Source organism: Hordeum vulgare, chromosome 7H, assembly GCF_904849725.1.
Source record: "Hordeum vulgare subsp. vulgare chromosome 7H, MorexV3_pseudomolecules_assembly, whole genome shotgun sequence".
In the NCBI taxonomy this organism is placed as follows: domain Eukaryota; kingdom Viridiplantae; phylum Streptophyta; class Magnoliopsida; order Poales; family Poaceae; genus Hordeum; species Hordeum vulgare.
The window spans coordinates 270,033,220-270,105,308 of record NC_058524.1 but is presented as its reverse complement, the minus strand read 5'-3'; the positions used below and the strand labels follow the sequence as shown (position 1 = coordinate 270,105,308).

General features: G+C 44.5%; 1 protein-coding gene across 3 annotated transcripts; it reads left to right on the top strand.

The window, feature by feature from the left end:
• Window positions 1-25,057: 25,057 nt before the first annotated feature.
• LOC123411893 (mediator of RNA polymerase II transcription subunit 15a) lies at window positions 25,058-45,473 on the top strand. 3 transcript variants are annotated; one of them, XM_045104851.1, is made up of 10 exons: window positions 25,058-25,318; window positions 26,034-26,145; window positions 27,125-27,227; window positions 36,189-37,433; window positions 38,643-38,713; window positions 39,996-41,435; window positions 42,296-42,637; window positions 44,506-44,700; window positions 44,772-44,860; window positions 44,966-45,473. In XM_045104851.1, the coding sequence occupies exons 1-10, from the start codon at window positions 25,176-25,178 to the stop codon at window positions 45,165-45,167; spliced, it is 3,942 nt and encodes a 1,313-aa protein (XP_044960786.1). In that variant the 5' UTR covers window positions 25,058-25,175; the 3' UTR covers window positions 45,168-45,473. The 3 variants fall into 3 exon arrangements, with proteins under 3 accessions (XP_044960786.1, XP_044960787.1, XP_044960788.1); XM_045104852.1 differs by lacking the exon at window positions 25,058-25,318 and adding an exon at window positions 25,671-25,720; XM_045104853.1 differs by lacking the exons at window positions 25,058-25,318; window positions 26,034-26,145; window positions 27,125-27,227 and adding an exon at window positions 35,540-35,630.
• The last annotated feature ends 26,616 nt before the right edge of the window (window positions 45,474-72,089 follow it).

Below are 72,089 nucleotides of genomic sequence, written 5' to 3'. Positions count from 1 at the left end.
TTTCCTAGAAAGAAAATAAGATTGCCTTATGAATCTATGATGAGGGCTACCTATGGTTTGAGCACCAAAGATGACTATACGTGATTCCATCACCTTTTGCCTAGCTAAGGGAGTTAAACAAAAGCGCTTGTTGGGAGGCAACCCAACGAATCTACCCTTTTTCTTTCTGTTTTGAGTTTTCCACACTTTCATAATTCTGTTATGATTGTGTTTTTTGTGTTTCTTTTTGCGTTTGTGCCAAGCAAAACCGTTATGATTAGTCTTGGGGGTGATCGTTTGGTCATGCTGGAAGAGACAGAAACTTTCTGCTCACGAAAAGAATTTTCATTTTTTTTCTGTAAGAACTTTTGAGTTGATTCTTTTTGCTTCTGATTTCTACGCAAATTCTTCAGACTTCCGTAAGTTTTAAGAATTTTTGAAGTACCAGAGGTATACTAAACATACAGATTGCTACAGACTGGTCTGCTGTTAACAGATTCTGTTTTTATTGTGTTGGTTGCTTATTTTGATGAAACTATGGATAGTATCGGGGGGTATTAGCCATGGAAGCTTGAAAATACAGTAACCCAACATCAGCATAAGTAGAATTTAAGTTTTCTACAGTACCTAAGGAAGTGGTGGTTTGCTTTCTCATACTAATGTTATCACGAGTTTCTGTTTAAGTTTCGTGTTGTGAAGTTTTCATGTTTTGGGTGAAGTTCTTATGGACAAAGAGATAAAGAGTGGCAAGAGATAAAGCTTGGGGATGCCCAAGGCACCCCAAGAGATTCAAGGATGTCGTAAAATCCTAATCTTGGGGATGCCCCGGGAAGGCATCCCCTCTCTCGTCTTCAATCCATCGGTAACGTTACTTGGGGCTATATTTTTATTCACCACATGTTATGTGTTTTGGCTTGGAGCGTCTTGTATCGTAGGAGTCTTTTATTTTTGTTGTGTCACAATCATCCTTGCTGCACACCTAGAGAGATATACATGCACACACCGTGATTTTGTCGAGCTTCACTTATATCTTTTGGTAGACAATTCAGCTCACATGTGTTTCACTTATATCTTTTGAGCTAGATACTTTTGCTCTATGTGCTTCACTTATATATTTTAGAGCACAGCGGTGCATGGCTTGGTAGTTGATCTATGCTTTAAAAGTAGTCTCAAAAGGGGTAGTTATCCAAAGGGATACGAAAACTTCCACCTTCATGTGCATTGAATAGTTAGATAAGTTTGATTCATCTCAATTAGTTTTGAGTTGTGGTTATGGTAATATTGAAGTCATGCTAGTAAGGTGTTGTGGATCTAGAAATACTTGTGTTGAAGTTAGTGATTCCCGTAGCATGCACGTATGGTGAACCTCTATGTGATGAAATCTGAGCATGATTAGTCTATTGATTGTCATCCTTTGCGTGGCGGTCGGGATCGCGCGATGGTTTATACCTACCAACCCTTCCCCTAGGAGTATGCGTTGAATGCTTTGTTTCGATTACTAATAAATTTTTTGCAACAAGTATATGAGTTCTTCATGACTAATGTTGAGTCCATGGTTTAGATGCACTTTCATCTTCCACCATCACTATCTTCTTAGTGTCGTGCAACTTTCGCCGGTGCAGAAAACCCACCATTAGCCTCCCTCAAAACAGCCACCATACCTACCTACTATGGCCTTTTCAAAGTCATTCCGAGATATATTGCCATGCAACTACCACCATGACATGTGCCACCACGTCTACATTGCCATTGCATGATCGTAAGATAGCTAGCATGATGTTTCCATTGATGTCTATGCCATGCTAGATCATTGTCACGGTACATTACCGAAGGCATTCCATATAGAGTCATTGTTGCTCTAAGTTTTGAGTTGAAAGTGTGATGATCATCATTAATGGAGCATTGTACCATGTGAGGAAATAAAAGAGGCCAAAGAATCCCACCAAAAACAAAAAAAAGAGGCCAAAGAGCCCACCAAAAAAATATTAAAAAATGAGAGAAAAAGAGAGGAGGGACAATGCTACCACTTTTTCCACACTTGTGCATGTTAAGCACCATGATCTTCATGATTGAGAGTCTCTCGTTTTGTCACCACCGTATAGCTAGTGGGAAACTTTCATTATATAACTTGGCTTGTATATTCCAATGATAGGCTTCCTCAAAATTGCCTTAGGTCTTCGTGAGCAAGCAAGTTGGATGCACACCCACTAGTTTTCTTTAAGAGCTTTCACATACTCGTAGCTCTAGTGCATCATTTGTATGGCAATCCCTACTCATTCACATTGATATCTATTGATGATCATCTCCATAGCTCATTGATATGCCTAGTTAATGTGACTATCTTCTCTTTTTTGTCTTGCAACCTCCACCACATTACACACCATCTATAGTGCTATAACCATGGCTCACGCTCATGTATTGCGTGAGAGTTGAAAAGGTTTGAGAAAGTAAAGGTGTGAAACAATTACTTGGCCAATACCGGGGTTGTGCATGATTTAAATACGTTGTGCAATGATGATAGAGCATAGCCAGACTTTATGCTTTTGTAGGGATAACTTTCTTTTGGCCTTGTTATTTTGAAAGTTCATGATTACCTTGCTAGTTTGCTTGGATTATTATTGTTTAAACGTCAATAGCAAACTATTGTTTTGAATCTAATGGATCTGAACATTCACGTCACATAAGAGGAGTTACAAAGGACATCTATGCTAGGTAGCATGAAAGCATCAAAAATTCATTCTTTATCACTTCCCTACTTGAGGACGAGCAGGAGTTAAGCTTGGGGATGCTTGATACGTCTCAAACGTATCTATAATTTTTGATGGTTTCACGTTGTTATCTTGTCATCTTTGGATGTTTTATGTACCTTTTATATCTTTTTTGGGACTAACTTATTAATTCAGTGCCAAGTGCCAGTTCCTGTTTTTTCTGTGTTTTTGGCTCTTTTCAGATCTGATTTTGGAACGGAGTCCAAACGGAATAAAATCCCCGAAATGTTTTTTTCCCAAATGGAAGAAGATCAGGGGGCCTGTGGGCCAAGCCAGGTGGGCTCCAGGGAGCCCACAAGCTCCCACTCCGCCACCAGGGGGAGGCGGCGGTGGCAGGGCTTGTGGCCTCCCTGGCCGCCCCCTGACCTAGATCTTTGGCCTATAAATTCCCAAAAATATAGCAAAAAATCATGGAAGCCTTGAAAATACTTTTCCGCTGCCGCAAGCTTCCGTTTCCGCGAGATATCATCTGGAGACCCTTCCCGGCGCCCTCCCAGAGGGGACTTTGGAGTTGGAGGGCTTCTTCATCATCCTCATCGCCCCTCCAATGACTCGTGAGTTGTTCACTTCAGACCTACGGGTCCGTAGTTAGTAGCTAGATGGATTCTTCTCTCTCTTGGATCTTCAATACAAAGTTCTCCATGATCTTCATGGAGATCTATCCGATGTAATCTTCTTTGGCGGTGTGTTTGTCGAGATCCGATGAATTGTGGATTTGTGATCAGATTATCTATGATATATATTTGATTCTTTGCTGATTTATTATATGCATGATTTGATATCCTTGTAAGTCTCTCCGAGTCTTGGGTTTTGTTTGGCCAACTAGATCTATGATTCTTGCAATGGGAGAAGTGCTTGGTTTTGGGTTCTACCATGTGGTGACCTTTCCCAGTGACAGTAGGGGCAGCAAGGCACACATTAAGTAGTTGCCATCAAGGGTAACAAGATGGGCTCTGTCGTTGACATGAGATTGTCCATCTACATCATGGCATCTTGCTTAAGGCGTAACTCTGTTCTTTTGGACTTAATACACTAGATGCATGTTGGATAGCGGTCGACGTGTGGAGTAATAGTAGTAGATGCAGAAAGTATCGGTCTACTTGTTTTGGAAGTGATGCCTATAGATATAATCATTGCCTTAGATATCGTCACGACTTTGCGCGGTTCTATCAATTGCTCGATAGTAATTTGTTCACCCACCGTCTACTTGCTTTCATGAGAGAAGCCACTAGTAAACACTACGGCCCCCGGGTCTATTCACATCCATCGTTTACACCTTCGCCTTTACTTTGCTTTGTTACTTTGTTGCTTTCAGTTCCCACTTGGCGAACAATCTATAAGGGATTGACAACCCCTTCATAGCGTTGGGAGCAAGGTTTTGTGTTTGTGCAGGATCTTGTGATACTCCTCCACTGGATTGATACCTTGGTTCTCAAACTGAGGGAAATACTTACCACCGCTGTGCTACATCACCCTTTCCGCTTCAAGGGAACACCAACGCAAGGCTCCTTAGCCGTAGCAGAAGGATTCCTGGTGCCGTCGACACAACTATTACTGTCGCCATTACCGGGGAAGCACAGCTGACATCAGTGCTTCACTTATATCTTTTGAGCTAGATAACATTGCTCTAAGTGCTTCACTTAGATCTTTTAGAGCACAACGGTGTCATATTTTGGATAAATAAGAACTCTCTATCTTCACTTATATCTTTTTGAGAGTGCTCTCTCTGAGTAACTTGGTAGTTGACTTGTACTATGAAAGTAGTCCCAACGGTGATAGGCACCCAAAGAAGATACAATAAAACTTCCATCTTCATGTGCATTGATTAGAAAGAGAAGTTTGATTCCTCTCAAATAGTTTTGAGACATGGATTTGGTAATATTAAGAGTTATGTTAGTAGGGTGTTGTGAATCTAGAAATACTTGTGTTGAAGTTAGTGATTCCTGTAACATGCACGTATGTTGAACCGCTATGTTAGGAAGTCGGAGCATAATTGATTTATTAATTGTCATCCTTTGTGTTGCGGTCGGGATCGCGTGATGGTTAACACCTACCAACCCTTCCCCTAGGAGTATGCGTTTAGCACTTTGTTTCGATTACTAATAAAAGCTTTCGCAATAAGTATGTGAGTTCTTCATGACTAATGTGAGTCCATGGTATAGATGCACTTTCACCTTCCACCATTGCTAGCCTATCTAGTGTCGCGCAACTTTAGCCGGTACACAAAACCACCATATACCTTCCTCAAAACATCCACCATACCTACCTATTATGGCATTTTCGTAGCGATTCCGAGATATATTGCCATGCAACTCCCACCGTTCCGTCTCATGACATGTGCCGTCACTTTCATATTGCCATTGCATGATCGTAAGATAGCTAGCGAGATGTTTCAACGTCATACGCCAAGCTAGATCATTGCACATCCCGGTACACTGCCGGAGGCATTTCCTATAGAGTCCTCATTATTCTAAGCATTGATCTGTGAGTAAATTAAAGTGTGATGATCATCATTATTAGAGCATTGTCCCATGCGAAGAAATAAAAAAAAAGAGGCCAAAAGTTTCCCACAAAAAAGATAGAGAGAGAGATATGGAAGGAGGCCAAAGAGCCCAAACAAAAAGATAAAAAAAATAAAAAAAAGAGAAGGGACAATGCTACTATCTTTTTCCACACTTGTGCTTCATAATAGCACCATGTTATTCATGATTGAGAGTCTCTTGTTCTGTCACCACCATATGCTAGTGGGAATCTTCATTATATAACTTGGCTTGTATATTCAAATGATGGGTTTCCTGAAAATTGCCCTAGGTCTTCGTGAGCAAGCAAGTTGGATGCACACCCACTAGTTCTCCTTTTGAGCTTTCACATACTTATAGCTCTAAGTGCATCCATTGCATGGTAATCCCTACTCTTTCACATTGATATCTATTGATGGGCATATCCATAGCCCTTTGATATGCCGAGTCGATGTGACCATCTCCTCCTTTTTGTCTCACAACCTCCACCACACTCTATTCCACCTATAGTGTTATATCCATGGCTCACGCTCATGTATTGCGTGAGAGTTGAAAAAGGTTTGAGAAAGTAAGAGTGCGAAAACAATTACTAGGCCAATACCGGGGTTGTGCATGATTTAAATTCGTTGTGTGGGGATGATGGAGCATAGCCAGACTGTATGATTTTGTAGGGATAACTTTCTTTGGCCTTGTTATTTTCAAAGTTCATGATTACCTTGCTAGTTTGCTTGAAATATTATTGTTTTCATGTCAATAGCAAACTATTGTTTTGAATCTTACGGATCTGAACATTCATGTCACACGAAAGAAGTTACAAAGGACAAATATGCTAGGTAGCATTCCACATCAAAAATTCAGTCTTTATCACTTCCCTACTCGAGGACGAGTAGGAGTTAAGCTTGGGGATGCTTGATACGTCTCCAACGTATCTATAATTTTTAATGGTTCCATGCTATTATCTTGTCAAACTTTGGATGTTTTGTATGTCTTTTATATCTTTTTTCGGACTAACTTATTAACTCAGTGCCAAGTGCGAGTTCCTGTTTTTTCCGTGTTTTTGACCCTTTTGAGAGGAGAATACTAAACGGAGTCCAAACAGAATAAAACCTCCAAAAAGATTTATCCCAGAACAGAAGATACGAAGGGAGCTTGAGAACCAAGCCAAAGGGCACCAGGGGAGGCCACAAGACCCCTAGGCGCGGCCAGGGGGGGCGCGCCTAGCAGGCTTGTGGGCCCCATGTGTCTCCTCTGCCCTACATCTTCCGCCTATAAATCCCCGAAAAATCGAAAACCACGGGAGAGATCCACGAAAATACTTTTCCGCCGCTGCAAGCTTCTGTCTCCGCAAGATCCCATCTGGGGCACGTTCTGGTGCCCTGCCGGAGGGGGGATTCGGATACGGAGGGCTTCTTCATCAACACCATTGCCTCTCCGATGATGCGTGAGTAGTTCACCATAGACCTTCGGGTCCATAGCTAGTAGCTAGATGGCTTCTTCTCTCTCTTGGATCTTCAATACCAAGTTCTCCATGATCTTCATGGAGATCTATCCGATGTAATCTTCTTTTGCACTGTGTTTGTCGAGATCCGATGAATTGTGGATTTATGATAAGATTATCTATGAATCTTATTTGAGTTTCTTTTGATCTCTTATATGCATGATTTCATATCCTTGTAATTCTCTTCGAGTTGTGGGTTTTGTTTGGCCAACTTGATCTATGATTCTTGCAATGGGAGAAGCGCTTGGTTTTGGGTTCATACCATGCGGTGACCTCACCCAGTGACAGAAGGAGTAGCGAGGCACGCATCGTGTTGTTGCCATCAAGGGTAAAAAGATGGGGTTTATATCTATTACATGAATTTATCCCTCTATATCATGTCATCTTGCTTAAGGCGTTACTCTGTTCGTCATGAACTCAATACACTAGATGCGTGCTGGATAGCGGTCGATGTGTGGAGTAATAGTAGTAGATGCAGAAAGTATCTGTCTACTTGTCTCGGACGTGATGCCTATATGTATGATCATTGCCTTAGATATCGTCATGACTTTGCGCGGTTCTATCAATTGCTCGACAGTAATTCGTTCACCCATCGTAATATTTGCTATCATGAGACAAGCCTCTAATGAACACTATGGCCCCCAGGTCTACTTCACATCATATTTTCAGCCCTACACTTTTACTTTGTTGCACTTTCCGCCTTCAGATCTCACCTTGCAATCAAGCGTGAAGGGATTGACAACCCCTTTGTAGCATTGGGTGCAAGTTTTCTGTTTTTGCGCAGGTACATTGGTGCCTCATCTTGATACTCCTACTGGATTGATACCTTGGTTCTCAAACTGAGGGAAATACTTACTGCCACTGTGCTGCATCACCCTTTCCTCTTCAAGGGAAAAAACCAACGCAAGATCAAGAGGTAGCAAGAAGAATTTCTGGCGTCGTTGCCGGGGAGGATCAAGCCAAGAATAGTCTCCCGTCAACGTGCCAATTTCTGGCGCCGTTGCCGGGGAGCATCAAGTGAAGCTTAGCCAAGTAAGTGTCGCAAATTCATCTCTTGCATTTACTTTTTTGCCTCTCGTTTTCCTCTCCCCCACTTCTGAAAACAAAAATTTACAAAAATATTTGCCTTTTTCGTTCGTCCTTTTCTTTTGCTTGCTTTCTGTTCGCTTGTGTGCTTGTCTGCTTGCTGAAGTCACCATGACTGAAAACACCAAACTTTGTGACTTCTCGAATACTAATACTAATGATTTTATTAGTACTCTGATTGCTCCCGCCACTAGTGCGGAATCATATGAAATCAATGCTGCTTTGCTGAATCTTGTTATGAAAGAGCAATTCTCCGGCCTTCCTAGTGAAGATGTCGCATCCCATATTAATAACTTCATTGAGTTATGTGATATGCAAAAGAAGAAAGATGTGGATAATGATGTGATTAAAATGAATCTATTTCTTTTCTCATTGCGAGATCGAGCAAAAACTTGGTTTTCATCTTTGCCCAAAAATAGTATTGATTCTTGGAACAAGTGCAAAGATGCTTATATATCCAAGTATTTTCCGCCAGCTAAGATTATCTCTCTCCGTAATGATATCATGAATTTTAAGCAACTTGATCATGAACATGTTGCACAATCTTGGGAGAGAATGAAATTGATGATTAGAAATTGTCCCGCTCATGGCTTGAGTCTTTGGATGATTATACAAATCTTCTACACTGGTTTGAATTTTGCTTCTAGAAATATCTTGGAATCCGCCTCCGGTGGAACCTTCATGGAAATCACCTTAGTATAAGCCACAAAACTCATAGACAATATCATGACAAACTATTCTCAGTGGCACAATGAAAGGTCACCTACTAGTAAAAAAGTACACGCTATAGAAGAAATTAACTCGTTGAGTGCTAAGATGCATGAGTTAATGAAATTGTTTGCTAGTAAAGGTGCTCCTTTAGATCCAAATGATATGCCCTTGTCTTCCTTGATTGAGAGTAGCAATGAAAGCTTGGATGTTAATTTTGTTGGTAGGAATAATTTTGGCAACAACAATGCTTTTAGAGGAAACTATATTCCTAGGCCTTTTCCTAGTAATCCCTATAATAACTTTGGCAACTCCTACAACAATGCTCATGGAAATTACAATAAACTACCCGCTGATCTAGAGAGTAATATTAAAGAGTTTATCAACTCGCAAAAGATTTTCAATGCGTCCATAGAAGAAAAACTACTCAAAATTGATGATTTGGCTAGGAGCGTTGATAGAATGTCTCTTGATATTGATGCTTTGAAAGTTAGATTTGCTCCTCCCAAGATCAATATGGATGAAACTTTGAAAGCTATGCGTGTTTCCATGAATGAGAGTAAAGAAAGAACCACCAAAATTCGTGCTAGACATGAATGGCTTAAAAAGGCGTGTTCTCGTGATGATAATCACAAAGATCTTAAAGTGCTTGGTGTGACTCCCATTGAATCCTTGTTTTCTAGTGTCAAACCTAATGATGATGGGGCTGGATATGAATCCACCTTGGTTGAAAAACGCCCCAATGATTCGGAGTCTATCTATCTTGATGCTAAAAGCATTGAAAGTGGAGTAGAGGATATCAAAACTTTGAGTAGTAATGAAACTACTACTTTCGATTTCAAGGAATTCAATTATGATACTTGCTCTTTGATTGAATCTATTTCCTTGATGCAATCCATGCTAAACTCTCCACACGCTTATAGCCAAAACAAGGCCTTTACCGATCATATCGCCGATGCTATGATGAAATCTCTTGAAGAGAAACTTGAATTGGAAGTTTCTTCCGCCTATAAATCCCCGAAAAATCTAAAACCACGGGAGAGATCCACGAAAATACTTTTCCGCCGCCGCAAGCTTCTGTCTCCGCAAGATCCCATCTGGGCACGTTCTGGTGCCCTGCCGGAGGGGGGATTCAGATACGGAGGGCTTCTTCATCAACACCATTGCCTCTCCGATGATGCGTGAGTAGTTCACCATAGACCTTCGGGTCCATAGCTAGTAGTTAGATGGCTTCTTCTCTCTCTTGGATCTTTAATACAAAGTTCTTCATGATCCTCATGGAGATCTATCCGATGTAATCTTCTTTTGCGGTGTGTTTGTCGAGATCCGATGAATTGTGGATTTATGATCAGATTATCTATGAATCTTATTTGAGTTTCTTTTGAGCTCTTATATGCATGATTTCATATCCTTGTAATTCTCTTCGAGTTGTGGGTTTTGTTTGGCCAACTTGATCTATGATTCTTGCAATGGGAGAAGCGCTTGGTTTTGGGTTCATACCGTGCGGTGACCTCACAGTGACAGAAGGGGTAGCGAGGCACGCATCGTGTGCCATCAAGGGTAAAAAGATGGGGTTTATATCTATTGCATGAATTTATCCCTCTACATCATGTCATCTTGCTTAAAGCGTTACTCTGTTCGTCATGAACTCAATACACTAGAGGCATGCTGGATAGCGGTTGATGTGTGGAGTAATAGTAGTAGATGCAGAAAGTATCGGTCTACTTGTCTCGGACGTGATGCCTATATGTACGATCATTGCCTTAGATAGCGTCATGACTTTGCGCGGTTCTATCAATTGCTCGACAGTAATTCGTTCACCCACCGTAATATTTGCTATCTTGAGAGAAGCCTCTAGTGAACACTATGGCCCCCGGGTCTACTTCACATCATATTTTCAGCCCTACACTTTTACTTTGTTGCACTTTTTGCCTTCAGATCTCACCTTGCAATCAATTGTGAAGGGATTGACAACCCCTTTGTAGCGTTGGGTGCAAGTTTGCTGTTTTTGCGCAGGTACATTGGTGCCTCATCTTGATACTCCTACTGGATTGATACCTTGGTTCTCAAACTGAGGAAAATACTTACTGCTACTGTGCTGCATCACCCTTTCCTCTTCAAGGGAAAAAACCAACGCAATCTCAAGAGGTAGCAAAAGGACGTGGATGTCGCCTCGAAGGGGGGGTGAATAGGCGCTTTAAAATAATTACGGTTTAGGCTTGAACAAATGCGGAACAAAACTAACATTTAATTTGTCAAGCACAAAAACGAAACACAACTAGGATCACCTATGTGCACCAACGACTTATGCTAAGAAAGATAAACAACTAAGTGATAGCAAGATATATAACAAGAAACAATATGGCTATCACAAAGAAAAGTGCATAAGTAAAGGGCTTGGGTAAGAGATAACCGAGGCACGTGGAGACGATGATGTATCCTGAAGTTCACACCCTTGCGGATACTAATCTCCATTTGGAGCGGTGTGGAGACACAATGCTCCCCAATATGCCACTAAGGCCACCATAATCTCCTCACGCCCTCGCACAATGCAAGATGTCATGATTCCACTAAGGGACCCTTGAGGGCGGTCATCGAACCCATACAAAAAAGGTTGGGGCAATCTCCACAACTTAATTGGAGGCTCCCAACAACACCATGAATCTTCACCACAATGGAATATGGCTTCGAGGTAACCACAAATGCTTGAGGCAATGTTCACAACCTAATTGGAGACCCCGACGCTTGCGTGGAGCTTTACACCACAATGATTGAGCTCCAAGGCACCACCAAGCTTCTAGGACGCCAAAGCATCCACGAAGAACAATCTCTAGGGTACAAAGTACCAAAGGGTAATAAGCTTCTAAACTTTTCACTTCCACGTATCACCGTGGAGAACTCAAACCAATGCAATTAATGCAATGGAAAGAACACACGAAGTGGTCAAGTCCCTCACACTCAAATCCCTCCACGATAACAAAAGCTGTGGAGGAATATGAGAGGAAGAACAAGGAGCTCACAAAGAACTCCAAGATCAAGATCCAAGGGGTTCCCCTCACATAGAGGAGAAAGTGATTGGTGGAAATGTGGATCTAGATCTCCTCTCAGTTTTCCCTCAAGAACTAGCAAGAATAATTGGAGGGATTGAGAGTTCGCAAGCTCTAAGAAGGTCAACAATGGGGGCAAACATGAGCTAGAAGGATGAAAGACCATTGGTAAGAAGACCCCCTTAAATAGTGGGAGGAAATCTGGCCATTATTTTGCCCAACGACTCAGCTAAGTGGTAGTATCGTGCACGTGGGCGGTACTACCGTCTTACAAAGAGAGGTAGTATCACTTGGGCGGTACTAATATCTTGCAGAGAGCGATACTACCGCTTAGCCTAGTCGAGGGAGGCAAAATACAAGAAGAATTTACCAAGTGTAAGTGGCAGCGATAGAGGAACACGATAGTACCGCTCGAGCAATACTAGCACTCCCTTGGGCGGTACTTCTGCCCAAAAGTAGAAAATGTCCCCATGATGCCAGATAGAAACGTTAAGCAGAAGAGAGGCCGGCAGGGGAGGGCTCTAGTACCGCTAGAGCGGTACTACCGCTCTGCCCCAGCGGTACTTCCGCTTGAGAGAGAAAACCAGCCCACAACTGTCACAACTTTCGCATACGAGCTCCGAATTGAGCAAACTCAGCTTGTTGGATTCAGGGCGACAAGAGCTATCCAACAACAACTAGAAATCTTAAGAACGTGAAGTTATGAAAGTGCCAACGATATAGAGATGTGAAACCTCTATGAATGAAGAACCGACAAATACTCTAACGTCGAAAACATCATAGAAGATGCATATGAACTCCGTTTTCGATGAACTCGAGCTTGTCATAAAGATGACCATAAGCTCTAAAACTCACAAAGAGAATCACCAACACAAGAACCAAGAAAGATGATGCAAGGATGCAAATGGTTTGATCTCTCAACGAATGATACGATCAAGCTACTCACTTGAGAGCCCCACTTGATAGTACGTCAATCTGTCCTAAAATAGAAAAACCTATCAAAGGCAAACCTATACCTTGAACATAGTCCACTTGAGCTAGATAATGACGATCTTGACTTCCTCAAGATGAACCACCTTTCTTGATTGTGTTGGCTTGATGAAGACTAGTTGATTGCTCCCCATACTCACTATGGGCGAGCCACTTTTCAGCACATCCTCACAAGTCCATTGTGTGACAGCCCGAGACCAACGCTCCAGAAGATTCCCCCTTTATTCCATTTTCATCGTGTGGCTTATTTGTTTGTCGCACTCATCATCGCATCATTTGCATCATCAGCATTGCATCGGCACTCCGTTGCCGCCGGTTTTAAAAACTTGCATCCGTTATTAGTTGTCGGTTCTCTCCATGTTCGTCGTTGACCGTCTTGAGACCAACCACACACGCACGCGCCCGCGGCATTGTTTAAATCTTGTTTTTCAAAGTGCGTTTAAAATATTCTCTTATTGGGTTGAAACTTGGCATGCGGTCTTATTTTCATATAGGTAGGCTGCCAACCAACTTTTGTTGCAATCGGAGTCCGTCTGGTACCCGAATGGTCGACCGTAGCGGCACCGTCTTCAGTTATTCATCGGATGTTTTTTTGGTGTTTTTAAATCTCGTTGCCGGGTGCCCGTTTTTCCTCTCATCTCCGGCTAGCCTACTTTACACAGCCACTTAGCCCGTCCCCACGTTCGAGATCGTTCGATTTCGATCGCGCGGTTGAAACCGGGGCGAGAAAAACTGCTAACCCTAGCCCATTTCCCTATATAAACAACTCCCCCTTCCTTATTTGGACACCCTAACCTAGCCTCGTTTTTCGCACCGACCTAACCCTAGCCACCGGTACCTGGTCTCCCTTCTCTCCCCTCAGATCCCTCCAGCCACCGGTGGGCCCGCTAGACCCAGATCTAGCCCGCCCCGGGCACGATCTGGGCCAAGGATGCCGGAGCTCGCCGCTTCCAGCCAGCAGCTAAGGGGGAGGAGCCCCAGTCCAGCCACGTCCCGGTCATCGAAGCCCCTGCCTCCTTGCCGGAGCAAGCTCACCGGAGCCCTGCCGGCCGCCGCCGGAGGCAGTTCCCTCTCCTCCCTCTCCTTCCTTCTCTTCCTCCTCTCTCTCTCTCTAATCTCTCCTCTCCCTCTCTGTTGCAGGAGGAGCCAGGCCGGCTGAGTCCCTCTGCAGCCCCGCCGCCGCCTACATGGCTCGCCGCCGGCCACCATAGCCCGAGGACCGCCGGATCTGGCTGGATCCAAGGCCCTCCCTCGATGCTGGTCTGATGTGCCTCACCGGAGCTGCACCGCTGCTACTCTCCTCGATCCCGGTCTGGATCGGGAGGAGGAGGATGTGACAACCCGATGCCGACGTTCCAGAAGATTCCCCTTCTATTCCGTTTTCGTCGGGTGTCTATTTTTCTTTTGTCGCATCATCATCGCATCATGCGCATCATCAGCATTGCATCGGCGTTCCGTTGCCGCTAGTTTTCAAAAGTTGCATCCGTTGTTAGTTGCCGGTTCGCGTCGTTGTCCGTTCTGAGCCCGACCGGACTCGCACGCGTTCGCGGCATCGTCAAATCTTGTTTTTAAAAGTGTGTTGAAAACTTTCTCTGATCGGGGTGAAACTTGGCATGTGGTCGTGATTAGTTCTAGGTAGGCCGCCTGTCGAATTTCGTCGCGATCGGAGTCCGTCTGATACTAGAACGGTCAACCGTAGCGGCACCGTCTTCGGTTATTCGTCGGACGTTTGCCGGTGTTTTAAAACTCGTTGTCGTGCCGCCCGTTTTCCCTCTCATCTCTACATTGCCTTTCTACACAGGTCAGTAGTGCCACCTAGCCACTTCCTCCGTTCGTGGTCGTCGGATCGCGATCGGACGGATGAGGTCCACCCCACCATAGACCAACCCTATATAAGCTCCACCCCCATGGAGAGACCTCTCTCACTCCACTAGGGTTCCCCCTAGTCATTTTTGCAGCCACCCCCCTAGAAAAAACCCCATCTGCTAGCTCCACCTCCTCTCTCCCCGAAATCCAATCTCAGGTCAGATCTGGACCATTGGATATCCATCCAAAGGCCCAGATTTGCCCAAAAATCCCACCTACCGGACAATGTCCGGGCGACCACAAGGGATTCTCCCTCTCCCCGAGCTCCTCCCGCAGGAGCACGCCCTACCTGCCCGAGCGCCTCCCACTGGTCGTCGCGCCGCCGCCGGCCGCCTTGGCCGTCGGGGCCCCCTCCTCGCCGCCCCGATCTGCAGCGCCACTCCTCCCTGCTGGAGCCCCAACTGCGCCGCCATCCATCATCCTTCCTGCGAGGCTGCAGCTCCCGAGACCACCGACCCCCCGTGCGCTACCTGCCCTGCCTCCGTCCGGGACTGGTCGTCGGATGCGCCGCCACCGCGCCGCCCTCGTCGCCCCGGCCCTGCCGCCGAGCTGCTAGTCGCCGCCTCCGCCCTCGCCCCTTGCCCGGTGCAGCTAGCCGCCGGCTCCCCGTTGCTTGGGGTCGAGCAGAGGAACGAGCGCCGCTCGGGCGCGTTGACCGCGGCCAGGTGGCCAGCGTCCCGGCCCAGCTCGCCACCAGAGGCCCGATGGCCTTCCTCGCCCCCGCGTGGGCCTGCCTCCTCCTCCCGGCCCAAGGTAATCCCCCGCATGCGTGCAATTTAATAATGTTGCGCCCCCTGTCCGACCCGTTAGATATTAGGATGGTTTTCGGAATTAATATAAATTCCAGAAAAATAGACGGTTATTAAAACGAACGTATCTTTTTATCCGTAAATCGGATCGCGACATGTAGCATATGGATTTCGCGTAGTTTTGCGCGTAGAATACGTTGGAGCAACTTGCATAATTGTTTGACTCGTTTTGCGTGCATAATGCCTAATTTAGTGTGCTGTCTCGATAGGTTTATTGTCGTAGTTATTTTTCGCGCAAGTCCGGATTGCTCGAGTGCCTTAGATAAAATGCCCATGTTTTAGGAACCATTTTCCCATGCATTTTAGAGCGGTCATTTGTATTTTTGCGTGTAGGGATTTGCCTCTAGTTTATTTTTCGTGTTTAGGACGTTATCTCGCATTTATGTGTGGAAATATTTTTGTGTTGCAACCCCACATATTTTATATGTTTTCGGGGTAGAAAAATCCATGGGATTTTTCTGTGCAATTAGTTTTAGCTTTTGAGTAAGTTAGTTCACGCGATATTTTGCCGTGATGCCCTTTTGTTTATTTTGTAGGATTTATTCTGTGCTTCGTTCGACGGAGTTGTCAACTAGAGAGTTGTTCTTGGGTGTTTAGTCTAGCCCGTGGTATTTTTAGTTGCAATAGATATGCATGTTCAGGTGTGGTTTGCTTGCTCTCAAGTTGCTAGAAATAGTGCTGATTTGGAGGAGCTGAAATATTTCTAAGTCTGGAATATGTGATTATTTTGTTGCTGTCTTGTCTTGCTTCTATCTTTTGTTCTGTAGCTCTTTTGAGGTTGGTGCAATGGAGTTAGTTGTAACCCTTGAGTTTCTCTAGCATGCTGTGAATTTTCAGGCCATTTGGAGTCCTGTAGCTTATGGTTTTGCTGCTGTCAATATTGCTTCAGATCGAAAACTGCATTTTCATGAGGCGTAATTTTCACTAAGTCTGAAATAGTGTGTGAGATGCCATTTTGTGTCTTCTTTCCCTAGTGATCCATGATGCCATGTTAGTTGTTGTTAGTTGTTTGTAGTAGTGCTTCTTTCCCTCTTTCGTGTCATGCCTTGATTGAGTTTATCGGAGTTGTGTAGCCCGTAGTTGTGGGGTGTAGAAAATGCTATGTGGCTGATTTTGGCAGATTGTAGTGATTTCTTGTTTTGCTCGTATCTTTTGATCCGTAGCTCCAATTTGATCGTGTCCTACATGAAATTTGCTTAGAATCTCGTGTAGTTTCGTTTTATCTTGCTGGTTGTATGTTTTGAAGTGCTCGTGACCGTCATTGCACCCATATTGCATTTATGCCATCATATCTTGCGGTGCTTGTATCTTTTGATCTGTAGCTCCGTTGGAGATGTTCTCTATGTGTAAATTGCTTGTCTCAACGCGTAGATTTACGTGAACCTATTTGTTTTGCTGTTTAACAACTAATTAAATGTGTTAGTTCAGATCTGGACAGAATTGTAAATTGACATGTGAGGTCGTTTCGGAGGTGCTATAAGACATTTCCGGCCTCATTTAAAATGCCTAGATAGGTAGTTTAATTACGCTTCACCTCTTGCCATGTTTACCCACATTTAATATTGCTGTGTAACTAATCGGGATAGAACTAAAGAAATAAACGTGGAGTTTCGTTAATATGCAACTCGTTGCATATTGAACTACACTTAATGTGTAGCGCTTGAGTGTGTGAATCGTCATGTCGTGTCTTGCATGTTTTCAACTGATCATGCATCATTTATGTTGTGCATCGTGTGGTGAATTCCGTGTGTTGATTTGTGTTTCCGGTTTGCTTCGTCTCGATACAGTTCCGCAGCGTGCCGGATTGTGAGGACCCGTTCGACTACGTCGGTTCGTCTGCTTCACGGAGGCATTCTTCTTCCAAGCGGGATCTCAGGCAAGATGACCATTTCACCAGATACCATTACTATCATTGCCATGCTAGTTTTGTCGTTTATGTCGCTATGTCTCGTTGCCTACCACATGTTAACTATCAGCCTCTCAACAATGCCATGAAACCTTCAACCTGTTCACCCTAGCAAACCACTGATTGGCTATGTTACCGCTTGCTTAACCCTGTGTTAGCGTTGCTAGTTGCAGCTGCAGATGCTTCCATGTGAAAGCATGGGTTCCTTGTTATATCACCATATTAAATGCTATTTAATTTAATGCACCTATATACTTGGTAAAAGGTGGAAGGCTCGGCCTTTCTAGCCTGGTGTTTTGTTCGACCTTTGCCCCCTTAGTTTCCGGCTACCGGTGTTATGTTCCATAAATGAGCGCTCCTAACATGATCGGGGTTGTTATGGGGTCCCCCTTGATAATTCGTTTTAGATTAAAGCTGGTCTGGCAAGGCCCAACATTGGTACTACATTTGCCTAATCACCTAATAAAATTGCATAGGGACTTTCCGGACCCCGAGGATAATTTAATCAACCCCCCGGACCAGTGCTCCGCATGAGTTTTGGTCCACCCACCTAGCAGTCGGCGGTGCCACCTCGGGGCAACTCGAGGTTTGGCTACCGTCCACTATGCATAGACGGTGTGTCCTGAGAATGAGATACGTGGCTCCTGTCGGGTTCGTCGACACACCGGGTGGCCTTGCTGGGTTAGTTTTACCTTTGACGAGATATCTTGTGCATCGGGATTCCGGCGTTGTTTTGGGTAATCTCAGAGTTGAGGTTTTCCTCTAGGGAATCCGACGAGATCGCGAGCTTCGTGATTGAGGATTTCTATGCGGCTTGTGGTAATTTGTGATGGACTAGTTGGAGCACCCCTGCAGGGTTAAATCTTTCGGAAAGCCGTTCCCGCGGTTATGTGGCAACGTGGAAGCTTTGTTTAACACTAGTTCTAGATAACTTGAAGTTAACTTAATTAAAATATGCCAACTGTGTGCGTAACCGTGACTGTCTCTTTCGTGAGTTCTTTCTCCGATCGAGGACACGGTGGGGTTATGTCTGACGTAGGTAGGTGTTCAGGATCATTCATTTGATCATCTGTAGTTCACGTCCGCTATGCGTAGACCTTCCCCCTCTTATTTCTTGTACTCGTAAGTTTAGCCACCAAATATATGCTTAGCCGCTGTTGCAACCTCACCACTTAACCATGCCTCACCCATTAAGCTTTACTAGTCTTGATACCTTTGGAAATGAGATTGCTGAGTCCCCTATGGCTCACAGATTACTACAACACCAGTTGCAGGTACATGTAAAGGTTACTTGACGTGAGCGTGTTGATTGTTCATTTGGAGTTGATTCTTCTTCTTCTTCATCATCGATCTAGGATGGGTTCCAGGCTGGCAGCCTAGGATAGCAAGGATGGACGTCATTCTTCTTTTCTCGTTTGTTTTCGTCCATAGTCGGACCCTGCTCTTACTCTTGATGAATATGTAATGTACTGATGTGACTCTGATGTAACTTGTGGAGAGTGTAAGCCAATTCTATATACATATCTCTTCTTTTCAGTACATGTACTTGTAACGGTATCCATTCTTGCGACACGACGAGATGCGCTTCTATCCCTGACGAGGCCTTCGTGCCAAATTGAGGATAGGGTCGCATCTTGGGCGTGACAGAGGAGCTCACGCTGGCCTCGCTCGCCCGGGCCAGCACCTCTCCGCCGCCCAGCAGCGGTTGCACCAGGTGGGCCGACCTACTGCCAGCCCGAGGCCGAGTCGGCCTCCCCACCAAGCAGCCGGCCCAAGTCACCTCTCCACCGAGCATGTCGGCTCAGTTCGGCCCAAGGTGAGCCGACCGCCCCCCAAGCCTCTATATCGCGCCATATGCACATTATAGTATTGTGCGCGCACCTCTGATTTGGCCCAATAGAGGATTCGGCCCGTTTATATTTTTAGGTCCTGCGAATTTATTAATTTCAGAAAAACATGCATATTTTATTTCGCCCATAGATTTTTAACCTGCGTCGAATCAGAGCAATCTATATATGTAACTTGTGTAGATTTTTACGTACAATAATATTTTGCAACTTGCATGCATGTTTGAAGTGGTTTGACCTGCCGTTTGCCTAGATTTGCGTGTTGTCCTAATAGGTTAATGTCCCGTAGTTATTTTTGTGCGTGTCCGGATTCTTCAAATCCCATAGATAAAATGTTCATGTTGTTCGGGACTTTTTTCATGTATTTTAGAGTAGTTGCTTGCATTTTTGCATGTAGGAGCTGTCAGTAGTTTGTTATGTCGTGTTTAGGACATAGTCTCGCATATATGTGTGGCGCTAGTTTATTTTTCGAACCCAACATATTATATATGTTTTCGGGATAGAAAAAATCATAGAATTTAACTATGCATTTAGTTTTGTCTTCCGAGTAAGTTAGCATGCATGATATTTTGCCATGTTGCCCTCTTCTTTATTTTGTGGGTATTATTCCGTGCGTGATATGAATTAGTTGCGAACTAGAGATATGCTCTTGGATATGTAGGATAGCCCCTGGTATTATTGGTTGTTATAGAAATCCATGTTTAGGTGTTGTTTGCTTGTTGCCTACATGCTAGAAAATAGTGCTAATTTGGAGATGCTGAAATATTTCTAAGTCTGAGATGTGTAATGTTTTGTTGTTGTCTTGCCATGAGTTTTGCTAGTGATCTACAGCTCCTTTGGGGTTTGTGCAATGGAGCTATTTGTAGTCCATAAGATTCTCTAACATGTTGTAAATTTTAATGCCATTCTATGCCCTGTAGCATATAGTTTTGCTGCTGTCAATATGCCTTCTGGTTGATAACTGCATTGTCAAAACTGTTATTTTCACTAAGTCTGAAACTGTGTGCGAGATGCCATTCTGTGAGTTCTTTTCCTAGTGTTCCATGCTGCCATACTAGATGTTATTAGTAGGGTGTTGTAATGCATCTTGTCCTCTACTGCCTCATGTCTTGTTTGAGCATTTTGGATTTATGTAGCTGTTGTTTTAGGGTGTAGAAAATGTCACATTGTTGTTTTGGGCAGATTGTATTATTTCTTGTTTAGCTTGTAGTTGTTGAACCGTTGCTCCGTTTTGATCGTGTCCTATATGAAACTTGCTTAGAATCTCGTGTAGTTTCATATTATGTTGTTGCCTTCTTGGTTTGGAATGCTTGTGGCTGGCATTCACATACATGTTGCATTCATGGCATCATATCTTGCGGTGATCATATCTTTTGAACTGTAGCTCCGTTGGAGATGTTCCATATCCGTAAATGGACTAGAACGACGTGCGGTTTCACGTGAACCACTTTGTTTTGCGGTTTAACAAATATAAAATGTGATTAGGACAAATCTGGACAGATTTAGAAAGTAACACACGGGATCATTTTAGAGATGCTATATGTCATTTCCGACCTCATTTAAAATGCCTAGATAGGTAGCTTAATTACACTTCACCTCTTGCCATGTTTAACCAACATTTAATATTGCCATGTACCTAATCGGGATAGAACTAAATAATTCGTATGTGGAGTTTCGTCGATATGCAACTCGTTGCATATTGAACTTCACTTAATGTGTAGTGTTTGATCGTGTGAATTGCCATGTCATACTCTGCATAACTGTAGCCGTTCATGCATCATGTGTGTTGTGTATCGTATGGTGAATATCGTGTGTTTATTCTTGTTTCCGGTTTCCTTCGTCTCGATAGAGTTCCGCAAGCGTGTCAAAAAGTGAGGATCCGTTCGACTACGTCGGTTCGTCTGCTTCACAGAGTCGTTCTTCTTCTCAGCGGGATCCCAGGCAAGATGACCATTTCCCTAGATACCATTACTATCAGTGCCATGCTAGTTGTTTCGTTTCTATCGCTATGTCTTGCTGCCTACCACCTGTTAAATGTCAGCCTCTCAACATTGCCATGAAAACCTTCAACCTGTTCACAACCTATCAAACCACTGATTAGCTATGTTACCGCTTGCTTAACCATGTGATAGCGTTGCTAGTTGCAGGTGCAGTTGTTTCCATGTGATAGCATGGGTTCCTTATTATATCACCCTATTAATTGCTATTTAATTTAATGCACCTATATACTTGGTAAAAGGTGGAAGGCTCGGCCTTTCTAGCCTGGTGTTTTGTTCCACCTTTGCCCCCTTAGTTTCGGCTACCAGTGTTATGTTCCATAAATGAGCTCTCCTAACATGCTTGGGGTTGTTATGGGGACCCCCTAGATTCTCGTTTTAGGATGAAACTCATCTGGCAAGGCCCAACATTGGTTCTATATTTGCCCACATAATAATTCTGTTAATAATGAAAAAAACATAGGGAGTTAGCGCTACCCGAGGAGTAATTCAACATAATACAAGGGGGGCAGTGTTGATGGTGTTGGTCTCAAACTAGAGCACTGTGCGGGCTACCTGGGGCAACCCGGGATTTTAGTTACCGTACGCGTAGCTCATCCGTCGTGTCCTGAGAACGAGATATGCGGCTCCTATCGGGATCGTCGACATGCCGGGCGGCCTTGATGGACTTGTTTTACCTTTATCGAGCGTCTTGTGCGAGGGATTTCGAGGATGCTTTGAGCTAACTCGAGGTTGAGGTTTTCCAATAGGAATCCGAGGAGATCACGGTTTTCCCTGATCGAGGTCATTCCGTCGCAGTGTGTGGTAGTTTGTGATGGACTAGTTGGAGCACCCCTGCAGGGTTAAATCTTTTGGAAAGTCGTGCCCGCGGTTATGTGGCAACATGGAAACTTTGTTTATCATCCGGTTCTAGATAACTTGAAGTAAGCTTAATTAAAATATGCCAACTCAGTGCGTAACCGTGACTGTCTCTTTCGTGAGCTCTTTCTTCGATCGAGGACATGGTGGGGTTATATTTGACGTAAGTAGGTGTTCAAGATCATTCATTTGATCATCAGTAGTTCACGTCCGCTATGCGTAGATCATCCCCCTCTTATTCTTCTACTCGTAAGTTAGCCACCTCAAATAATGCTTAGTCGCTTGGTGCAGCCTCACCACTTAACTTTACCCCACCTATTAAGCTTTGCTAGTCTTGATACCCTTGGAAATGAGATTGTTGAGTCCTCTGTGGCTCACAGATTACTACAACACTAGTTGCAGGTACATGTAAAGTGATATTAAGACGTGAGCGCGATGATTGTTCATTTGGAGTTTCTTCTTCTTCCTCTTCGTCGATCTAGGATGGGTTCCAGGCCGGCAGCCTAGGATAGCAAGGATGGACGTCGTTCTTTTACCGTTTGTTTTCGTCCGTAGTCGGACCCTGCTCTTCTTCATGATGATTATGTATTGTACTGATGTGACTCTGGTGTAGCTTGTGGCGAGTGTAAGCCAATTCCATATACTCATCTTTTCAGTACATGTACTTCTAACGATATCCATTATTGCGAAACGACGAGATGCGTTTCTATCTTTGTCGAGGCCCTCGTGCCAAAATAAGGATAGGGTCGCATCTTGGGCATTACACATTGCCACCACAATGGACGGCAAGCTTCAAGCATGATATCTTTGTGGTGCTCCACTTGAACTTGCACACCGCAATCTTGATGACGATCACCTCTTGACGTCATCCTCCATGGGTTATATGAGATCTTCCTCTTGACGCAAGCCCATGGAAACACATCTAACCCCACACAGAACTCTCACGAAGACCATGGGTTAGTACACAAAAGTGTAATGGACAATGCTTACCATACCATGGGATCACTTCATCCCTCTCGGTACATCTTGTACGCTTTGTGTGTTGATCAACTTGATTTACCCTTTGTCTTAGTCTCGATCAACCTTGTGTATTTTATGACTAATATTTGGATAAAACCTGAATACCACCTTGGTCATCATATAAACTCCTTGAAACCAACAGATGGACTTCAATAAGTGCTTATAGACAAATCCTACAAATATAACTTAAGGCAACCATTAGTCCATAAGGATTGTCATCAATTACCAAAACCACATATGGAGAAATATGCTCTAACAGTTGTCGTTATGATCATCGTGTTACAGATGACGTTTGAGCAACTCCAAGGTCCATCGCACGGTAATAAGTGACTATGATGCTATCATGGTCTAAGGAACTAAAGCATATGTTAAGTCTATGTGTTATATCGATTGACTTGTGACAATAGTATCTCAAAGTATAACAAACAAGGTTGGTCAATTCAATATGATCGTTCTTCTAAGGTCATACTCTCAAAGTTGCTTTGGTACTATAGTTACACTTAACAACACTTGAGCTAGCCCTACAAGCAAGACTGGGAATCGGATTTTACCTTTATTATTTCACACATGCTTATGAGTTTTCCACTGAATCACATATTCCAGAATCATATAAGTTATAATATATAGTATAAACTCTTAATTATAAATGTGGAAATAAATAGTACAATATTATTGCCTTTAGGGCATATTTTCAATAGGGAGGACAAAGGAGGGTGTGACGCTCGTCCGCACCGACGCAAACCCGGTCCAAATTTATGCCGAAAGTAGGTCGCGACGCATAAAAAATACATCTGTCCTTTCATGTCGACATGTTGGATCATGTGTTTTGTCCGCGCGGACTTAAACGAACTCGGATGAAAGAATTGGGTCGTCATGTTTCCCAACTTTGTATGGACGACGACCTGCTGATTTTGAGTAATATAAAATTTCTTTGGGAAACATTAAAATACGAATGGTCGGCCGAAGCTTCAACCGGTCAAGCGCGCGTCGTAAGATGTAGGTAGATCCTACGTGTCGTGATCTTTTTTCTTTGGAGACCGCGTGCTTCGTGGCCCCACGACTGCACTTGGATCACTGTCCTTCACTTGTTTCTTTCTTCTTCCCTGAGACGTTATCTTCTTTCTTTACTAACTAACCCAGAGTCACACCACACGCCATGGACTTTGTGAGAAGCTACAAGCGGTGGAACTACAACCACGAAATGACAAGCTTGGCGACCGCAAGCGATAAGGACGGGTCGATGATTTATCTGAAGCACTCCACATCATAGGTTTTGCTTCATGCTAAAACAGTCTTCGCAAAATGCTACAATCGATTTCTCACACCGCTACAATTGGCACCGCATTTGCTTCCTCATGCAAAACGACATCACAATGTTTTGGTACAATTGATGATGCGACTTGCTACATTTAACGTCTTGTTTTGCTACCACCAGCCTTCCATACTGCTATAATCGGCATCACGTTTTACTTCATTGCGCATACAACGTCGTGGATTTTTGCTACAATCAGCGTTACATCCTGCTACATACGGTGTCGTGTTTTGCTACAAGCGGCATGTTGAGTTGCAACCGGCAACACGACAAGCTGCGATGGGTTGATCGACGAGGAGATTTTTTTGCTCGAACCGGCGAGCTAAGTTGTTGCGACGGTAAGCGATGTCGAACAACGACTTTCTTTTACTGCAACCGTCTTTGGCGTTTGCTACAACCGACGGACAGTTTTGCTGCGACCAGCCATCGAAAAAGTACACTACGAGCTCGTACAATGCGCTGCGGGCGACGCCCGTCGCCTCCGGAGCTGGGATAGTCGCCGCACATGACTATAACCTACAAGTGCATGGCGCCCGTTGCCATGGACGAGCGGAGCGATGTTGGATGTGTGGAGCGGTGACCGACAAGGAGGGCGGCGAGTAACGGCTAGAGTGGCGACCAGCGGCGAAGGATTTGGGAAAGAAAACGATAGGAGGAGTCTAACCGAACAACCACACGTACATACTCCAACATGCACACTCTAACGCCTGTAACCGGTCAAAATTTGGGCCGGCTGACCGGCGCCTATCACTGGCCAATTTCTCTCTTAAAAAAAAAGGAAAAGAAAAAAGAGGCGAGGTAGGAGTAGGAGTAGTTACTACTACTACTACTTTTGCGGCGGAAGTTAAACCACTCGGGCGAAGGCACGCTGCAAGTCCTCGTCGCCGTCCTCCGGTTTTGTATATACAAAATCAGAATCAACCTCCATCCATCCCCTCCAGACCTACGAATCGCTGATCCCGACCATGGACGCCAACTGGCGGCCCACCCAAGGGTCGGACCCCGCCGCGGCCGCCGCCGGTGTTGACCCGAACGCCCCGCCCTCCACCGGAGGTGATTGGCGCGCCCAGCTCCAGCCCGAGGCGCGTAGCAGGATCGTCAATAAGATGTAGGGACTCTAATTTATTTGATTTGATTTGCTTTCTTCTCCCTCTAATTGATTTGATTTGATTCGATCCTTCATCCGCCTTTTCGGTTTCAGTAGAAACAAAGAGGAATTTCCTGCGTGTGTTTTCGGGGCAGTTTTGTCATCGATCCATCTGATAGCTTTGATCTAGCCATATCCATAGCGGCAGCAACAGATTCGTCGTCGATCTACCCAGTTTCTGGGCCTCTATTGTCAAAGTTCCCGGCTGTGGGAATTCACTAATCAACTTGTATTACACCTGCCTTGAATCCAGTTTAATTACTTAATTAACTAGAATTATATCTCAACAATTTACACAGGTTTATCGACCAAGAGGTGCTAATTTGTCATGGTACTGAATATCACAACGTTTGATCACCTAGGGTAAACCATTCTACTCCCTTCCAATACTAAACCAGCGACAATTAATATGGATCGGAGAGAGTATTACTACTGTTCCGGGGTGCAATTTTGTTCTGAAACTATAGTTTCTCGTATGCTTTCCCAAGGATAATATGCACATGATCACAAGTCATGACTAAATCAACCCCAAAATTACGCCTTGCTTATAGGAATATGATTGATAATTGGAGATCTACCTTGGCTGCTCTGCCTACTCGTTCCACTGTACATCTCAGATGCAACATATTTTATCCACAGAACAGTTAAAAAATCAATGCTTCCCTTATGTCTGTAGAATGGAAACTCTCAAGAAGCATCTGCCAGTATCTGTGCCAGAGGGACTCAACGAACTTCAAAAAATCGCTGTCAGATTCGAAGAGAAGATCTATACTGCAGCAACCAATCAGGTAATTTAACCAATGTTCACAGCTTCTCGGAGCAGAGCACACATTAGTTATGGAGTTTCCTTTTAGTCAATAATAATAGAGCAGACCTGTCTCTTGGCTTTTTAGCTTCCTGTTTTTTTTTCATGCTTGTGAATACGCACGTTATTTCTGTGCTGCCGGGACTTGAATTGGGCCCCTGGCCGTGCCAACATCCACACTCAAACCATCTGGAGCACATCCCAGTTATTTTAGCATTTTCACACTTAGTATGTATATAAAATGTAAGTTAATAAGATACTATGTTTTGAATGTTAGTTAAATAATGATGGACCAAAACGCTGATCATGATCTTATCGATCACATGTTAAATCTTGTAGTGTTGTGTACCTTGAGTGTCTTCAGTTAGTTACTCTTCCAATCCATGTTTCTAGGCTATGTGGCCATACATACAAATTTGTTATAAGATGAAATAAAACTATATTTTGTTAAAAGGATAGTATACTATCCAAGTCCACGGGATACAGTGTATGGTATAGAATCATTTATCTCGGACCGAAAATCAAACAAGACCTTACTCCCTCCTTCCCTCTGTTTGAATGAGCTTCATCTTAATTGCATCTACTCCAGTCTGGTAAAAAAAAATCAAATGCATTTATTTTGGTCGTGGTGTATCATATATCACTATTTCTATTTCGAATTTCTGTTCCTCTGGTTTATTTGTGGCAAACCTTGGAGCAGCCTACAACTCCTCATCATATTGCCTAACTCAGTTATGGTGGATATTTGCTTATTTGATAAAGTCAGGGGACATTTTCTGTTCATATCACTTATTTGAGGCAGTGTGTTTTGCTACCTAGGTGACTTTTTTTGAATTCAAATGTTAAAGCTGAAACACCTTCTCGACTGTGCTAAACTTCTAATCACACCAGAACTGTTGGTTGCAAACCACTATTAATAATTTGTTATAGAACTTTACATCATTTTCTTTTGTATTATTCAGTCTGATTATTTGCGGAAGATTTCTCTGAAAATGCTCTCTATGGAGACGAAGACACAACAAGCTCCTGGAAATGCTCAAGTGATACCAAATCAAAACAACTCCGGTAAGGTACCATATATAGTAAACGGAGGTTGCACGTTTTATCATGTTCACTTGAATGTCATTTTTTTTGAACAACCACCCGGGGGGGGGGGGAGAGCTTTCCCACCTGAATATTACTTAAGAAAGGCCCGAAAGCCAGAGTTACATTACGGGCTACATCGAGAAGAAAGAAAGTGCCGCCAGACGATGGTGGCTTCTCTGGCGACCGAGTCTTTAAACCTAAAGACCCAGAGAGTGAGATCAGATGTTACATTACGAATAGTGTCCATAGCAGAGTGATTCTCATTGCGAAACACCCGGGCATTACGAGAGTCCCAAAGTTTCTAGAGAATGGCGAGGGCCACCGTGGGCCAAATGTTGATGTCGAGGCCGATCGGGGTGGCGGTGTTCTAGATGAGGCCGATGTCGGACGGAGGCTGAAGTCCGAGGAGATCCCACACGTGGACAGCTCTAGGGCAATGAAGTGCCAGGTGTGACGCGTCTTCGTGCCGCTGAGCACATCGCGGGCAGGAGGAGTCGGGTGCGATAGTCTTGCGGTGGAGGTTGGCCTTGGTGTTTAGCCTATCCCTCAGAAGCAGTCAAGCAAAAATCTTGACCTTGATGGTGGCCCTGGAGATCCAGATATAGTCGGCGTGAGGGTCAGTCTCGTCGGCGGAGGAGAGCAGCGAGTAGGCGCACCGCGCGGAGAACGTGACGCCGTGGGTAAGGAACCTGTCGTCGGGGAGAACCGAGGGAGCGACGTCCTGCAACAAAGATAGAACAGAAGCAAGCTGTGCGGAAGCCGCATTAGTTAGGCGAGTCCGCAGGATCGCGAGTAAGCCATCATGCATAACCTCGGAGACCAGGGCATATGGTTTGGTGGAGTGGGAGAATAGGAAGGCATATTTAAGGGCTAGGAGTGTATCAGTGAGCCAGGTGTCGTACTAGAAGGTGGAGTCACCCCTGTTTGTGAGTACAAAAGAGATGGACATCAGACTATGGAGTTGGTTTTTGACCGTCCTCCAAAGGAAGGATGGGTAGGACGGAGGGTCAGAAATATCTAGGGAATACATGTGATGGAACCACTTGGTCCAAGGGACGTTGGGGTTCTAGAGTAGTTTGAAGGCAAATTTTTGAAGGAGGCAGTTATTTTGTAGTTTAAGGTTTTTGATGCCCAGACCACCGTGCATTTTATCCTCGCAAACATTTTTCCAGGCGACGAGGCATTTTGCTCCCGAGCACATCTCCGCAGCAGCCCAAAAGAAAGAGCGTCTAATCGACGTTTGGTGATTTTTTTTTTGGGAGTTTGAAGACGGACATGAAGTGCGTGGCAAGGGTATCGAGTGTACCGTTAGACCCCCCCCCCCCCCCTAGTCGAGCGGGCCATCCAGATAGGTATTTAAGGAAGCGTTGCACTAGCGGCTCGATTATCATCCACTCTCTCCGGCATAATGTACAATAATTTTGCATCTAGCTTGTGTCGTGTGTACGTAGTTATTGAACCTGGCGTGATACAGTAAGTGCCTCAATTCAGTGGTTAGGCCGCTGGTTCCCCGGTCCAACTTGTTGGTTCAATAAATATTATTGCATGGTTTTTTCTGTTAGAGAATAACAAACAAACAGCCTAGTTAGTTATTCGATTGGGGTACTCCCCCTTTCCACCTTAAAGATGGTCTGATTTTTCGCACATACAGAATATTTTGTTGACCCCCGGTCCAGCGCTAGATTGGGTTGTTGAACGGGGATTTCGCCGCTTTGCAGCAGACTGATTGGATGAACAGTCTTTACTGTGAACTAGATTGGAACACGGCTTGGTTCCGGTATATTCTTGCCAAACCAGTGGTCTGGTCGGTTTTAATAAGGATGCATGTGTCAGCATTAGTACTGAAAAAGATCCACTTTTTAAGTTGAGCTATTGCAAAAGTTCACTTTCAACCTTGAACTCGGAAACTGGTTGTTTTTAGCCGTGAACTACTAAATCAGTTTACTTTACCCCCTTACCCTAACCATGGTGGCCTTGTGCTGATGTGGCATCAACTTATATACCTCAGCAGCAATTTAAGAAAGAAAATGTTAACAGTTTGGGAGCATCAGAAAAAACCATAATCAGTGTTCTTTGAAAAAAAATCTGTTTGAAAAAGGATATTCAGGGGAAACTTTTTTCAGGCTGGCTATTTGTAAAAACGTTTTTTGTAATTAGGGAACTCGAAGAATGTTTTTTCACACTGGCTAGCAACAAGTCATCAGTTGACCATTGAACCCCTCTGAATTTTCAAAATTATTAAGATTTTACCAAAGAATTTCCTTTTTCTTTCATATTTTAAGGATAACCTTTAGTTAAGTTGCTGAGGCATATTGTGATGCCAATGCTAGATGTCTACCATGTGCCTTCTTAGTCAGCAGAAACCGTTTGTGATGCCAATGCCATATGCCTACTGTCAGGACCCAACTGATGCTGCAGGCAACAATCAGCGAGGGCTGCAGACGTTCAAACTCAAAATCTTGGCGCCAACCTACTCCAACCGTACATAGTCGATCCAACGCTCAGTAACCAACCTTACCGCTTCGCTCAAGCAGGGGGCTTTAGATAGCGTCGGTCTCCGATCGGACAGCTCTCCACAACGTGCACGCGCTGTTGTCTTTGCAGCGCCGGCTGCCGGATTGCCGACCACCTTTTTTACCATTTTTACCTCGCTTTGTAAGGCTACAAAGCCATGGATCCCAGCTCGTTGAGGGCATAACTTGTTTAGGGTTTCCCCCTTTTGCGCCGCCAGTGTTCCTGGCCGGCTTAGGTGCCTCTGCATGTACTTGAACCCCATGAATTTCCCTCTGAAATCAAGCTAGTTGCAAGCAATTTCCTGCCGTTAGTGTTGACCGATGTTCTTCAGACTCCTCTGGGTCTGACAAGTGGTAATCGGAGCAAGGTTTCCCCTTGGCGGCGCGAGATCCGGTGTGGAGATGGAGTTGGAGGAGCCGTAAAGTCCTCCCTCTCTCACCGGGGACTAGTGGCGGCGGTGAACTCCGGCGGCGTAGTGGTGGCGGTGAGAAATTCGGTACAGGTTTGGCGCGGGAAGTGGTTGCAGAAACACACCGCCTCTGCAGTAAAATCCCACCCTCCCTCCCAAATCCGGTGTACTTCCGGCGGCGTGGCGTTGGCGGCGGTGCTAACGGCGGCAGGATCGACGGCAAAGGTCGGGTTACAGCTCAGGCTGTGGTAAAATTCCTTTCTTTTATGCCCAAGATCACCGAGCGACATGTTACTTGGCTATTTGCCAGTTCCTTAGCCCCATTGCTCCCTTCTGGACAAGATGACAGGCCCGACGGATTCCTCCTTCTCGGATCGTCTTGAATGGCAATCCCTGCAGTTGGATATCAAAATCCTGCAGCAAAATAGAGAATCAGACAGACATGATTTTGAGGTTTTCCAAGAGCACATGACGACCAGTTTCGGGTCGTTGCAGAACACTCTAGATGAGCTAAAGAGCACCTTGTCCAACTTCATCGCAGGTTTCCCTAAACCAAGAGAGAACCCACCCAACCCCCAAGAAGTAGCACAGGGTAGTGGTGCTCACAACACCCCTCAAGGGCCTGCCGTGAATCTCCAAGATGCCTACCACACTCCTGTTACTGCTGGCTCTGCCACACTGGTGGACAAGCAGACATGTAAGGAACTCAACCTGGATGGTAGCAACAAAGTACCTTACAGACACCCTCACTTTGCAGCAAACAAAAACATCCCTCCTGAAGCAAGACCCCCTACTGCTAGCCCTCCTGCAACCAATGGGCAACAGCTGATACTTAATGACCAGGGGCAACATGATCAAGCTCATCAAATGGAAGGAAGAGGTGGAATGGGTACTAGAGACCCAGTGCCTGACAACAGAAGACCTCTTGCTCTAGTAAAGCCAGCCAAGTACAACATTCCTGAATTTGATGGCTTTGGCACAGTCTCCTGGATACAAACCATTGAGCTCTACTTTGAAGCTGCAAGAACACCCTTGGAACGGAAGACTGAGATTGCGGTCACTTACCTCAAGGGACCTGCAATTGAATGGTGGAGAGGGACTGGAATTACTGCAAACACACTCCCTTGGTACAGGTTTTGCAGACTGCTGGGTGACAGGTTTGCTGAAATTTCAGTTTGTGATAATGTCAGGTTATTCCATGCTCTCACTCAAACATGATCTATCAATGATTATGTCCTCAAGTTTGAACAAGCAATGAACTTAATGAGGAGAGACAATCTTGCTCTGCCACAAGACTATTACAAATCCAGTTTTATCTCTGGACTGCAGGATAATATACAGCACCATGTCCAGTGCCATGAACCTGCAGATTTGCAAAAGGCTATCTGGCTAGCAAGAAGAATTGAGCAAGCACAACCACAAAGAAAAATTGTCTCCACTGCAACTAACTTCACACAAGTCAGGAAACAATTACAGTTTGACCTAGGCAAACCAGGCCCCACCAACACAGCTACTATAATCCAACAAGCAAGGGTAAAAGGAATTTGCTATAAGTGCAAGGAGCCCTGGTTCCCTGGCCATAAAAAAGTGTGTAAATTAGCAAACAAGCTCAAATCCAGGCCTTAAAAGATGCTTGTCCAGAGGATGCTGAGCTGGTTTACTACACTGAAGTCGCTGATGAAGCTGATGCCCCCCTCCCCTTGATGGTGATGATGCTCTACAAATATCCATGCATGCTCTTATGGGCATGAGATCAACCAGAAAGCTCAGTTTCACAGTTACTGTTATGTTGGGCAACACTCCTGCTACTGCACCAATTGATAGTGGCAGTACTGCTACTTTTATCACACCCAAGATTGCTGCCTTAGCAAAATGTGCTCTCTCTCCAACCAAAAGAAGACAGGTGATAGTAGCCAATGGAGAGACCCCCTGGTCTGAATTTGTTGCTTTGCAAACCCCATTCTCCCTGCAAGGAACCCAGTTCTCCACTGACTTCAGAGTCCTACAACTACAGGGCTATGATGTAATTTTGGGAGCAGATTGGATGGCCTCTTTCAGCCCAGTAGAGCTGGATTTTGATGAGATGCAAGTCAAGATCAGTCCGAAAAATGGGGAGAAGAAAATTTTCAAGGACGAAAGCTTACCCACTGCTGCTGTCCAAGAGCTGGATACTAAGGAAGCCTTCCCAGATGAACCTGTTTGTGGAGCTGTACTCTTCCTCAACAGAATATTTGTGCAGGAACCAGTGGAAAATGTTGTGCCAGAACCTATTCAGCAGATCATAAACAAGTACTCACCTGTTTTCAGTACCCCAACTACTCTCCCTCCAAAAAGATCTATTGACCATGTCATCACCTTCACACCTCAGGCTAAAATCATCAATCAAAGGCCCTACAGACTACCACAATACCAAAAGGATGCTATGGAAGGCATCATCAAGGATATGATCAAAACTAAAGTCATTAGGGACAACACTAGCCCCTATTCTTCCCCTGCCCTCCTGGTCAAGAAAAAGGACATGACCTGGAGATTGGTTAATGATTTCAGAAAGATCAATGAGCAAGCTGTTAAAAACAAGTACCCCATTTTTGTCATAGAAGACCTGCTTGCTGGATGAGCTTAAGGGAGCTACTGTGTTCTCCAAGCTGGATTTAAGAAGTGGCTACCACCAAATCAGAATGCAAGAGGAGGACATTGGCAAAACTGCTTTCAGTACACATTGTGGCCACTATGAATACTTAGTCATGCCATTTGAATTGACCAATGCTGCAGCCACTTTCCAACAGCTCATGAATACTATCCTGGCACCTTATCTCAGAAAATTTGTGTTGGTTTTCTTTGATGACATTTTGATTTACAGCAGAAACCTGAAGGAGCATCTTGAACACCTACAGCTGGTTCTGGAAGCCCTGCGTTCAAACCAACTATATGTTAAGCTCAGTAAATGTTCTTTTGCACAACCTTAGGTAGAGTATTTGGGACATGTAATTAGAGGAGATGGTGTTGCCACTGACCCCACAAAAATTGAGGCAATAGTCCAATGGCAACTCCTGAAAATGTCACCCACCTGAGAAGTTTCTTGGGTCTTACTGGTTACTGTTACTACAGAAGGTTCATCCAAAACTATGGGTATATCTGCAAACCCCTATATCAATCACTGAAGAAAGACAATTTCAAATGAGGAAATGAAAGAATGGATGCCTTCAACACACTGAAAAACAAAATGACTCAAGCACCTGTCCTTGCCCTCCCTGACTTTTCCCAACCCTTCATCTTGGAAACAGATGCTTGTGCTTATGGCATTGGGGCTGTACTTATGCACAAATTACTCATCAAGCTTCTGGGTTACAACTTTAAAGTTGAATATAAGCAAAGAAAGAACAACAAAGTTGCTGATGCTCTGTCTAGAGTAAAATACAGACTATACTCATTGGTGGCAAGTCAAGCAAAACCAGTGTGGATTTCTGAAGTCATATCCAGCTATGCACATGACCAGAGATGCAAAGATCTGCTCTCCCAACTTGCAACCTCTGCAACTGCCATCCCAAACTATGTTCTTCAGCAGGGCATCATAAGGTACAAAAACAGAATTGTCATTGGCACTGACAATAATCTCATAACTAAGTTGGTAGCTGCCCTACACAACTCTGAATTAGGTGGACATTCTGGACACAGAGCCACATATCAGAGACTCAAACTCTTGTTCCATTGGCCTGGAATGAAACAATTCATTGTTGATTATATCAAACAGTGCCCAACATGCCAAATCAACAAACCTGAACACTTCAAATACCCTGGATTACTGCAGCCTCTTCCAGTCCCTGATTTTGCTTGGTGTCACATTAGCATGGATTCTATCGAAGGGCTACCCACCTCCCAAAACAAGGTCATGGTTCTGGTTGTGGTTGATAGATTCACCAAATATGGACATTTCATTGCAATGAAACACCCAATTACAGTTAGCACTGTAGCAACAACTTTCACTGAAAACATCTTCAAACTGCATGGCCTACCCTCAGTCATTGTTACTGACGGAGACATAATCTTCACTAGCCACCTGTGGCAGGAACTTTTCAAGAAATTGGGCATCAAACTTCAAATGAGTACTTCCTACCACCCCCAATCAGATGGGCAAACTGAAAGAGTCAATCAGTGTACCCCCAATCAGACGGGCAAACTGAAAGAGTCGATCAGTGTTTGGAAAACTACCTCAGGTGCATGGCCTTCTTACAACCCAAGAAGTGGATGAACTGGTTACCTCTGGCTGAATGGTGGTACAATACAAGCTACCACACATCATTGAAAATCACCCCTTTCCAGGTTCTTTACAACAGACATTCCAGCATGCTGGCTGAAGCTGCTTTGTACCCTGCTGAACAAGTTCAGGAATTCTCTTCTATCATTCCTGCAGAACAAATTGCTGCCCAGATCAAAGCAAATCTTCTCAAGGCACAAGAAAGGATGAAACACTATGCTGACAAGAAAAGATATGAAAGGTCACTTGATGTGGGGGATATGGTCTACCTAAAACTGCAACCTTACAGACATACAACACTTAGTATCCTACAAGTTGCTCCTGCCAGACCATTACAAACTTCATCCCACATTTCATGTCAGTCAGTTGAAGAAACACCTGGGTCCTAGAGCCATTCCTAACCCCAACCTGCCATTACTCCATGAAGATGGTACCATTCTTCTGGAACCAGAGAAGTTATTGGATAGAAAACTTATCCCCAGGATCCAGGGCGATATACAGATACCTGTAGTTTGCTGGCTAATTAAGTGGGCTAATCTGGAAGAACAAGACGCCACATGGGAGCACGCAGCATTCATCCAGAAGGTGTTCCCGGCATTCAGAAGGACAGGCCTGATGTCGATCAGGGGGAGTTGTCAGGACCCAACTGATGCTGCAGGCAACAATCAGCGAGGGCTGCAGACGTTCAAACTCAAAATCTTGGCGCCAACCTACTCAACTGTCCATCGTCGATCCAAAGCTCAGTAACCAACCTTACCGCTTCGCTCAAGCAGGGGGCTTCAGATAGCGTCTTTCTCCGATCGGACGGCTCTGCACAGCGCGCGTGTCGCTGTTGTCTTTGCAGCGCCGGCTGCCGGATCGCCGGCCACCTTTTTAGCATTTTTACCTCGCTTTGTAAGGTTATAAAGCCATGGATTCCAGCTCGTTGAGGGCATAACTTGTTTAGGGTTTCCCCCTTTTGCGCCGCCAGTGTTCCTGGCTGGCTTAGGTGCCTCTGCATGTACTTGAACCCCATGAATTTCCCTCTGAAATCAAGCTACTCCTCTGGGTCTGACATCTACCATGTGCCTTCTGAGTCAGCAGAACCCGCTTGTGATAGGACGAAATGTGTAAAATGAATGGATTGAAAGTTCAAGGTTAAAAACAACTGGTTTCAGAGTTCAAGATTGGAAAGTGAACTTCTGCAACCGTTCAGGGTTAAAAGGTCGGTATCTTCCAGGTGGTCTGTTGCTAAGTTCATTATCCATTATAATATACAGTTGATTGATGTTGTGAAACGACACACTCATGAAATGATTATACCATATGGTAGGTTAAATGTAACTTAGCTTTATGTTGGAGTTAGGTTGCAATGCTGCGACCGTTCAGTCACAGTAACATTGTACAAAAGTTATTCTCTCTTTGTAGAATTATGTTTATTCTCTCCTTGCTACTACTCAGATGTGATCTGCTTCTCAGCTTGTCGCAAAGGAACTAACCATTAGCTATTAAATCAGTTGATCACTCTGAGCTGTACTTATGTTGACTCCCGTCTTAACGAAAAGATACGCAAACACTTGTTTGCATGCTCATTAAAACAAATCAGATTGACAGCCCTTTAATTGCTCTGGTACATGTTTTTCCTCATTGAAAATGCAGAACGTCCTAATTTGACCTGTAAGATGCTGCTTTCAGCGCTTTGTGTGCCTGTTACAGTTCCACAAGAAGTATTTGTTCACAAGATACTTTCTTTACACACTATATGACACTTTTTTTAAAACAGCTCCTGGACTGCCTCCACAAGGCAGCAATCAAGCACAAACATCAGTAATTCCCTTGATGTCTCAGCAACAGGCCCGGCAGCCAAATAGCTCTACATCTGTACAAGCTTCTTCCCTCGCTAATATCGGACAGAGCTTGCCAGGTGTAAACCAAACATCAACGATGCAGAATGCGTCTGGCATGCCACAAAACACAATGAATAATGGCTTGGCGCAAGGCACTTCACAAGATATTTATGCTGCACAAAGGCAAATGGCAGGAAGGCAGCAACAGCAACAATCACAGCAGTTAATTTATCACCAGCAGCAAATGCTTATGAAGCAGAAATTGCAGCAGAATTCACTTATGCAACCGCATATTCAGCAGCAGCAATCTTTGTTGCAGCCAACACAGATGCAATCTTCACAGCAATCCATGATGCAAATGTCATCTGGCCTTCACCCTGCGCAGTCCACCGTTCCACAGACACAGCCAATGGCCATGCAGTCAGCTACTCAGAGTGGTATTCAACAGAATCAATTGAATTCCGTACAACAATCTGTGCAATCATTGCTCCAGCAACCTCAGCAATCTGTTGGGAGGCAGCAGCAACAAGCACAGTCCTCCATGCATCAACAGCCTTCTCTGCAGAGTCAGCAGCCCAATATCCCTTTACAACAGCAGCCACAACAGTTGATGGGACAACAACCAAATTTACAACAAAATCAGCTAATTGGTCAACAGAATGGTGCTATGGATATGCAGCAGCAACAGAGGCTACCAGTCCAGTCAAATAATCTCTTGAATGTGCAGCAAACACAGCAGATGTTGAACCAGACGTCTATGCCTTTGCATCAGCCGCAGCAATTGGGCTCTCAGTCAAACATGTCGGGTCTACAGCAGCAGCAACAAAATCAACAGCCGCAGCAGCTTCTTGGAACTGTTCCTAATGTTTCAAACATGCAGCGGATGCATATGCTACAAACAAAAGTTCAGCAACCACAGCAACAACAGCATGCTCAGCAGCCACCAATGGGTTTGATGCAACCTCAGTCTCAACACAACCAACTTCAACAATCACAACAGCATCTTATGTCGCAGTTCCAGTCTCAGCCTAACCAAGTACAACAGCAATTAGGAATGCAGCAATCCTCCATGCAGCAAAGACTGCAAACTTCAGGAGGCATGCTCTTGCAACAAAATAATATGGATCAGCAAAAGCAATTTATTCAGGCACATAGGGGCCTTCAAGAAGTTTCCTCTAGTAGTAAGTTTTCACATACACTTTGTAGATCCATTGTATGCTCTTATTGTTCTCTCCCCCCCCCCCCCCTCCCCCCCTGTTCTAGACTTCCTAGTGTATATCTTCCTGCTGTGTTACTTTGCTTGTACAGTTCAAACTAACTTATGGATCTGGCCTCATTATTTCCGCCTTACATAGTATAGATTAGGCGTAATGTGTGTTGTCCATCAGGACCCCCACACCCTTGTCACACGAAAAGTTGTGTTGAACTATAATACAAGGTCCTTATTAGACTACAACCTGGATTCTTGGATGCTAACTTATTGAACTCTAAGGGCACTCCCCATTGCATTTTGTATTGCATCATATGGATTAAATATGTGTTCAGATACAACTCTTCCAGTGACTTGTATCTTAGTGTTGTACTTAATGGAGCTGCCATTTAATATGTTCTGTGAGTGGAAAATAATAATTATCTTGGGTTACCTGATAAGTGATGTACCTTGATAAGGTACAATATCTCTTTTTTTCCCCTCACTAACTGGACTTCCGATGTATCTTGATAAGGTACAATATCTCTTTTTTTCCCTCACTAACTGGACTTCCACAGCGGTATTTAGACTTTTGTCTAGGTGGCATGTTTTATATACAACCGGCATCATTGCACTAGCTTTGCCCTAAGTACGCCTCAAACAGATTATGAAATTAATGTTTATGGTACATGAATTAGCTTGAAACTAATGAAACTTTTTTGGAGATGAAAACCAGATTCATAATTCAGATGTATTTATATGTTTTTTTACCAGTAAAATGCACCACAGGTCCTAGAATTATCAAGGGGGTGTCATGTTAGCCCTAAAGCTTCAAAACTGCATTTCACTCTTTTTTTACCTGCACTATGGTGGATAGAATGACAGCTTGAATGTGGAATTATATATAGTGATCAAGTACTCTGTAATCATCATGTTGACTAAACTGACCTTATTGATCTTCTGTGACTTTCGCCCACTACATTGTTTTTTCTTGTTTGTTGGATTTTTTTTTTCTGAAAATGATACCGTGCAATGATCATGATGACAAAGCTGACCATATTGATCTTCTGTGATTGTTCATTTTGGTTCACAAGTCTTCCAATTGCCCCTGCATTCCATCCTACATTGTTCTTCTAGCTTGTTATTTGTTGGCTTGTTCATTGTATCCTAGTACTCTTTGACAACCTTGCATTTTATGCAGCATCTGCGGACTCTACTGCTCAAACAGGCCATGCAGGTACAGGTGATTGGCAAGAGGAGATATATCAAATGGTAAGGCGTTATACTGTTTCATGGAACTTCCTAAAATTGGACTTTGGTCCTTAGAACAAAGATGTTAGAAGATGCAACAACCTGCCAATACCTCTTCTGGAATTGGAACCGGAATTTCATACAAGATACAACACAAAATAGTCTAATGTGTAGATGTACTACATTCTGGCAGTCTTCTTATAAGATCCCGGCTCATCTGTCGGTACGCCTAGCTACTATGATGGCTGCACCGCTCGACGGGGGAGGTCGTGGTAGCATATATGAACAAAGCATACTATGGCTTTGAATTGCGTCGTCGGACGAGACCCTTGACGCTCGTCAGGCCCTTACACACGCGTCCTGTGCTTGCTGACAAGCTGAAACCGGCATGCATTACTACGGCAGTTCATGAGACTCTGTATATGCATTGAAAGACAGCCCTGCTCTCATGAATCTGACGCTACTGCACGACTAATACGTACACGCGTATGACTCACCCATACGGTTTTCAAACCCATGAGACTATATCACGCAGCTGTACACGGACAGACAAATGCGGTTCACGGACACGCGACTGACGTGCTACATATCACAAGGATACACGCGGTGCACAGAAGGATACGTATACGACGCGTAGGTTTAACCCATGGCTGTCATAGGTTCCTCCCGGGCATACACATGGATCCGTCACGGCTAGCGGACCGAACTTGCGTCCGTCTCGCCAACGTGCGTCACTTGCGAAAACGAGACGTAACGGTGTGTCCGTACACATTGGAACCTGCATAACATGCTGGTCGATCGGTGGAACCTGCGGCGTACAGATTCTACTGAAGGCGAATCCTTTGTCAGCACACGCTGGGCAGGCTTTTTGTCAGCCCATTATGCACAGCTCAATTAGCCCATCACATGGGTTTCAGACGGTACCACACCAAGCAGCTAGTGCGAATCATGAAGCGAGCCAATGGTACCGATAACTATTTCTAGGGTAGGCTATGATAGAAAGCCTTCTGTGATGCCCATTACATGGAATTCTGTATGAACGTGGGGTATGGAGCACACAACCATAGAGTATGTGATGTAGTAAATCCTCAAGGCAGGTAGCAATCTTTATTAAAGCGATTTTATGTAATGGGCATCATAGTTTCTTATGTTGTTTTAGATTTGTATGCTTCTAAAAGTACTTGAAATACCTTGCCACTGCCATATTTGCTGAGTTAGACAAACTATGATCTATTAGCTGTTCTGTTTTCATCTCTATATAGCTTCTGTGCCAAACTTATGTGTATGTGGTCTTTGTCAACAGATTAAGAGCTTGAAGGACCTATACTTTGCAGAACTCAGTGAATTGTTCAATAAGATATCTGTGAAGCTACAGCATGTTGACAGCATTATACCACCTCAAAAGCCATCTGAGCAGTATGATAGAATGAAGAGCTTTAAAATAATGTTGGAACGTATATTACAAATGCTGCAAATTAGCAAGACTGCTGTCCAACCTGCTATGAGGGACAAAGTTCCTCAATACGAGAAACAGATTATCAGTATCTTGAATTCACAAAGAAGGAAGCCAGTGCAGCCACAAATACAGCAACAGTTCCAGCCACCTGTAGGACAAGCTCCTAATTCTAGCATTTCACAGCAGCAACAGCCTTCCCAAACTTTGCAGCAGCATGATAGTCATGCTAATCCTCAAGCAAGTTTGTCAAGTATGAGCACTGGATTACAGTCCTCTAGTGCAGCTGGTATCCAGCATGTTCCCGCACCTTCAACAAAGAACTTCAGTGCCCCCACACAACAAAATGGTGCAAACATACAGCATCAGGCTGACTCTAATTTGGAGGCTGCTCAAGGAGGCAATTTCAATTCTTCTCAGCATGGTTCAGTGAGTAGCGCATTACAACAAGGAAGCACTGTGCTGATGCAGGGAACAATGAATGCACAACTGCAGACAACTAGTAGTATGTTATCTCACAACTCAATGAGTACGATGCAACGTAATGGTAACTCCATGCAAGCAAATGCAAGTTCATTGCAGCAGCTGAAGCAGCAGCATCAGGATCATCAAATGATGCAGAGTCAGCAAATGAAGCGTCAGATGTTTCAACAGTACCAGCAGAAGCAACAAATGCTTCAACAGCAGCTCCCAATACAGCAACAATTACAGAAACAGCAGCAAGTACAGATACAGGTTCCACAGCTTCATGCTGGAAATGACGTTAACGAGTTAAAGGTTAGACAAGGAACTGCAATGAAACCTGGTATGTATCAACAGCACTTGGGCCAACGCAATAACTATTATCATCAGCAGTTGAAAGGTGCTTTCCCAATTTCGTCACCACAAAACAACCTCCAAGCATCATCCCCACAAATTTCTCACCATTCTCCTCAGGTTGATCAACACAATCCATTGCCATCTCAAGTCAAGACTGGGACACCCTTGCATTCAGCTAACTCGCCATTTGTTCCTTCGCCATCCCCATCTATCGCCCCTTCTCCTATACCAGTAGATTCAGACAAACCACACTCCAACATATCATCACTTACTAATACTGGGCAGGCTGGACATCAGCAAACATCCCTAGTGCCACAAGCACAATCAATTGCTGTCAACACACCAGGGATATCAGCATCGCCCTTACTAGCAGAATTTACAAGTGTGGATGGAAGTCAGGCTAACATGCCAAGTCAAGCTCCAACCAAATCGAGCGCAATAGAAAGGCCTCTGGATCGCTTACTTAAAGCAGTAAGTATCTTGTCAACTTTATGTTTACTTCCTATGTAAACTTTTGTGCTTTAATCGGTGTTTCTGAATGTACTCCCTCCGACTCCAAAAAGAAGGCGCACACACTTTTCGAAATTCAAGTTTGACCATAAATTTAACGAATGGAATGTGGGTTACATGTCACATAAGTTATACCATTAAATTCGTATCAGAAAGAATTTTCCAATGGTATAATTTTTCTGTTACAGAACTTATGTATGATAATTCTAATTGACGGTCAAAGTTAAATCTTGAAAAGCGTGCAGGTCCTCCTTTTGGAGTAGGAGTATTGTAAAACTTGATGATAGGAGTTAGATATATCATTCCCTTTTCTGAAGCACGCCAGACTGTTCTGAAGCATACTGGCATAAAAAAAATGAGGGCCAAGAATGGGAATTTGATTATAGGAGTTAGATATATTATTCCCTTTTCTGGTCCACTTCAATTAACTAGTTTTTCAAATGATAAGAATTTTGCATAATCATTTTCGTTCTTACCATCTGAAGATCCCAAAGCATTTACAAGTGTAACATGAAAATATGTTACCCCACTTCAGTCTACTAGTTTTTCACATGATAGCGATGGTGCCTATCCATGTCCATTCTTGCTATCCTAATATTTGAAAGCTCATGTGAAAACAAAAAGAATTGACCTGGTTTCATTACTTCTCTTGATTGCTAGTCTACAGAATCTAGATTTTTTGTCTGGTAGTCTGTTCTGCTATTGCGGTAGTACATAAGAAGCCATTTACACAGTTCGGTTTAATCCTTCAAATTAGTTGATGCATTGTCTTCCAGTTATTATATTTTGCCTGTTTATGTTCAATGTTGTGTTACATGCAGTTGCGAACAACACAGCGTGAGTCTCTTAATGCTGCAGTTAGCGACATTCGATGTGTTGTCAGCATGATCGACAGGATTGCTGGATCAGCACCTGGTAATGGCTCGAGAGCTGCTGTTGGTGAAGATTTAGTTGCTATGACAAGGTGCCGGTTACAAGCCAGGAATTTTATAACAAATGATGGAAATGGTGCATCGAAGAAAATGAAGCGTGATACAAGCGCGATGCCTCTTAATGTGTCATCAGCTGGAAGTGTCAACGATAGCTTCAAGCAAACATTTAGTGTAGATACCCCTGATCTACAATCAACTGCAAGCTCACAGGCCAAGTGGCAAAAAACTGAGGTATGTTATTAAGATTTTTATCCAGTAGTTATACTTGAAGCAACAACAACAACAACAACAACAAAGCCTTTAGTCCCAAACAAGTTGGGGGTAGGCTAGAGGTGAAACCCATAAGATCTCGCTACCAACTCATGGTTCTGGCAAATGGATAGCAAGCTTCCACGCACCCCTGTCCATGGCTAGTTCTTCGGTGATGCTCCAATCCTTTTGATCTCTCTTTACGGACTCTTCCCATGTCAAGTTCGGTCTACCCCGACCTCTCTTGACATTATCAGCATGATTTAGCTGTCCGCTATGCACTGGGGCTTCTGGAGGCCTGCGCTGAATATGCACAAACCATCTCAGACGATGTTGGACAAGCTTCTCTTCAATTGACGCTACCCCAACCCCAACTCTATCTCGTATATCATCATTCCGGAGTCGGTCCTTCCTTGTGTGGCCACACATCCATCTCAACATGCGCATCCCTGCCACACCTAGCTGTTGCACATGTGGCCACACATCCATCTCAACACTCAGCGCCATACAACATTGTTGGTCAAACCGCCGTCCTATAGAACTTGCCTTTTAGCTTTTGTGGCACCCTCTTGTCACAGAGAATGTCAGAAGCTTGGCGCCACTTCATCCATCCGGCTTTAATTCGATGGTTCACATCTTCATCGATATCCCCATCCTTCTACAGCATTGACCCCAAATAACTGAAGGTGTCCTTCTGAGGTACCACTTGCCCATCAAGGCTAACATCCCCTTCCTCCTCGTGCTTAGTAGTACTGAAAGTGCACCTCATGTACTCGGTCTTAGTCTTACTAAGTCTAAAACCTTTCGATTCCAAGATTTGCCTCCATAACTCCAACTTCTTGTTGACCCCGTCCGACTATAATCGACTAGCACCACATCGTCTGGAAAGAGCATACAACATGGGATATCTCCTTGTATATCCCTTGTGACCTCATCCATCACCAAGGCAAAAAGATAAGGGCTCAAAGCTGACCCCTGATGCAGTCCTATCTTAATCGGAAGTAATCAGTGTCGCCATCACTTGTTCGAACACTTGTCATAACACTATCGTACATGTCCTTGATGAGGGTAATGTACTTTGCTGGGACTTTGTGTTTCTCCAAGACCCACCACATAACATTCCGCAGTATATCATAGGCCTTCTCCAAGTCAATGAACACCATATGCAAGTTCTTCTTTTGCTCCCTATATCTCTCCATAAGTTGTCGTACCAAGAAAATGGCTTCCATGGTCGACCTCCCAGGCATGAAACCAAATTGATTTTTGGTCACGCTTGTCATTCTTCTTAAGCGGTTCTCAATGACTCTCCCATAGCTTCACTGTATGGCTCATCAATTTAATTCCACGGTAATTAGTACAACTCTGAACATCCTCCTTGTTCTTAAAGATTGGTACTAATATACTCCGTCTTCATTTTTCTGGCATCTTGTTTGCTCGAAAAATGAGGTTGAAAAGTTTGGTTAGCCATACTATCGCTATGTCCCCGAGGTTTCTCCACACCTCAATGGGGATACAATCAGGGCCCATCGCCTTGCCTCCTTTCATTCTCTTTAAAGCCTCCTTGACCTCTGACTCCGGGATTCGTCGCACAAAACGTCTGCTAGTATCATCAAAGGAGTCGTCCAAATCAATAGTAGAGCTCTCACTCTCCCCATTGAACAGCTTGTCAAAGTACTCCCGCCATCTATAAGATGGCCAAGATCCGAGAGAGGAAGACGAGGGATGTTGACCAAATCAAGTGGTTATTTATTTGTTTGCTTTTCTATAAAAGGGTAGGGAATGTAGTTCCTTTGACTGGTAATTGTTGGCTACGTTGCATTTTCACTGGCATTTGGTTCATCTTTGTACAGGTAAATCATGCTCTCTTGGAGGAGATCCAGGAAATAAACCAACAGCTCATAGACACGGAGCTCCATGTATGTGAGGATGATGCTGAGTCATTCGCTGGTACATGTGAAGGAGCTGAAGGGACAGTCATCAAATGCACATTTACTGCTGTGGCTGTTAGTCCGAGCTTGAAGTCCATTTTTGCATCTGCACAGATGGTAAGCTTTTGAAAGCATACTCTATGTTGTGGGTCTATTTCATCGGCTCATTTCTTGTTGGAATTTGCCAGAGTCCAATTACGCCGTTGAGGTTGCTTGTTCCTGCTCGCTACCCTAAATGCTCCCCGGTGCTCCTCGACAAGTTTCCCGATGAACAAAGGTCCGTAGTTACTCTGTCCACTAGTCCCCGTGTATCCCTGTGTCCTAGTGTAGCTTACTATTAGGTGAAAATTGAACTAACAGTACTGCCATGAACCTGCATCAGAAACTCGGATGACCTGTCTATGAAAGCAAATTCAAAGTTTGGCATATTACTGCGGGGTCTAGCTGAGCCCATGTCGCTGCGAGAAATCGCAAGGACGTGGGACGCTTGTGCGCGCAAAGCCATTGCAGAGTATGCTCAGAAGACTGGCGGAGGAAGTTTCAGTTCGAGTTATGGTTGCTGGGAAAGTTGTGTAGGTGCTTGATCCGTCTCTCATGCTTTTTGGTGGCGTGAAACTTCATTTTACGGGCCCAAGTACAGTTGCGATCCCCAGGTGGTTATATTTACCTACCTTTATTCAACACAACAGTTGAGCAAATACATGTGTGCTGTATTTGTGATTGTACTTATATTTATAGAAGCTAACTGTTAGCTTGATAGTTAGAGGCCCTTTTGTGCTATATTATTCAGATTGATATGAGCAGTTGTGAGTAAATACTCCTTCTGTATCTAAATAGTTGTAGTTGGGGAGAACTAGATTAAATCTAAATGCCCAATGTTACTTTTTTTAGCGGTGGTAAAGATGCACATATAGCATGGCAGCATGGATCACTAAATGACATCTCACACATAGTTTCAGACTTTGTGAAAATAACAGTTTTTGACAGTGCAGTTTTTGATCTGAATGCATATTGACAGCAGCAAAACTATATGTTACAGAGCTTCAAATGGCATGCAAATTGACAACATGTTAGAGAATCTTAAGGACTACAACAAACTTCATTGCACGAACCTCAAAAGAGCTATAGATCACTAGCAAAATTCATGACAAGACAACAACAAAATATAACAAATTTATGACTTAGAAATATTTCAGCATCTCCAAATCAACACTATTTTCTAGCATGTTGACAACAAGCAAACAACACTTAAACATGGGTTTCTGTTGCAACCAAAATTATCACAGGCTAGCATACATATCCAATGGCATATCTTTAGTTGACAAGTCCATCATATCATGCACGGAATAAATCCCACAAAATAAGCAAAAGGGCCACATGGCAAAATATCACGTGCACTAACTTGCTCAAAAGCTAAAACTAAATGCAAAGTTAAATTCTATGAATTTTTCTATCCCGGACACATATAATATGTGGGGTTGAAAAATAAAACTAACGCCACACATATATGCGAGAATATATTCTAAACACGACATAGCAAACTAGCGACGGAACCTACATGCAAAATGCAAACAACTACTCTAAAATATATGGCAAAGGGTCCCGAACAACTAGAACATTTTATCTACGGGTTGGAACAATCCCGACTCATGCAAAAATAAATATGGGATAATTCCTTATTAGGACAGCACGCAAAACTAGGTAAACAGCGGGTCAAACCACTCCGAACATGCATGCAAGTTGCAAAATATGAATCTACGCGAAAAACTAATCAAGTTACATATTTAAATCGTTGCGATCCAACGCAGGTTAATTATCTACGGGCATTTGAAAAACAACTATTTTGTGAAAACGAAATAAATCGAATGTTTTAAAAAAAAACATCTACGGGCTGAATCTGCTAAACTGGGCCAACAAGGCATGGGCGCTAGATAGCTAAAGTATGCTAGGGCACAAAATAGAGGGGGTTGGGGGCTCACCTTCGTGGCCCTGTGTCACGCCCAAGATGCGACCATATCCTTAATTTGACACGAAGGCCTCGTCAGGGATAGAAGCGCATCTCGTTGTGTCGCAAGAATGGATATCGTTACAAGTACATATACTAAAAGGATGAGATATAAATAAAATTGGCTTACACTCGCCACAAGCTACATCAGAGTCACGTCAGTACATTACATCAACATCAAGAGTAAGAGCAGGGTCCGACTACGGACGAAAACAAACGAGAAAAGAAGAACGACGTCCATCCTTGCTATCCCAGGCTGCCGGCCTGGAACCCATCCTAGATCGATGAAGAAGAAGAAGAAGCAACTCCAAATGAACAATCAACGCGCTCGCGTCAAGTAACCTTTACCTGTACCTGCAACTGGTGTTGTAGTAATCTGTGAGCCACAGGGGGCTCAGCAATCTCATTTCGAAAGGTTTCAAGACTAGCAAAGCTTAATGGCTGAGGCATGGTTAAGTGGTGAGGTTGCAGCAGCGGCTAAGCATATATATATCTGGTGGCTAACTTACGAGTACAAGAAATAGGAGGGGGAAGATCTACGCATAACGGACGTGAACTACTGATGATCAAATGAATGATCCTGAACACCTACGTACGTCAGACATAACCCCACGTGTCCTCGATCGGAGAAGGAACTCACGAAGGAGACAGTCACGGTTACACACTCAGTTGGCATGTTTTAATTAAGTTAACTTCAAGTTATCTAGAACCAGCGTTAAACAAAGCTTCCACGTTGCCACATAACCGCGGACACGGCTTTCCGAAAAGATTTAACCCTGCAGGGGTGCTCCAACTAGTCCATCACAAATTACCACAAGCCGCATAGAAATCCTCAATCACGAAGCTCGCGATCTCGTCGGATTCCCTAGTGGAAAACCTCAACTCTGAGATTACCCAAAGCATCACCTGAATCCCGATGCACAAGATATCTCGTCAAAGGTAAAACTAATCCAGCAAGGCCGCCCGGCGTGTCGACGATCCCGATAGGAGCCGCGTATCTCGTTCTCAGGACACGACGGATAAGCGAAGCGTACGAGTGCCAAACCTCGAGTTTCCTCGCGGTGGCCCCGCACGGTGCTCTGTTTTGGACCAGCACAGCTTTAATAGTACCAGTGTTGGGCCTTGCCAGACCAGCTTTAATATTTCAGCACCTCAAAAGAGCTACAGATCACAAGATACAAGCAAGACAAGACATCAACAAAATATAACAGATTCCAGACTTAGAAATATTTCAGCACCTCCAAATCAGCACTATTTCTAGCAACTTGAGAGCAAGCAAACCACACCTAAACATGCATTTCTATTGCAACTTAAAATATGAGGGGCTAGTCTAAACACCCAAGAACAACTCCCTAGTTCACAACTCCTTCAAACGAAGCACGAAATAAATCATATGAATTAAACAAAAGGGCATCACGGCAAAATATCGCGCGAACTAATTTTCTCAAAAGCTAAAACTAATTGCACAGAAAAATCCCGGAAACATATAAAATATGTGGGGTTGCAACACAAAAATATTACCACACGAAAATGCGAGATAATGGCCTAGACACGAAAAATAATCTAGCGGCAAATACCTACACGCAAAAATACCAACGGCTACTCTAAAATTCATGGAAAAATAAGTTCCTAAAACATGAGCATTTATACTACGACATCCGAGCAATCTGGACCGCAAGAAAAATAAATCCGGGACGTTCCCCTATTGGGACAGCATGCTAAACTAGGCGTTTGGCACGTCGAACAACGTCAAATAAATATGCAAGTTTTGAAATCGTGTACTACTCGCAAAACTACCCCAAAACCATATAAAATACTCCTCGTTCCGACTTACGGATAAAAAGTTACGGGGGCTTTATTAAACGTCTATTTTTCTGGAATTTAATTAAATTCCAAAAACTCCTAAATATACTAACGGGCCGAACAGGCAGCGCAATATAGCTAACTATCGCCGGGGCGGGGAATAGACTCACCTTGGGGGCCTCTTGGGACGGTTGGTGGAGTCGGTGGAGTGGGCCGAGGGGCGAGGCAGCCTTGCTGCGAGGAAGAGGAGGAGGCCGACAGGGGCGACCTGGGCCTCAGGCGCCTGGGCCTCGGGAGGCGGTGGCCGACTAGGCCTGGACGCGGGGCGGGGCCCAAGAAGCGCAGGCGAGCGCTGTCGATCTCCTTGCGCACGAGATCTGGCGGCGGCCGTTGACCACGACGAGGAACCCGGCGAGGTGGGGCTCCAACAGCACGGGTCTCGGGACCGGCGGGAAGAGGCTCACGGAGGCGGATCCGGCGGGATCCGGACTATGGTGATGGCCCAAGTGGCGGCGACTGCAGCAGGCGCCCAGCGGCCATGGGAGGGTTTGCGCTCGGCGGCCATGGCCGACACATTACTGAAGCGGGGCGAGCGGCGACTCGCTGCGGCGGGCTGCACAGGGCGGCGACTGCAGCACGTGGGGGCGCGCTGCTGGCGGGGCAAGGCTTCGACAGGAGGTTGGCACGGCTGCTCGATCGGGGAGCAGCTCGGGGAGGATCTCCTGTGGTCGCCCGGACATGTACGATTTGACCACGGACATGTCCGGTAGGTGGGAATTTGGGCAAATCTGAGCCCCATATCTCAAATCCGAAGGTTAAGAAAGGCTATGGAGCTTGGGGCTGCGGGATTTGAAGGGTGTGGGCTAGCAGGTGGGGATTTCTAGGGGGTGGCTGCAAAAACGGCTAGGGGAAACCCTAGTGAAGTGAGAGGGTTCTCCTAGGGGGGTGATGCTTATATAGGGTTGGTCTCGGGTGGGGTGGACCTCGTCCGTCCGATCGCGATCCGATGACCACGAACAGAGGAGGTGGCTAGGTGGAACTAGTGGGCTGTGAAGAGTGGTTATCCAGAGACGAGAGGGAGAGCGGCGTCGCTGCAACGCATTTTAAAACACCGACAGACGTCCGACGGTGGACCGGGTACGGTGTCGCTACGGTCGATCGTTCGGGTACCAGACGGTCTCCGATCGCGACGAAATTCGACAGGCGGCCTAGCTATAACTAATCACGACCGCATGCAAAGTTTCACCTCGATCAGAGAAATTTTTCAACACACTTTTAAAACAGGGTTTTGACGATGCCGCGGGGGCGTGCATGTGTGTTCGGGCTCAGAACGGACAACGACGAGAACCGACAACTACTAACGGATGCAAGTTTTGAAAACTGGCGGCACGGAGATGCCGATGCAATGTCGATGATGCGAATGATGCGATGATGATGCGACAAATAAAAATAGACACACGACGAAAACAGAAAGAAAGGGGAATCTTTTGGAACGTCGGCATCGGGCTGTCACAAACTCCCCTACACTACAAGAGGATCTCGCCCCGATATCCAAGAATGAAAGGGGGAGAGGATGAGAAAGCAAGAGGTAAAACTTAGTCGCTTGTTTGACAAACGAGTGAAACCAACGATCCTTGAAGGATGCAAAGAGATGAAGAATGATATGAGAAGACAAGGAATAATTCACGGAAAATTTCGGCAGCACTTCGGTAGGAAAATGGGACAGAAAATTCGATAAGATGGAAGAAATAGACAATATTCATAACAAATAACTAAATAGAACAAGGGAACACCATGATCTTGATAGAACAACAAGATTGACCCAAAAGAGCAATATCACAATGCCTCCGGAACAAATAGAATAGGAACTAGCTCATACAGAAGAAGAGAAAGAAGAAAGAATGACAACTACTAACTCCAATGAACTTGGCAAGCATCCTTGCAAGAAGAATTGGACGGAGTTGTTGGGAAAACAACAACGAAAAGAACAAGATAGTAGTAGTCTTATGGAAACCTTTTCAAACTAATGAAGTGACAACCAGCCACTAACAGAAACAAGGATTGATTTAGAGAGACAAGATATGAACAATTTCTTACGCCAAGAGGATACATTGAGAACTTGGATTAATGACAATCACCATAATAGCAACAATCCATAGGAAAGGCTTTAGGTGAAATCAAAACCAAGATAGCTCAATGAAGAAATCATGGGCTGAAATACCTCATGATCAAAGAATTGATGGATTTAATTATCTCATTCTTGAAGGAAAAACTCTTCGAGGCTCCTACACTAACAAGAATGCTATAACACCACCTCAAGGATAAGGAAAGAACAATTGCACCTATAAATGCAAGAGAAAGGATAGTTGAGGTACTCCAACAAGAATCTTGAAGACCACTTAAGAAAGAATGAAATCTTGATGAACCACCATGAAGGACCACCGTATACAAATGAATGATGCAAAAATATGAAGGTAGAAAAGAATAAGATTATGACCTTGCCAAGATTTAGATGAAGCCTCACGGAGAGAAACTTGATAGAACTTAGAACTCCAAAAAAGAAAATATAAGAACACTTGAGAAAAGAATTCATATCATGAGCCACTCCGGAAGAAGAATTCAGATAACTATGAACAAGAATAAGAATTATGTTATGCTCATCCTTCATCAAATTAAATGGATGACAAGCATGGATTTAGCATAGCACTTATTCCTCTTGAAAGAATCTTGAAGAGGCAGAGAGAAAAGCACCACTTGAGGCGTGATTGAAGGACGCACCGGTAAGAATTCACAACTGAATGGGAACACCATGAATTAATGGAGAAACATGATAATGAAGAGCTCATGCGCCACCTGAGAGAAAACTTGAACAAGGCACCGGATAATCGAGAGACGAATGAAGAGACAACAATGGAGAAGAATTGAGGATGAAAGCTGAAAGCTGAGAATGAAGAATCTTCTAAAATGATGGCCTTCAGAGGAACGAGAAATAAAAACAACTCAGAAATGCACCGGATAGCAAGAAATGGATACTCATGATTGACAACAACTAAGATGATGGCACAAAGCTGAAATGATGAATATCCAAGAGAATAGACCAAGATTGACAGAAACACTCCTTCGGATTGCAAGCTGAGAATGATGACGAGAACAACATGACCAAGAATTAATGAGACACTCCGGAATAAAGAAGAATGAAATGTTGAGCCAAACAAAAGAATTAATTCTAATTGATCCTGAAGAAGGGATATGACTGGTGAAATTCATACTTACATCATAGCTGAAAAGAATTAATGATCTCCGGGAAAAGATTAAAAGAGCCAGATAAGATCCTAGGAAAACCTGTGGGTTATGGGCCCACTCAAAGAAATCACTGTTGAAAAGATTGCTTAGAAGAGAGATAATGCACCGGTATAACGAGAACTAGATGAGGTTGGAACCTCGAAATAACTAAAGAATTGAGAACAAGAATTTTGAGATAACTTCAACGCTCCGGATAGAAAAGAGAGGAATGAATAACAAGAAGACTCATAAGAATACCCAACATGGGAAAGAATTACAAGGATGAATAGGATAAGAAGACACGGATAACTGAATTAATTCACCGGGTAAGAGAGAAAGAACAGACAGCAGAAGGACAATAAAAAGAAAACTCGTGGATGAAAATTGAATCACTGAAGAAAAGGGTGGGAGGGCGGGAAAAAACAAAGACAACATGGGACATATGAGATGAACTCCGGAATAAAATGAGAGAATGATCTGCAACAACTGGAGAAGATTGAATTCAGTTGAAGAAAGCACACCGGTTGGAAAAGAATTAACATGACAACTCCGGTAGACAAGAATTGACATAACCATCTGATTTGAGCAAAAGGATTAGTACTCTCATAAAAAATATGAGAACACCACTTAGAAAAGATCTGAAATCACCACTTGACATTGAAGCAACTTGAATTACCATATTCCAACAAACAAAGGGTGAGGATTTGTTGGAAGATTGTCCTATAAGCAACTACTTGAATTACCACCTATGAATTCCCGAAATATCTGGTCATGCAATCTTGTACACGGATACAAGGAGTAATAATCACACAACTCCTATACTAACCCGTCACCTGTATCACATCCGTCAACACACAACCAGAATCTTGGACCTTCATCTACAACAGACCCTCGTGATCACAACGATACAAAGTATGGCAGTACTCCCGAACAATCTGCACCAGTACTGGGGACATCGGGGTTATCTCGCCACTACTAGTATTGAAGCAATTACGAACATCCTTCTTCCTGAGATATTAAAAATCTGAATGATAACGATGTGCTCAAGAATCCCCTGGAGCTCAACTCCCCTGAAACTCAAAGCAGATAGGAGGCACCAAGACAGAACTCCGTCACATCGGCATCATATAGATTCCAAAAATATCCGCGTGATCCTAAATTTTTTTTGAGTGAGAAGAGTAGAATTAAATTATTACGTCAAGATTCCTCACCAGAGCATAGAAGAGGAGAAAAAAGAATCCTACTCTCCGATATATAACTAGACTCAAAGCATTTTTTCACTAGACTCGACTCGGCCGTGTTCGATCAATCAAGGGGGCTCTTAGGTCGGTACTGCTCTGATACCAACTTGTCACGCCCAAGATGCGACCATATCCTTAATTTGGCACGAAGGCCTCATCAGGGATAGAAGCGCATCTCGTCGTGTCGCAAGAATGGATAACGTTACAAGTACATGTACTGAAAAGATGCGATATAAATAGAATTGGCTTACACTCGCCACAAGCTACATCAGAGTCACATCAGTACATCACATCAACATCAAGAGTAAGAGCAGGGTCCGACTACGGATGAAAACAAACGAGAAAAGAAGAACGACGTCCATCCTTGCTATCCCAAGCTGCCGGCCTGGAACCCATCCTAGATCGATGATGAAGAAGAAGAAGAAGCAACTCCAAATGAACAATCAACACGCTCACGTCAAGTAACCTTTATCTGTAACTGCAACTGGTGTTGTAGTAATCTGTGAGCCATAGGGGACTCAGCAATCTCATTTCCAAAGGTATCAAGACTAGCAAAGCTTAATGGGTGAGGCATGGTTAAGTGGTGAGGTTGCAGCAGCGGCTATGCATATATATCTGGTGGCTAACTTACGAGTACAAGAAATAAGAGGGGGAAGATCTACGCATAACGGACGTGAACTAGTGACGATCAAATGAATGATCCCGAACACCTACGTACGTCAGACATAACCCCACCGTGTCCTCAATTGGAGAAGGAACTCACGAAGGAGACAGTCATGGTTACGCACTCAGTTGGCATGTTTTAATTAAGTTAACTTCAAGTTATCTAGAACCAGTGTTAAACAAAGCTTCCACGTTGCCACATAACCGCGGGCACGGCTTTCCGAAAAGATTTAACCCTGCAGGGGTGCTCCAACTAGTCCATCACAAATTACCACAGGCCGCATAGAAATCCTCAATCACGAAGCTTGCGATCTCGTCGGATTCCCTAGTGGAAAACCTCAACTCTGAGATTACCCAAAGCATCACCGGAATCCCGATGCACAAGATATCTCGTCAAAGGTAAAACTAATCCGGCAAGGCCGCCCGACGTGTCAACGATCCCGATAGGAGCCGCGTATCTCGTTCTCAGGACACGACGGATAAGCGAAGCGTACGAGCGCCAAACCTCGAGTTTCCTCATGGTGACCCCGCACGGTGCTCTGTTTTGGACCAGCACCATCAGCACTGGCCCTACCTGTATTATGTAGAATTACTCCCCGGGTAGCGCTAACTCCCTATGCATTTCAGTTTTATCAAATTATTATGTTGGGCAAATAGTACCAATGTTGGGCCTTGCCAGACCAGCTTTAATCTAAAACGAATTATCAAGGGGGTCCCCATAACAACCCCGATCGTGTTAGGAGCGCTCAATTATGAAACATAACACCGGTAGCCGAAACTAAGGGGGCAAAGGTGAAACAAAACACCAGGCTAGAAAGGCCGAGCCTTCCACCTTTTACCAAGTATATAGGTGCATTAAACTAAATAGCATTTAATATGGTGATATGACAAGGGACCCATGTTTTCCCAACTAACAACAACTAGCATGGCATCATGGAACACTAGGGAAAAGAAGTCACAAAATGGCTTCTCACACACTATTTCAGACTTAGTGAAAATTACACCTCATGAAAGTGCAGTTTTCGATCTGAAGCTATATTGCAGCAGCAAGACCAATAGCTACAGGACTCCAAATGGCATGAAAATTCACAACAAGCTAGAGAAACACAAGGACTACAACTTACTCCATTGGACCAACCTAAAAAGAGCTACAGATCACAAGATACAAGCAAGACAAGACATCAACAAAATATAACAGATTCCAGACTTAGAAATATTTCAGCACCTCCAAATCAGCACTATTTCTTGCAACTTGAGAGCAAGCAAACCACACCTAAACATGCATTTCTATTGCAACTTAAAATACCAGGGGCTAGTCTAAACACCCAAGAACAACTCCCTAGTTGACAACTCCTTCAAACGAAGCACGGAATAAATCCTACGAATTAAACAAAAGGGCATCACGGCAAAATATCGCGCGAACTAATTTGCTCAAAAGCTAAAACTAATTGCACAGAAAAATCACGAAAACATATAAAATATGTGGGGTTGCAACACAAAAATATTACCACAAGAAATTGCGAGATAATGGCCTAGACACGAAAAATAATCTAGCGGCAAATACCTACACGCAAAAATACAAACGGCTACTCTAGAATACATGGAAAAATAGGTTCCTAAAACATGGGCATTTATACTACGACATCCGAGCAATCTGGACCGCAAGAAAAATAAATCCGGGACGTTCCCCTATTGGGACAGCATGCTAAACTAGGCGTTTGGCATGTCAAACAACGTCAAATAAATATGCAAGTTTTGAAATCGTGTACTAATCGCAAAACTACCCCAAAACCATATAAAATACTCCTCGTTCTGACTTACGGATAAAAAGTTACGGGGGTTTTATTAAACGTCTATTTTTCTAGAATTTAATTAAATTCCAAAAACTCCTAAATATACTAACGGGCCGAACATGCAGCGCAATATAGCTAACTATCGCCGGGGCGGGGAATAGACTCACCTTGGGGGCCTCTTGGGCCGGTTGGTGGAGTCGGTGGAGTGGGCCGAGGGGCGAGGCAGCCTCGCTGCGAGGAAGAGGAGGAGGCCGACAGGGGCGACCTGGGCCTCGGGCGCCTGGGCCTCGGGAGGCGGTGGCCAACTGGGCTTGGATGCGGGTCAGGGCCCAAGAAGCGCAGGCGAGCGCTGTCGATGTCTTCGCGCACGAGATCTGGCGGCGGCCGTTGACCACGACGAGGAACCTGGCGAGGTGGGGCTCCGGCAGCAGGGGTCTCGGGACCGGCGGGAAGAGGCTCACGGAGGCGGATCCGGCGGGATCCGGACTATGGCGATGGCCCAAGGCGGCGGCGACTGCAGCAGGCGCCCAGCGGCCATGGGAGGGCCTGAGCTCGGCGGCCATGGCCGACAGATTACTGAAGCGGGGCGAGCGGCGGCTCGCTGCAGCGGGCTACGCAGGGCGGCGACTGCAGCACGTGGGGGCGCGCTGCTGGCGGGGCAAGGCGTCGACGGGAGGTTGGCACGGCTGCTGGATCGGGGAGCATCTCGGGGAGCATCTCCTGTGGTCGCCCGGACATGTCGGGTAGGTGGGAATTTGGGCGAATCTGAGCCCCATATCTCAGATCCGAAGGCTAAGAAAGGCTATGGAGCTTGGGGCTGCGGGATTTGAAGGGTGTGGGCTAGCAGGTGGGGATTTCTAGGGGGGTGGCTGCAAAAATGGCTAGGGGAAACCCTAGTGAAGTGAGAGGGTTCTCCTAGGGGGGTGATGCTTATATAGGGTTGGTCTCGGGTGGGGTGGACCTCGTCCGTCCGATCGCGATCCGATGACCACGAACAGAGGAGGTGGCTAGGTGGAACTACTGGGCTGTGAAGAGTGGTTATCCGGAGACGAGAGGGAGAGCGGCGTCGCTGCAACGCATTTTAAAACACCGACAGACGTCCGACGGTGGACCGGGTACTGTGCCGCTACGGTCGACCGTTCGGGTACCAGACGGTCTCCGATCGCGATAAAATTCGACACGCGGCCTAGCTATAACTAATCACCACCGCATGCCAAGTTTCACCTCGATCAGAGAAAGTTTTCAACACACTTTTAAAACAGGGTTTTGACGATGCCGCGGGTGTGTGCGTGTGTGTTCGGGCTTAGAACGGACAACGACGAGAACCGACAACTACTAAGGGATGCATGTTTTGAAAACTGGCGACAACGGAGATGCCGATGCAATGCCGATGATGCGAATGATGCGATGATGATGCGACAAATAAAAATAGACACATGACGAAAACGGAAAGAAAGGGGAATCTTCTGGAACGTCGGCATCGGGCTGTCACACCCTGGGCCGAAGACTACTCGGGTAGGCCGGCCTGCCGGCGCTTGAGATGGGCCAACGGGGCGGATTGGGCTGGACCGAGGGAGGCCGTGCGGGGCTGGGCCTCGCTGGAGCGCTAGGCGTGGCCCAAGCCAGCGCTCGAGCGGTGTGGTCAACGGGGCAGACTCTTTCATTCTCCCGCACGAATCCATGGCGGCCGGGGAAGCGCAGAGGACAACGACGACGTCTGCTACCGGGGAGGCGGCGGGAGGAGGCGGAACGGGCCTCTGATGGTCAGATCCGGCTACAGGGAGCCATTCCTGGGAGCACGACGGTGGATGGACGTTGGCCGGAGTAGATCGACGCAGCGGAGCCATGGGGTCGGGCGAGCTCCTGCACGAAACCCACATGAACTGGGGTGCGGGAGAGAGTTGGAGCCGACAGGGAAGGGAGAGAGGGTCACGGCGGCTCCGGCGATCGCTGACGCAGGGCGCGAGGGGAGAGGTCACGCGAGGGGAGCTCGGCCCCTCCGCTTGGGCACGGGCTATGCGTGCTGCTGCTGCACGGCTCGGGCTTGTGGCGGCGGCGGTGTTAGAGCATATATCTCCATATGTGGTTTTGGTAATTGATGACAATTCCTATGGACTAATGGTTGCCTTAAGTTATATTTATAGGATTTGTCCATAGGCACTTCTTGAAGTCCATCTGTTGGGTTCAAGGAGTTTATATGATGACCAAGGTGGTATTCAAGGTATTATCCAAAGAATGGTCATAGAGACACAAGGTTGATCAAGATCGTCATACAAAGAGTAAATCAAGATGATCAACACACAAAGCGTACAAGATGTACCGAGAGGGATCAAGTGATCCCATGCTATGGTAAGCATTGTCCAGTACGTATTTGTGTACTAACCCATGGTCTTTGTGAGAGTTCTATGTGGGGGTTAGGTGTGTTTCCATGGGCTTGCGTCTAGAGGAAGATCTCATACAACCCATGAAGGATGACGTCAAGTGGTGATCGTCATCAAGATTGCGGTGTGCAAGTTCAAGTGGATCAGCACGAAGATATCATGCTTGAAGCTTGCCGTCCATTGTGATGGCAAGGGACTTGTGAAGATATGCTGAAGAATGGCTCGCCCATAGTGAGTATGGGGGAGCAATCAACTAGTCTTCATAAAGCCAACACAATCAAGAAAGGTGGTCCATCTTGAGGAAGCCAAGATCATCATCATCTAGCTCAAGAGGACGAGGTGCAAGGTATAGGTTTGCCCTTGATAGGTTTTCTGTTTAGGATAGATTGCTGTACTGTCAAGGGGGGCTCTCAAGTGAGTAGCTTGATCGTATCGTTCGTTGAGAGCTCAAACCATTTGCATCCTTGCATCATACTTCTTGGTTCCTGTTTGGTGTTTCTCTTTGTGAGTTTTAGAGCTTATGGTCATCTTCATGACAAGCTCGAGTTCATCGAAAACGGAGTCCATATGCATCTACTATGATGTTTTCGATGTTGGAGTTTTTGCCGGTTCTTCATTCATAGAGGACTCACATCTCTATATCATTGGCATTTTCACATTTCGCTGTTTGCATGCTCTTGTCGTCCTGAATCCAACAAGCTTGGGTTTGCTCGATTCGGAGCTCGTATGCGAAAGTTATGGCTGTTTCAGTGGCGAGCGGTAATACCGCTGGACCTAGCGGTAGTACCGCTGGACCTAGCAGTAGTACCGCTAGAGTTGGCGGTAGTACCACTGGCCCTAGCGGTAGTACCGCTAGAGATGGCGGTAGTATCGCTATCCCAGCGGTAGTACCGCCCCTGGTCAGCGGTAGTACCGCTCCAGGACTTTAGTACCGTCATCTTTGCGGTTGTACTGCGTCGTACTTTTTGCGAAGACTTTCTTGGCGGTGGTTGGCCCGGTAGTATCTTTGCGCTACCATGGGCTCAGCGGTAGTACCGCTGCAGCCAGCGGTAGTATCGCCGGAGGGTCAGTGGTAGTACCGCTGGAGCCAGCGGTAGTACCGCTGGGCTCGGGCTGTAAGTGGGGGTAACGGTCTGATTCCTTCCCCCACTATATAAAGGGGTCTTCCTCCCCCTTGGTCTCATCCATCCGTTGAGATCTTGTTCTACCTCCATTGTTGACATTCTTAGAGCTTACTAACTCTCAATCCCTCCAATGATTCTTGCTTGTTCTTGAGGGAAAAGAGAGAGGAGATCTAGATCCACATCTCCACCAATCACTTTCTCCTTTATGTGAGGGGAACCCCTTGGATCTAGATCTTGGAGTTCTTTGTGAGCTCCTTGTTCTTCCTCTCATATTTCTCCATAGCTTTCGTTGTTGTGGAGGGATTTGAGTGTGAGGGACTTGACCACTTCGTGTGTTCTTGCCATTGCATTAGTTGCATCGGTTTGAGTTCTCCACGGTGATACGTGGAAGTGAGAAGTTGAGAAGCTTACTACCTTTGGTACTTAGTACCCTAGATATTGTTCTTCATGGATGCTTTGACGTCCTAGAAGCTTGGTGGTGTCTCGGAGCTCAATCATTGTGGTGTGAAGCTCCGGGCAAGCATCGGGGTCTCCAATTAGGTTGTGGAGATTGCCCCGAGCAATTTGTACGGGTATGTAATGCCCCAAGTGTGTAATTGCCATATTTGGAACCTATTGCAAGTGGGCCCACCTTGTCAGGGATATGATGATATCAATTGTGCCATGACTTCATGTGATGTTCCTTTTTGTTTCCTTCCCTTGCATGCATGCATAACATAACATTTCATGCCATGTCATGTATTGAGTTGCATTGTGTTCTCATGTGGAGTGGTTACCTTGTGATTTCATGTGGCTAGTAGTAATAGTATTGTGGTGGCACTAGTTTTTCAAAAGAAGACCCTTCCTCTCAATTTATCTCTAGCTCCTTACTCCAACTATTCCTTCCCTGATTTTTAAAATGTCCAATGTTTAGAGAATATTGTGGGGATGATGGAGTGACATATTTGATATTTTGTTAAGTTGAAATAAGGGTGCAAATAAATCCAAAACAGAAACTAAATTGTTGTTTTGCATTTATTCAAGTTGCTCCAAAAATTCCCTTTGTATTTTATTCAAATAGGTTAAATGTTTTCATGACGAGGGTCATTTTTATTTTGTTTTTATCTCCAACAGAAAGCCGTGTGTCTATTTTTCTTTCTCTGGTTTTTCTTTTAATAGGAATTAGTCCAGGAGTTTCGTTCTCTATCTGCCGCCCTAGTGGGCTTCCTCCCACCTAGGCCGGCCCATCCTTCCCTCTCTCACACGCACGACACCTTTCTTCCTTCCCTTTCCAGCGAGGCAGAGGGCCCCACCTGTCATCCCCTCTCTCCCGTTCCCCTCTGCTCCACCGAGAGAGCGCGCGCACACATGGCTGACGGCACGCCCTACGCTCCCCCTTGCGCTATATAGACCCCCTTGGCGTCCGTGCCTTGGCTAGGGTTCCCTCCGCTGCCGCCACCACTTCCAATCGCATCTCCCTCCTCTCTCTGTCGTCGCCGCGAGGTAAGCAGATCGGCTCCCCCATGGCCGAGCCGTGAAGGAGGTCATCGCCGTCGCTGTGGTGCCCCTTCCTCCTCGTCGAAGGGTCCAGGAGCTCGTTCCCGTCGCTGGATCGCCGTCATCGCCTCTGCTTCCTCTTCTTCCCGAGGACGCTTCTTCTCCGACGAGCTCCTCCTCTCCGCACACTCCTTCCACTACTTCCTCGACGGGCGTCTTCCTCCTCGACCCGTACATGAGGTAGCACTCCTCCTCCTTCCTCCCTGCCCCAGATCGAGGGCCGTAGCCGTATAATCGTCGACGTGTTGTCTCTGTCACCGGAGCCGCCGCTCACCGTGGTCACGTCACTGTAGAGCCCCTCGGGCATAGCTAGGTGTTGGAATGAGCTCGTGTGTGTGTGGGCTTCCTCCCATCCACGAGCCGAAGTTGGATTTAGCCTTTATCGCCGGCGAGCAACCTCCCCTGTTCCGGCAAGCCGTCGGTGCACGACAGCAGACATGGGTTCTTTTCTGTTTCGATGCGCGTATATGGTCAAATGCCATAACGTAGCCCAGTGGTTCTGCTTGTGTGTGTGCCTGTTGGAGGTGCTGGGTTCGATTCCCCCCTCGGCACCTTTTATTTGTTTTGCCTTGTTCCTGCACAGTAGCAGCAGGGGACTAGTTACCCTGCTTGCTACCCCTTCTCTGTCGATCAGAAGGCAGTAGCGCAGTGGTTGTGCAGTGGTGTTGCACCAGGGGCACAGGGGTTCGAATCCCAAGCTGCCCCTTTTTCTTTTTTACCTTCTTTCTATTTTTTCCCTTTGCATTGTTAGCTATGCTTGTGCCTAAGCCAATAGGTGACAAGTGGCATTTTATTTTTCCTTTTGCTTGTTACAGAAGAGGCAGATTGTGTGTGTGTATGTGTGTTCATATGTGTGGTGGTGCTAGTGTATGTATGCAAGTGTGTGTATGTGTCGTATGCATGGTTGGTCATCTTTTGTTGTGCTAGTATGTGTAGGTGGTCTGGATGCCACTAGAGGATGTGCATATGAGTAGATGTGTGTGTGTTGAGATGATGCGTGTGTAGGTGATGCACACACATGTGGTTCCTAGTAAGTGCATGTGAGTGATGCTTTCATATTACTTGCATGGTAGTTTTTCCCCTTATGTTGTTCTTGGGGTTTTAGTGCTTGTGATGAGGTGGTGGTGATGATGATATGTATGTGGTGAAAACAGCCCCATATGCAATCTGTGCACCTCCTCATGTTTAATATGAGAGAGGGCATGATGTGTGTGTGTGTGGGTGAAATAATGAGATAAGTGTTTGTGTTGTTGATGTGCATGACACCAACATGGGGTCCAAACCCTCATGTTCATATTGTCTTTGTGCACATGAGCATAGTTATGTGATAGTTGTTCTAGTGAGAGTTGCATGAAATGTTGCACTATTCACTATGTTGGATTCTATGTAGTTTTTCCTTCCTAGTTTAAGCTCACTTGCTCCAAGAAAGTGCATGTGTTTTATATATGGTTTTGGGGTAGAAAGATCCCAGGAATCCAATGGTGAAATCATTTTTTCCATTGGAGCATTTTCTGAAAATGGCATATTTGCATTTTCTTCTAAGTTTAGAGCTTGGTTCCATGAATTGTGATGTGCTCTTGTGTTTGTTTCTTGGTTGTGCTAGTAGAGGGTGACCCCCTATACCTCTTGTTGGTTTCATCTCATGATTAGGATTCCATATGTGCAAGTTATGCCCACTCAAAGTAGGCATGTGGCTGAAATTCCAGATTAGTGAAAATCTGAGATTTTCACCAAGTGTGAGAATCTGTTTATATTTTCTTCTCCTGTAGATGAGGTTGTGCTGATCATTGTGTTGTGATCTAGCCTCAGCTTTCAACTAGAAAGTTGGACCTGATATGTTTGTCTAGCTCCCTGTAAAATTTCATTGCATTTGGAGCGCTGTAGGTATTGTTTTGGCTGCTGTCAAAAAGCTTCAGAGCAAGGACAAAAAGTTAGGTGCAGGAATTTTAACAAAGTCCCTGAAAACTGATGTTTTTGGGAAAGTTTACAGCCTTGTAACTTTCTTTGTTTAATTCCTTTTCGTGTGATTCTTGCTTGTGCTTGTAGGATTCTTGGCTAGCTACAACCACATATATTATTTGTCATATTTGGGTGGATGTAGTTATGTTGCATGCAGCTCACAAAGTGCTAAGATGCAGTTTATGACAGATTGTGTAGTTTCGTCATTTTGATGATTGTGAATGCTTAGTTGGAGATGTGGTGTTCTTCCTTGCTCCAACCCATTCATGTTGGGTTGTTATATGTCTTGGCAACCTGGAAATACCAGGGCTGTGCCATTTGAGTGTGTGGTGATGATTTTGGCACGTAGGTCTTCATATCTTGTTTCGTTGATTCCCTTTGATCCGTAGCTCCGTTTGTAGTGTTTTTTATATGGTTTTGCATCATTTTCTCGAGACGCATCTGATCATGTCATTCTCATGCATGTCAAAATAGGTTAGCATGCAGTTCTGTCTAGGAACTTGTTTTAACTCCTTAAGCTTGTGTTAGTGATAGAAATGGTGATGCATGCTCATATTCATCTCATGCATCACGTGCTTGTTGCATCTTGAGGTGCTGTTGTTAATTGGATGTTATTATTATGTTGGGTAGCACCGGGATCGGAGAACGAATACGTGGAGTCAGGAGAGTACGTGCAGGACGATCAAGAACCATTCCAAGCTGAGGATATCACAGGCAAGATGATATGACCTTGATTCCATCTCTAGACTTGTTATGCTAGATTACGTTTCCTTGTCATATGCTCGCTGCCTACCACTGAAATATTTGCCTCTTGATATGCCATGAACCCAAACACTGATCCCTTCCTAGCAAACTTGAATGGCTAAGTAGGCTTTGCCCAGCTACTAATGTTAGCGTTGCTAGATGCAGGTGCTTTGACTCATGTGATAACATGAGCTTGATATCATTATCTTAAATTATGTTATTTAATTAATGCACCTATATACTTGGTAAATAACGGAAGGCCTAGCCTTTTGCCGGGTGCTTTGTTCCGTTATTGCCGCCATAATTTTTGGCTACCGGTGTTTGATTCCATATTGATCGCTCCTAACACGTTCGGGGTTGTTATGGGGACCCCCTCGATAAATCGCGTAGTGCTAAGGCTTGTCCGACAGGACCCAACATTGGTGTTAATTTGCTAATCACTTAATAATAATCTACATAGGGTATGGCCTACCCAAGGAATTTAATCAACAACCCGGGCTAGTGCTCCTCATGAGTGTTGGTCCAAACTAGAGCGCCGTGCGGGGCCATCCCGGGGCAACTCGGGAGATTTATCTGGCCACTGTACGCTTCGCTTATCCGGCGTGTCCTGAGACTGAGATACGCGGCTCTTATCAGGGTCGTCGACACGTCGGGAGGTCCTGCTAGTCTTGCCTTACCTTAGCGATATATCTTGCGTATAGGAATCCGAGTGAAGCTTTGGTTCTCCCCAGAGTTGAGGTTTTCCTCTAAGGAATCTGACAAGATCACAAGATTCGTGATAGAGGATTACTTAGCGGCCTGTGTACGTTTGTGATGGACTAGTTGGAGCACCCCTGCAGGGTTTAATCTTTCGGAAAGCCGTGCCCGCGGTTATGTGGCAACTTGGAATATTTTGTTAACATACGATATTAGATAACTTAAACAAAAGCTAATAAAATTGCCAACTGTGTGCGTAACCGTGTCTGTCCCCTCGAAGATCTCTCTTTGATTGGGAACACGATGGGGTTATGAATGACGTAGGTAGGTGTTCAGGATCACTTAGTGATGAAGTATTCACGACCGCTAGTAAAGTCCACCTTCATAAATGCTCTACGTAAGTTAGCCACCATATCAAGCTTAGGATGCTGCAACCTTAAACACTTCACCTTATCCTACCTAATAACTTGACTAGTTCTGGCACCAAGGTCTTAGATTGCTGAGTCCCCGTGGCTCACGTATTCCTCCACAATACCAACATGTTCAGGTACCCCAGAGACAGATGATCCCGACGGCACGCAGCTGGCGTGGCAGTACGGCGAGGAGACCGACCGCCTGTATGTGAACTATCCAGAAGATTGAGGCGTGGTCGTGATCGTGGGCCTGCAGGCAGGGTAGCATAGCCTTTTCTCCGTTTTGTAGTCCGTAGCGGAACTAATTTGGTTGTATGCGTGATGTACTCTGATATATTTATGAGAAGGCAATTGAACCCCTGATTGTCTATCTTTTATTATTATGTATGTGCTGTGTTACCTGTTTGCGAGACGCTCAGATGTGCTCCTTTCCAATTCGGGACCTCGATCCCCAGATCGGAAAGGACCGCATCTTGGTCGTTACATGGTACCAGTAACCGCCACCAAGGGTTGCCACGTGTACGGGTTCGGTGAGCGCCCCCAAGGTTTGCCATTTGTACGGGTTCGGTGAACGTCCTCAAGGGTCCCTTAGTGGAATTACAGCATCTTGCATTGTGCGAGGGCGTGAGGAGATTACGGTGGCCTTAGTGGCATCTTGGGGAGCATTGTGCCTCCACACCGCTCCAACGGAGATTAGCATCCGCAAGGGTGTGAACTTCGGGATACATCATCGTCTCCCCGTGCCTCGGTTATCTCTTACCCGAACCCTTTACTTATGCACTTTACTTTGTGATAGACATATTGTTTATTGTAATATATCTTGCTATAACTAAGTTGTTTATCTTGCTTAGCATAAGTTGTTGGTGCACATAGGTGAGCCTAGTTGTTTGTAGGTTTTGTGCTTGACAAATGAAACGCTAGTTTTATTCCGCATTTGTTCAAGCCTAAACCTTAATTATTTTAAAGCGCCTATTCACCCCCCCTCTAAGTGACATCCACGTCCTTTCAGGCGGTTCGGGCCCGAACGGGCCGGATCTGGGTTCGGCGGGCCCTGGCGGCGATTGAGGCGCTGGTGGGAGGTGGGAGGCGATGAGGTGGCGGCTAGGGTAAGGAAGGGCGCAAAAATCGAGGGAGAGAGAGGGTTTCCATTAGGGGCAGGTTAGGGGTGCTTAAATAGGAAAGGGGGAGTAGGTTAGAGGGTTTTTCGCCCCGTTTTCAACCGTGCGATCGGAATCAAACGGTTCTGGTCGCGAGGTCGCGCTAGGTGGTTGTGTAGAGTAGGCTAGCCGGAGATGAGAGGGAAAACGGCACCCGGCAATGTAATTTTAAAACATCGAAAACCCGTCCGCCGATAAACCGAATACGGTGCCGCTATGGACGACCGTTCGGGTACGAGACAGACTCCGATTGCAACGAAAATTGGCAGGCGGCATACCTACATAAAAATAAGACCGCACGCCAAGTTTCAACCCAATTAGAGAAAGTTTTATACACGCTTTTAAAAACAAAAAATTTAACGATGCCACGGATGCGTGCGTGTGTGGTCGGGCTCAAAATGGTCACGACGAAAAACGGATGCAAGTTTTGAAAACCGGCGACAACGGGATGTCGATGCAACGCAGATGATGCGCATGATGCGCATGATGCGATGATGAATGCGGCAAGGAAAAATAATAACATGACAAAAACGGAATAGAAGGGGAATCTTCTGGGGCGTCGGTCTCGGGCTGTCACAACTCTCCTACACTATAAGAGGATCTCGACCCGAGATCCAAGAATGAAAGGGGAAGAGAAAGAGAAAGAGCAAGAGGTAAAACTTAATCGCTTCTTTGAGAAACGAGTGAAACCAACGATCCTTGAAGGTTACAAAGAGATGAAGAATGAAATGAGAAACAACAAGAATTCAAACAAAATTTCGGCAGCACTTCGGTAGGAAAAGATGACAAAATTTCATAAGATGGAAAAAATCTTGATACAACGAGATGATTGATTCAAAGAGAGAAATATCACAACAACTCTGGAACAAGAGAATAGGAACTAGATCATTGAGAATAAAAGAATGACAATTACTACCATAATTTAATTGAAGAGCATCCTGCCAAGAAGAATTGAACGGAGTTGTTGGAAATCAACAACGAAAAGAAGAAGCTTGTAGTGGACTTATGAAAACCATCTCAAATAGTGAGGTGACAATCGACCACAAATCAAAACAAGGATAGGTTGGGAGCAACAAGATATGCACAACTTCTTACACCAAGAGGATACATTGAAAACTTGGATCAGCAATAATCAACATAATAGCAACAATCCTTAGGAAAAAATTTAGGTGAACTCTAATCCAAGATAACTCAATGAACAAACCATGGGTTGAAAATATTCCATGATTAAAGGATTGGTGGGTTTACAAATTTCATTTTTGAAACAACTTCTCTTCAAGACTCCTCCACTAACAAGAATGTTATAATACCACCACAAGGATAAAGGAGGGACAATTGCACTTTGAAATGCAAGACAAAGAATACTTTTGGCACTCCAACAAGAATCTTGAAGAACACCTTGAGAAAAGAACTGATATCATGCGCCACTCCGAAAGAAGAATTGAAATCACTATGAACAAGAATAAGAATTATGTTATGCTTATCCTTGATCAAGTTTAATTGATGACAAGCAACGGATTTAGCATACCACTTATTCTTCTTGAAAAGAAACTTGGAGAGAGAGATTGATATGCACCACTAGAAGCATAATTGAAGGAAGCACCGGTAAGAATTGGAATGAATGGGGATAACAAGAATGAATGGAGATACATGAGAATGAGAAGATCATGAAACACCTGAGAGAAAAAACTTGAACAAAGCACAAAAATAATTGAGAGACGAACAAAGAGACAACAATGGAGAAGAATTTGAGGATGAAAGCTGAAAGATGAGAACGAAGAATCTTGTGAAATGACGGCCTTCAGAGGATCAAGAATGAAAACAACTTAGAAATGCACCGGATAGGAAGAAAGGCATTCTCATGATTGGGAACAATTCGGGATGATGCCTCAAAGCTGAAATGACGAATCTTCAAGAGAATGGACCAAGATTTGAAAAAAACACTCATTCGGTCTTCGAAGCTAAAAATGATGAGGAGAACACCACCAAGAATAACTGAGACACTCCGGAATAATGAAGAATGAAAGGTTGAGCCAAAGGCGAGAATTATTTCAAATTGATCTTGAAGAAGGAACGTGACTGATGAAGGTCATACTTACGTCATAGTTGAATAGAATAAGAGAACTCCGGAAAGATTACAAGAGCCATATAAGATCCTGGGAAAGAACCTGTGGGTTATGGGCCCACTCAAAGAAACCACCGTTGAAAAGATTTCCCAGAAAGGGAGATATTGCACCAGTATAATGAAAACTTGATGGGGTTGAGAATCTCGAAATAATTAAAATAATTGAAAACAAGAAACTTCTGAGATAACTTCAACGCTCCGGATAGAAAGGAGAGAAATGACAACAAGAAGACTTGATAGAATTTTCAACATGGGAAATAATTTAAAGGATGAAAAGGATATGATGAACACGGATAACTGAATTGAATTCACCGGAAAAGATGACAAGAATGAAGAATGATGAACACGAAACTCCTGAGAATCTTCACAATGAATCATCGAATAAGAGAGAAAAGAAAAAGATAGCGGAAGCTATAATGAAATGGAATACACTTGGATGATAATGAATCACTGAAGAAAAAGGGTGTGAGGGCGGGGAAAAACAAAGACAACTTGGGGCAGATGAGACAAACTCCGGTAAAAAAATGAGAGATTGATCTTGAAAAATTGGAGAGGATTGAATTCACTTGAAGACAAGCACACCGGATGAAAAGAATTGATATGACGACTCCGGTTGAAAAGAATTGAAAAGACAACTTGAATGAGCAAGGAATTTGCACTCTCATATGAATATGAGAACACTGCTTAGGAAAGATCTGAAATCACCACTTGACATCTAAGCAACTCGAATTACCATACTCCAAAACAAAGGATGAGGCTTACGAAACAAGCCAGAACAAATTCATGAGAGAGATTCCGTTCGATATTTTCGTGGGCAGGATCGCACGGGCTCGATCCTTATAGTAGCCATCATGTACAAGGAAGTGCACACGACATACGAAGCGTCCCAGAGTCGTAGCAAGCTAGAAGGACTCTTTAAGACCCAATGAGAACCGCTGTAAGACGACCGTGAACAAATGAATCCACTAGATGTCGAACCCCAACCTAACATCATGCATTTGTTGGAAGATTGCCCTATAAGTAACTACTTGAATTCCCACCTAAGAACTCCCGAAATTTCTGGTCATGCAATCTGGTCCACGGATACAAGGAGTAATATATCACTCAACTCCTATACTAACCCGTCCAGTGTATCACATCCGTCAACACATAACCAGAATCTCGGAACCTCAACTATTTCAAACACTCGTAATCACAACGATACTAAGTATGGCGATACATCCGGAACTCTCTGCACCAGTACTAGGGAAGCCGGACTCCTCTCGCCACTACTAGTATTGAAGCAATTTTGAACATCCTTTATCCTGAGATACTATGAAATCTGAATGATAGTGATGTGCTCAGGAATCCCCTAGAGCCCAACTCCCCGGACGAAATCAAGTCAGACTGGAGGCACCAAGAAAGAACTCCGTCACATCGACATCATATAGATTCCAAAAATATCCGCGTGATCCTAATTATTTTTTGAGTGAGAAGAGGAGTAGAATTAAATTATTACGTCAAGATTCCTCACCAGAGCATAGAAGAGGAGAAAAAAGAATCCTACTCTCCGATATATAACTAGACTCAAAGCAGTTTTTCACTAGACTCGACTCGGCCAAGTTCGATCAATCAAGGGGGCTCCTAGGTCGGTACTGCTCTAATACCAACTTGTAACACCCAAGATGCGGTCCTATCCTTATTTTGGCACGAGGGCCTCAACAGGGATAGAAGCGCATCTTGTCATTTTGCAAGAATGGATATCGTTACAAGTACATGTACCGAAGAGAACAGTATATGGAATTGGCTTACACTCGCCACAAGCTACATCAGAGTATCATCAGTACATTACATAAACATCACGAAGAAGAGCAGGGTCTAACTATGGACGAAAACAAATGAAAAAAGAATGACGTCCATCCTTGCTATCCCAGGTTGCCGGCCTCGAACCCATCCTAGATCGACGAAGAAGAAGAAGAAACTCCAAATGAACAATCATCGCGTTCACATCTTAATCACCTTACATGTACATGCAACTGGTGTTGTAGTAATCTGTGAGCCACAGGGGACTCAGAAATCTCATTTCCAAAGGTATCAAGACTAGCAAAGCTTAATGGGTGAGGTATGGTTAAGTGGCGAGCCTACAACACGCGACTAAGCATTTATTTAGTGGCTGACTTACGAGTACAAGAATAAAGAGGGAGGATGATCTACGCACAGCGGACGTGAACTACTGATGATCAGAAGAATGATCCTGAACACCTACTTACGTCAGACATAACCCCACCGTGTCCTTGATCGGAGAAGGAGATCACGAAAGACAATCACGGTTACGCACTCAGTTGGCCTATTTTAATTAAATTATCTAGAACCAGTGTTAAACAAAGTTTCCACGTTGCCACATAACCACGGGCACGGCTTTCCGAAATATTTAACCCCGCAGGGGTGCTCCAACTAGTCCATCACAAATTACCACAAGCCGCATAGAAATCCTCGATTACGAAGCTCGCGATCTCGTCGGACTCCGTAGTGGAAAACCTCAACTCTGAGATTACCCAAAGCATCACCGGAATCCCGATGCACAAGATATTTCATAAAAGGTGAAACTATTCCAGCAAGGCCGCCCGACGTGTCGACGATCCCGATAGGAGCTGCGTATCTCGTTCTCAAGACACGACGGTGAGCTAGACGTCGGGTTGGCTAAACCCTGGGTGACCAGGGGGCGCCGGACATCGCTCAGATTGGACCAACACTCATGAGGAGGAAATGCCCGGGGTTTTATTAATTACTCCACGGGTGCTGGCGGGTCCCTATGCATTTTTGTTAGGTTATTAGGCAAATTTAGTACCAAAGTTGGGCCTTCCAGACCAGTTTTAATCTGAGACGAATTATCAAGGGGGTCCCCATAACAACCCCGATCGTGTTAGGAGCGCTCAATTATGGTATATAACATCGGTAGCCGAAACTAAGGGGGCAAAGGTGGAACAAAACACCAGGCTAGAAAGGCCAAACCTTCCACCTTTTACCAAGTATATAGGTGCATTAAATTAAATAGCATTAATATGGTGATATAACAAGGAACCCATGTTATCACATGGAAGCAACTGCACCTGCAATTAGCAACGCATGGTTAAGCAAGCGGTAACATAGCCAATCAGTGGTTTGCTAGGTTGTGAATAGGTTGAAGGTTTTCAGGGCAATGTTTGGAGGCTGATATTTAACATGTGGTAGGCAACGAGACATAGCGACAAAAACTATAAAAACTAGCATGTCAATGATAGTAATGGTATCTAGAGAAATGGTCATCTTGCCTGAGATCCCTCTTGGGAGAAGAACAACTCCGTGAAGCAGACGAACCGATGTAGTCGAACGGGTCCTCACTTTCTGACACGCTTGCGGAACTCTATCGAGACGAAGGAAACCGGAAACAAGCATCAACACAAATATTCAACACGCTATATTCACGACAAGATGGAATCCACATATGATGCATGATCAGTTGAATATATGCAAGACATGGCATGTCAATTCACAACAATCAAACACTACACATTAAGTGAAGTTCAATATGCAACGAGTTGCATATTGACGAAACTCCACATACGAATTATTTAGTTCTATCCCGATTAGGTACACAACAATATTAATTGTGGTTAATCATGGCAAGAGGTGAAGCGTAATTAAAATCTACCTATATAGGCATTTTAAATGAGGCCGGAAACGACTTATAACATCTCCGAGATGACCTCAAACGTTAATTTATAATTCTGTCCAAATCTGAACTAACATGTTTTAATATTTGTTAAACAGCAAAATAAATAGGTTCACGTGATTCTACGCATCGTTCCAATCAATTTTCACATAGAGAACATCTCGAACGGAGGGACGGTTCAAAAGATATGATCACCACAAGATATGATGGTATGAACGCAATACGTGTGCAAAGACAGCCACACGGATCCAGAAACATACAAATAGCAAGATAATATGAACCTACACGAGATTCTAAGCAAGTTTCATATAGGACACGATCAAAACGGAGCAACGGTTCAACAGATACAAGCTACACTAGAAATAGTCATAATCTGCCAAAATCAGCCACATGGCATTTTCTACACCCCAAAACAACAAGCTACATAAATCTAAAATGCTCAAACAAGGCATGAGGCAATAGTGGTCAAGATGCACCACAACATAATACTAATAACATCTAGCATGAAAACATGGATCACTAGGAAAAGAACTCTCAAAATGGCATCTCATACACAGTTTCAGACTTAGTGAAAATAACAGTTTTTGACAGTGCAATTTTCAATCCGAAGGCATATTGACAGTAGAAAAACTATATGCTACGGGGCTTCAAATGGCATGAAATTTTGCAGCATGCTAGAGAAGCTGAAGGACTACAACTAACTCCATTGCACGAACCTCAAAAGAGCTACATATCACTAGCAAACCTAATGGCAAGACAACAACAAAATATAACAGATTTCAGACTTAGAAATATTTCAGCATCCCCAAATCAGCACTATTTTCTAGCATGTTGACAACAAGCAAACAAAACCTAAACATGGATTTCTATTGCAACCAAAATTACCAGGGGCT

Excerpts from the sequence above, each read along its gene's own strand:
- LOC123411893 (XM_045104851.1), top strand. The coding sequence starts at position 25,176 with ATGGACGCCAACTGGCGGCCCACCCAAGGGTCGGACCCCGCCGCGGCC. Across the intron at positions 25,319-26,033 it reads AGCAGGATCGTCAATAAGAT|AATGGAAACTCTCAAGAAGC; the intron begins GTAGGGACTCTA and ends TTATGTCTGTAG. Across the intron at positions 26,146-27,124 it reads ATACTGCAGCAACCAATCAG|TCTGATTATTTGCGGAAGAT; the intron begins GTAATTTAACCA and ends TGTATTATTCAG.